Source organism: Erithacus rubecula (genome assembly GCF_903797595.1).
Source record: "Erithacus rubecula genome assembly, chromosome: 3".
Lineage (NCBI taxonomy): Eukaryota > Metazoa > Chordata > Aves > Passeriformes > Muscicapidae > Erithacus > Erithacus rubecula.
In genome coordinates, this window is record NC_136689.1 from 35,791,559 (window position 1) to 35,863,298 (window position 71,740).

Consider the following 71,740-nt stretch of genomic DNA (forward strand, 5'->3'; position numbering starts at 1 on the left):
AAAATCTCATTGAGCAAAAGGAGGGAGACAAGGCTGGGCTGGGCAGGATAGATCTGACTGGGCTGTGAGACAGGGATGAGGGTTAGGGGTAGATTCCCAGAGCTCAGCTGGGGGGTGGATGGTCCCTGTCAGAGCAGCAGCATTCAGCATTAGGCTGCTATTAACTGAGTCAATCTTTAATTTATGGGAGCAAGATAGGCCCCAAAAGCCCTAAATGACCACTAGGTAATAACCAGGAGTCTGGCACACCCTAAACTGTATTTTAATTTCCTCTTTTGTGGCTCAAGAATGCAGCTGCCTCCTTTGCTGGAATAACAGTAACACACACACGCTTGCATTTAAGCCTGTCAGGTGTTCACAGTCAATTCATGCAGGAGCAACAAATGTGAAATGCATGTTTGATTTACTGGCAGCATGGGCTCAGAGCAGGGGCTTGGGGCTATCAGCAGCCTGAATGAGCCCTGAAACTCACATGAGCTTGTCTCACCTAGCTTCTGCCTTCCCTAATTTGATGCAGATGAGTAGCCTTCCTGAAGTCACCTGGCTACTCACCTGAGTTTGTGAGCTGAGCAGGACAGGCAGGATCACCTGCTCCCACCTGTGCTTCCTCAACTCTGGTTTCAGAGTCAGCTTGACTTGTGCAAACACACTGACATGCCCCAAAGGACAGAAACTGAAAAATGTGGTGAGGTTTTTTCAGACAATACTGTGAGTTTGAATATAATTTAATACCTTCATGTTTAATGATGAAAAGCCAGCAAGAGGGGTTACATGGTGCTCAGATTTATGCATGCATTATAATTAGAAAATTAGTATGTACTGTACTTGTTAATTCAGCCAACAGAACTTGGATGTGTGCAACCAACAGTGGCATGTATCCACTTGTATGTCAAAGCATAGGGGATTTGTTTTTTGTCTATCTTTTCTCTCCTTAGTCTTGCTGAAATTTTGAATGTAATATTTTACTTTTCACTACAGCAGTTTAAGATAAAGTAAATCTTTTCCCTTTCTGTTTTTAACAACATATTTTCACAAAGTTGAAATGTAAGCAATCATCAGGCTTAATGTTAAAGAAAAGATAAATACTTTTACCTATTGGCAGTTAGAGTGGTTTCTTTCTAAGCTGCTTCTAGCAGGCAGCAGTTCTGCAAGTGTAGTGAAATTAGTGTTTATAAATGTTACTATAGTAACTGCATCTGTAGCCACAAGCTGGTAGACTTACATTTCTGGTTATCTGGTGAGCATCAAGATATAATGGAAAAGAAAGAGACATGGTATTGTAAGGCAGCCATGCTTTTGAGGATTCAAAATGGAACTGCAGTAAAATTATTTGCTTCCTGACAACTTCCATCTTTGATTTTATTTTAATGGACAGAATAAGTTTTCAGGCTTTTAAGGATCCTAAAGAATAAGGTTGTTCACCTAAACTCTGATCCTGTGAGCATTCACCTGTGCAGCTTCAGACCCAAATGCCCACCGAGTGGCCTCACTGCACATCAGCAGAGTTATTCACCTGTGTGAAAGCAGTAAATATATTTTAAGTATCAAATTGTAACACATTACATGCAAGTGTGCAAACTTAATACTGGTTTAAATATCATTATCTACGTGGCTAAAGGAGAATCTGGTGATTTGGGAGAAAAAAAAGAAAGACAAGGAAAACATACTGGTGGCTGTAAAGGTACATCAACTCCCAGGAAAACTAGGATTCTGTGTTCAGGAGGGGATATTAAGTGGTCCATTGCAGCCAGTGTTGTTCCAGATGTGGTCTTTGCTTGAAACCTTTGCTGCCGAGCAGAAGTCGTGGGAAAGCTGAAAGTGAAACTAAGCAAGAACAGTTTCATTTTCAAGTCCGAAAGCAGAAACCAAACAGGCATAAAGAAAATGCAAGCAAAGAGCTTCCTAGGGGCTGCTAACGCACAGCGGCTATTTGCTATTTTTTAACGTGATTCGGACGCTTACAACAAAAATTGAAAAAAAATAAAAGACGAAGATAATTCTCTCCTAAATTCCAGAGAAACGGGGTTTTTGCATGACGCTAATTTTGAGGTTGCTACCGCCAAGGGCAGCGGCTCCTCCACCTTAACCAGTCCGTCTTAAAGCGCCGGGGATGGCAGCAGCCATCTTACGGGTCGCTGTCACAGCTGCTGGGAAGCCCAGCCAGCCCCGGCCTCCGCGGGGAGCAGCTCTGACCCCCACCAACGCCCTGTCCATTTTAAAACCCCAGCAAAATAAAATTATACATGAGTAAACAGAGAAAAACAACAGATCCCCTCGTTTAAATACATCATTTTATTCCTGTCTGTTTTCCCGTCATTTCATGACTATGCCAGCTCGCCGTATAACACCATGCTTGAAGTATCCCCAGGAGCTGAGAAGGGAAGAAGGACACCGCAGTGTTTTGTCGCCCACCCTTCCCCCCCCCCCCCAGATATTACTTCGCACAAACCTAGAGTTATTTTTGCTTTCTCCATGCAAGGTGCCGAGGCTCCGTGCCTGCAAGAGCTCTCTCTGCGCTGGGACTTCCCTCCAAACTCACGCTGCTACTTTGATAGTTTAGCTTTACACATCAAAGAGCCGTAAATCCCACGCAAACGCCCAGCCTCGCTCCCGACGCTTTAAACCGTGGTGCCGTAGTACGGAATTGCCATTTGTGGTTTCTCACGGCTCAACCACGGTTTTACATACGTGCAACGGGGCAGAACCGCCTCGCTCCCGGTGCACTTGCTGCTGTTCACGGAGCGCGCTCTCTGGGACAGCACCATTTGCTTAATTTAACTTTCGATTACAGGGTAATCCCTTTAAGCCATAAACTGACCTGCTCTCAGCGCTTGTTGCGCAGGACACAACAAAAAACCAAGCCACAGAACCATGACACGAGGAACTGAGCAGAGTTTTTTACTTGGCCGGTATTTTAAACTGACCAATATTTTTACATTCAATTAGAAATCATCCGGGGGAAAAAGACCGAACCCTTCAAACGTGGCCGCAGAGTACACAGTGAGGGAAGGCAATGGTTAAACCAAACAAAGTAGCGGCACACCGAAGGGCCACAGCGGCTGCGACAGCACCGGGGCTCGGCACCGCTGGACACCGCCAGCGCTGCCTCCTCTTTCTAGGGCAACTTTCCGCGCAGGCTCCCGGCGCCCGGGATGGCCGCACAGCGGCTCCGCACGGTGCCGGGGGTGCCGCCCGCCCCGCGCTCCCCCGCTCCCCGCGCAGGGAGGCGGGCGCGCCCTCGCGGTGCGCAGCGGCGGGAGGCGGGCGCCGGCCCCCACCCCCGCCGGCGGGGCAGGAGCCGCCCGCGGAGCGGCGGGTCCCTCCTCCCGCCCCCCCGGGCAGCAGCCGGCGGCGGCGGAGCGGCGAAGGGGAGGGTCTAAGCACGGGCGCACCGCGCCGCGCCGGCTGGCCGGACGGACGGACGGGCGGCTGCCGCCGCGCCGCGGGCATGGCGGAGCCTGGCGGCGGCGGGGCCGGGGCGGCGGGAGGCGGCGGGCCGCAGCAGGGCTCCCCGGCCGCCGCGGGGGTGGCCGCCGGGGGCCCGGTCCGCAGCGCCGCCGAGAGCCCCGGGGGGCCCGGCTCGGCGCGCACCGCGGGCAAGAAGGCGCAGCTGCGCGCCGCGCCGCGGGCCAAGAAGCTGGAGAAGCTGGGTGTCTACTCCGCCTGCAAGGTACCCGGCCGGGCGGCCGCGGCAGCCCCCCCGCCCACGGAGGGTGGGGATTGACGGGAGGGGAGGGAGGAAGGGAGGGAGGCGGTGGGGAAGGGCCGTGCCCTGCCCTGCGGAGCGCGGGGGCGGCCCGGCCCGGCTGCCGCTCGTCGCTGCCCGCGGAAGTGGCGGATACGGCGGTGCCGGTGGATCCCGCTCCCCCCGGAGCTTTCCGGCCGCTGGCAGCACAGATTAAACCCGCTCGCACCGAATACGGGACCGCGCGGGCAGCGCCGCCTCCCTCCCGCCGCCCGGCGCTCCCGTCCCGGCGCCGCCGCTTCCGCCGCTCCGTCAGTCCCTCCGCGGGAGGCGGCGGCGGCCGGGGCGGCTCCCGGTGCCGGCGGTGAGCGCTGGGTGAGCAGCGCTGCCTCAGCGCTCCCCGCGTAAACATCCCGGGCGGGGAGCGCGGCATCGCTCTGCTCCGCCCGGAGGTCGCGGCCCCGGTCCGGGCGGGGGCTGCTCCAGCCCGGCCGTGGTGGCGGCCCCGCAGCGCGGAGCTGTTGACATCTCTGAAGCCGCTGCTCCAACCTGGAGCTGCCACTGTCGCCAGCAGCTCTGGCAGAGGAGCGAAGGGGCGCGGCCTCCCTGCTTGGGAAAGTTATGTCCCCGGTGTGAGCCGGGCCGGTGTCCGGTGTGTGGTGTCCGACGGCAGGGTTCCCTCTCCACCTGTACCCTGCCCCAGCCGGGCTCTCTGCTTTGTGTCTGCCCCGCGCTCGCATTCAGGAGTCCTGCTCCTGCTTTCCCGTCACAAGCACTATTTGTCCACCTGCGATTTTCTTCTTGGTGGGAGAAGCAGGACTCGCCTGTTTATTGTAAAGGGAGGAGCTCGGTCAGAGCTGTCGCTCCCGCCTTCAGAGCTCTGACCGCGGGCATTGTCGCCTGTGCTCAGAGCACGGGCCGCTGGCTGCGCTGCTGCTGTCAGGGCAATTTCTGGATGCACAGCGGGGCTGACGTGTTGGCAGATTGGCAGCGCTGATGTCAGGTCCTCTAGTAATGCTTTCAGCTTTGAGAGTAGCTGTTTGTGGAAAAAAGCGCGTCTTATTTTCTCTGTTCTCCTACTTTCGGCAGATGTTAAGTGAAAGGCCAAGCTAACAAACGAGACGAAGCATCATTGTGTGGCTCTGTAGTCCTGCCTGGCGGTGCGAGATTAACTGTGTGCTGAAGGCATGGCGCAGTGCTGCCATGGCAGGGCAAATTATGGAATGTTTTAGCTGTTTCCACATGTGCAGGCACCTACACTTCGGCTTTGGTGCATGCATGGGACAGTGAGATTACACTGATGCCAGTAAGGTTAAGGAGCAGCTGGTATACTTGAAATTTGTAGCACTGTGGGCAGAGTGATATGGTTTGAAACTTTTCCAGTCGTCTTTGCACCCCCATATTTTAATGTTACCAAGACTTGCTAAATGAAGCTGGTTGTGAAGTGGGTAAATTTTTCATGGACTGTTAGGGAAGTGTGTGTGTGTGTGTTTGAATTGTTCTTTTCTCCCTGGTTGTTTCTTTTTTTTTTTTTTTTTTTTTTTTTTTTTTCCCCTCCAGTTGGTGTTTTGAGGGTGAAAGCCTTCTCCTGTAGCTCTCTGCCCCGTAGAGGTTGCTGTGCTGTAGAGAAGCCTTGTCTCCTCTGAAACCCTTTGCTTTTTTAGGGGCTCACCAGCCTCTCTCTTGCAGGTGCTTTGTGGTGAGGGGGATGAACACCATTTGGGAGGTGAGGAGGGCACGCTGTGGCCCACGGGCAGCTCCTCTCTCCCCCTTGCAGGACTCTGGTGATGGGGTACAGAGCAGGAGCAACTTCTACTGTCAGTGCTCTGCTGGGTGTCCTTGTCTGTGACAGGTCTTGGATGCATGTCCCATTGGTAGTGCAGTGGTGATGGAGCAGGACCCATGGCCAGGGGGGCTGCCTCCTGCTGGGATGCAGGCACAGTTCCAGCACTAAACGCTGTGTTCAGATTAAAATTGCCGTTCGACTTCTCTACAGTAGTTCTGTGCCAGTCAGCTTGCTTTTGGGTCTCATAACAGAAGCAAATAAGCAGACTGGAAACTCCTTGTAAGCTTCTCCTGTGGGATAAGGTGGGAAGGACGGCACAGAGTGGAATAATGTTTTATTTTTCTTCCTGAAACCCTGGCAGGTGCTTCAGAAGGGCACTTCTTGGCTTGTAACATTAGTGGTTTGCTGGAAACTGTAGCCTGGAGAAGCTGGTTTGCCAACTGTAGCAGTTCAGTATGTAACTTTGATCTTTTTCTTACTTTGGTTGCAACTTCTCTTCCATTGGTTTTGAATTTGTGTGTGTGAGTGCAAAAGAGTGAGAGAAGTCAAACACTTGCACCATCTCCGAAGGGGACATCTGTTTTCATTCAAATAGTGACTACAGGTGGATCTTACGTAAATCTACATAGAGCTATACAAGTTGGAGTGCTAAAATATGTAATGGTGTCGTTAACACCAATCACCTCTCCCATGTAAGTTTCATTGCAAAATTCAGCCTGCAGAATTTATTAGGAGCGTAACCTCAGAGATGTTTGGAGTAACAGTCAGGGAGCATCTGTCTGCTGAGGATGAAGGGTCACAGCACAAGGAGGTGGAGAGGTCAGTGACTGCAGAGGGTGAGTCTCACTGGTGACAGCAGCAGTGCTGGGCAGAGGAGAGTAAAAGGCTCTGCTCTGGGGCAGGGTGCTTGGTCCCCAAGAAGGACCTCCTGGTCCTTCTTTACAGCCCATAACCCATTCCTTTTTGTCATGGGAAACATGGACAAAGACTGCTGGTAAATACTTGGTGTGCAGGTATCCTGAGCAGAATGAACCTGAAGTTTAGGGAGCTAAGACTAGACAAATATGGGGTTTGGGTTTTTTCCTGGTAATAGAACTGGACAGGAGAGTTGTAGCTGTTGAGCTGCTCCACTTGACTTGTTCCTCTGTAAGAAAAGCCTGGGTGGAAGGCATAGAACAACAGGCTCTTCTGAGTGAAAAACCTTCTTAAAAGCCCAAGGAGGAGAGTGGCATTCTGAACAAGATGTAGAATAGGAGGTGGTACAGTTTTCATGGCTTTTGGAGGTTCACAGTAGTGCTGTGTGCTGTGAGAGGTTTTGTATTTGGCACTTGCTGTATCTGTGTGTCTATGAATGGCTGCATACATCATTTTGGTTTTGTCCACTGTGAAATTGAGCATTAGGCATGCAAGCTTGCAGCACTTTATATAAAAGCAGCACTATGTAACTTACACACATAAATATATTTAATGAAGATGTAGGAGGAAGTCTCCTCTGCATTTTTTTCCTGTATTGGTTTACAGTACATGGAAATACAACTCTCCAGTCTCACTGGGAGCTTTTTTTTTTTTTTTGTAAATAAGGTGAAATATGTACTATTTTAATACACTAAGTTTTCTGTAAACTTGTTTATTTTTCATTATATATATTACAGTAATGCCTGGGTGTTTACAGATGTAATTAGAACCCAGTAGCCTAAAGCACTTGCACAAAGAATAATACCTTCTTGAAGAAAAGCATTTTGCTTCAGATAAGCAAAGTAGACAGAGTGAGAAAGGTTGTGATGAGATGACTTGGCCAAGGCCCTGCAGCAGGTGAGCAATGGGCAGATGTGGAGGTAGAATCCCAGCCCCAGATTCCAGAGCAGCTGCTGATCCTGACCTCTGGTTTTCCCACACATAAAAAAAAGGAGTTCATAAGGTCAACTTGTACCACCTTTTCCATAATAAAATGTTTTCTTTCCTGATTTTGATAGGGCAGATGAGGCCAATTTGGCTGTGTTACTACTGGGCTCTGTATACTGGGAATACAGTTCCTTGAAGTTCAACTTGAAAGATTGTTTCCTGCAGAAGTGTATAGGAGACAAAGAAGACATCTAAAGCTTTCTTGTCACTTTCATCGTGGTCTGAATCTGTTTTATAATGTCTTACAGGCCCAATTAAAGCATCTTCCTTTAAATAGGAAATCTACCATTAACTTCACAAGGTAGGAACTAGATGCATATTATTAATAAAAACTTTATATGGTAGCTTACTTCTCTTCTGTAAGTGAAACTGGAAAGTACAGGGAATAAAATAATGGAATCAATCAATAAATGAAGAATGTGCCCTTTGAGTTGCCCATTAAACTGTTTATTTTGTATTGTTAAAGATAAAAGGGTCAACTAATTTCCTGATACTTTTAAGTGGCTCATTGAGTAGTGTCCAGCTGTCTGGTTCTTGGGTACTGGACATATGAGTAAGAAAAATACATGATTTAAATTTATCAATGTGTTTATTATCATTTATGTGATGCTCTTTGATAAAGTCATCATTTTGAGCTTGCTGCAGGCAGGAAAAAGCTTATAGAGTATTTTGCACAGCTTTTGTGTTGGGAGGAAGAAGATGTTTTCTAGAGTAATTATACTTGCTGGAAATAGAGATCTGTAATGTTCTGTGTATAATCTATTGATCCTGCTTTGCATCTCAATTACCAAACAGTTTAACCTGTATGATTTTAAGCTGGAAAGAAAAATCCCACACAACAGCTATTTGAAGCTCACATTTAGAACTGTTGGGGTCTTTTATCTTATAATTAAGGTAGCTTGAAGTTTACACATTCTGAGGCTTATTTCACTATCCAAAAGTGGGAGGGATATTTTAGTCCATAGGTTATTGTAACATTATTCATTTGTTCTTATTATATGGACAGCTGAAATTCGCCTAAAAGGGGCCGAGATATGTGCAATGTTATAACTTCTAGGTGCTTTCTTTTTAAATAAAATACTAACAATTTGTGTTAAAATGTGCTGTGTTTTTTCACTTTCCATATTTGACCTATCAGTGTATTCAGGATTCTAAAGGAAACTATAACTTTAGTTTGCCTACACTCCACCAAACATGGAAGGAGTTAAAAAGAAAATTGAAATTGTGTCATGCAGTGCAAAATATACACAATTTCTGCAATGTTTTCTTTTTCCATCTTTTTTTTTTTTTTTTTTTTGCTTGTTTTTGGGGTGGTTTTTTTTTGGTGGGGTTTTTTTTTTTTGTGGGGTTTTTTTTTTTTTTTTTTTTTTGTTTTTTTGTTTTGGTTTTTTTGTTTACGAGGAGCGGGGCAGGAAACAGCATGCAGTTGTTGTGTTTTATTTTATTACACTTATCCAGTTTTATTAAAAACCACCAGTGAAGGTGAGGTGTACATCATCCCTGGCCCTGCAAAAATGACAGTCAATATTTTGCAGGCCTCATTAGGGCAGAAGTCCTCATTGATCTACAGTGGATTTATCAAAGCTCTGCAGATGTCCCAGAAAACAAGGCTTCAAGGACTGGATGTGCTAGTTCAAATACTTTTCCTTCCTTCCCTCTAAACTGTTTTGATCTCAAATTAAATTTTTGTAGAGGTGAAGTCATACTTTATTTTCTAATGAAAAGCAGATGAGTGACATTAAAAAGAAAAAGGAAGAAAGGAAAAAGCTGAGGATAGTCAAAGAAAGGATTGAATGAGCAAAATGCTGTGGAAGATTTAAAACAACTCAGCAACTTAAGCCACTGAGGAATGCACATTGCATATTCACTGCAAAATATTTGCACTGTCAACATGTACAATGAAAGCTAAGTTTTAAAGAGGACCTTTTTAGGTTCTGTTCATTTATGCTGATTCTGGTATTTTATAGAGATTAACAAAAAAACCCAACCCTAGTGGTTGGTTGGTTAAGACCTCTAGAATAATTTGAACATTGCCATTTAACAGCTGTTGCAAAAAGATCTGGCGAGGAAATACCAAAAAAAAGCAGAAAAAAATTTGCCATTGAACATGCTGGTTCTATTCTTCTGTGGGTGGGTTGATATTTATTTTTGTCAGTTTAACTGAGCTGTTATCACGATTCATACATCTGTTTGCATCTTTGCTGTTAATTATGGTGTGACAGTAAAGTTTGCATAGTTACTCACTGTTGATAGTTTTTTTGCTTGATAGTAAACATTGTTTGGTGAGCTTCTGTGACATACTGCTTCCACTCAGAGAAAAAAAAAGAATCTCAAAAACCTTTTGCCTGTTTTTAGAAGGGAGTTCTGGAGATGCTTTTTTATTGTGGTATGGTTTAAGGCAATAAATAATAAGCATGGTATTATGTCAGTAATTTACAGGATTGAACATTTGTCGACAGCTGCATGGGAAGGGTCAAATCTTACTTCCTGAAAATAGTATTCAATCCTTTTCCATTTGACAACTCCTTCACAATGGTCTCTTGCATTTTCTTTGTCAATAATCTCATTTTCAGACTTTTTTTTGTTGATAGTTTCTAATCTTCATATTAAATCAAAAAACTTTTATGGCAACATTGCCTTTCTCACAAAACAAATATGTAGAGTTTATTTGGCATCAGTTTTGCATTGGGAAGCTAATTGAAAATAAGGGGTTTTGTGTCATCTCCCAGATGTCCAGAGTCCATGCACTGGGGTTCACAGGTATCCCTCAATCACTGATCTCTCAAGTCCATTTAGTTTTGAGGACTTGCAGGATGACAAACACAACTGGCTCAATGCCTGTGAAACTGTGAGAGACAGCTTCTGCCATAAAATTACACTGTGCTGCCTTCAATTCCCTGCCAGTCATATCACTCACAGAAAACACGACAGAAAAAGAGCATAAACTTCACCATAAATCTTTTCAGATTGCGTTTTATGAGACTTAGAAAAAAAATCTGTTTGAATCTTCCTCTCATTTCATCCTGAAGCCTCACTGGTTTCACTTTGTAAATGCATGGGTTGGCAGGTGCTCTGCACCCACTTGGTGGTTTTGGAGAGCCAGGAGGTTCAAGCCACAGAGGTTGTCCCTTTCTCAAGGGAAATTTGTGGAAATGGTTTTTGCTGGGCACTTGCAGGTGGATTTCTGAGTCATCCTGGTGCCTACAGAAAAAGCTGCTCCCAGCCCTCGGTGCCTGCCAGACCCAGGGCCAGGAGCCCAGCTGGATAAATGTTTAAGCCTCAGGGATGGTAAAAACATCATGTGGTGCTCAGCAAAATGCAGGCAGCAGTTTTCTTGGTTCTCAGGTTACTGAATATTGAAATGAGTTTAAAAGAACAATTTACCAGCCTTTTACAAAGCTGCCAGTGTTAGGAGCTGTCAAGCTGTGATCCTTTCTGCTTCTCCTGCGTTCTTCTTTCTTAGGTAGGATGGGATTTGGAAACTTAAAAGGCAAATGAAATAGGTTCCAGAAATAGATCACACTAAATGTATGCAGAATCAGTTTTGAAAAATGATACATTAGTGCTGCATATATTACCATCACAATTTTTCCTACTAAGATTGTTTCAGCCATAAATATTATGCAGCAATTGGCATACTTTCCTCACCGAGGTCTCAGCAGTGGAATTTCATGAGTATCTTTTTGCAACCCAGTGCACAGATATCTCTGAAGAGTGGAAAAGCAGACTTTCTTTCCAGTTAGATCTTCAAATAGGAGTACAAGTGATGTTAGAATAACCAAGATATTTTGGCTATGCAGAAGAAAATCCCCTTCTGTAAAGCTGCTCTTTTGGAATCAGTACTTTGAACTTCTGAATGATTTGAGAAACGATTACCAAAGTCACAACCTCTCCCTTCATGCTCTTCCCTTTTAGCTGCATTTTCATGGTGATTGTTTCACACTCAGTGTAAATAAACTTTCTAGGGAGAGCAGCAGGTTGCAGTGGAAGTGTCACTGTCTTTGGCATCTGTTGCTTTAGTGGCCAAGCATTCCTTGCCTTAAACAGCCTTCTCCAATAGTGCATTTATTGCTTGGTTGTTTCAGCATTGGTTAACCCTGCCTGGGTTGTCATGGGCTTGGTTTCAGCTGTGTGATTCCTTGGTGCCAGTGTAGCTGATGAGGCAGAGACAAATGTGCTGCCTGTTAGATAACCTGTTTACATTTAAATAATTAAATATGCCTGGGTGGCAGGGTAAGTGTTGATTTACTAGTAAATATTCAAATAATCTTTTCAGTAGAGTGAGGGCATTCTGTAAAGGAGGTAATTGGGGTTTATTAGGTATTCTGCTTACCGAAGTGAGTTAATCTCTCTGTTTTGGATACTATTCTATTTCTGGGGAAAAAAAAAAAAAAAAAAAAAAAAAAGGGTTCCTGTGTTTCCTGTTGTTGATCAATACCCCTTTGCTTTGCTTTCAGGCCGAGGAGTCGTGTAAATGCAATGGCTGGAAGAACCCGAACCCGCCCCCCACGCCGCCGCGGGCCGAGCTGCAGCAGGCAGCCGTCAGCCTGGCCGAGCCCTGCCGCAGCTGCAGCCACCCCCTGGGTGAGCACCAGGGGCTGCACTGGAATGTGCTTTGGAACATGCTTAGTGGGGAAATAGCCTGAGATTAGGTTTAAAGAAATTCAGCTGAGGTGCTGCTTCTAACTACACCGATATTCAAAGTTGTTAAAATGCAGAAGCGCTGCTAGGCTTCCCGTAGCAATTTTAATACTTAGTGTTATTTAAATATATATTTTTATATATATATATATATATGTGTATGTTTATACATTTACACATATATATAATATATACGTATATACATTTAATACTTAGTGTTGCATATTCCTTAACCTTAAATAGCTTTATCTGCCAGCTGCCTTCGCTACAAGCCGAATGACTCTCTCCTCTAGACTCTATTATGTTTCCTTATATTAGAGCAAAGTATAAAATATCCTTGAACATCCCTAAAGCAGGTATTCCTACCTACAAAAAGAACTGTGCTTTTTTTTGAGTCACAGAAAATAAAACTGGGTTGTACATCTTAGCGTGGTCTAAGTTATTGTGCAGACAGCTTGAATGTCTTGGAAGCAGCTGCTCAAAATCCACTGTTAAATAGTGTTGTGGTTTTTGGTTTTGTTTTTCAGACTTAGAATAAATAACAATTTGTTACCCACATAGCCTGAAAAACAGTGCTGTATCCCTGTTTTATTATTTTAAGAATTTATACTTATCTGGAATAAAATCCAATGGCTGTTTCTGTATATATCAGAATCACAGAATAGTTTGAGTTGTAAGGGACATTTTAAAGATCTAGTCCATCCCCCCTACAGTCAGCAGGGATACTTTCTGTTAGATCAGGTTGCTCTGAGCCCCAACCAACTTGAACTTGAATGTTTCCAGGGGTAGGGCATCCATCACCTCTCTGGGCAACTTGTTCCAGTATTCTGCCAGCCTCAGTGTAAAAAAAAAACTTCTTCTGTTACCTAATCTAAACCAATCTAAATTTGCCACCCCTTGTGCTGCCACTACATATCCTTGAAAAAGACCCCCCTTGGCTTTCTTGTGGGTCACTTTTGGGTCCTGGAAGGCTGCTCCAAGATTTCCCTGGAGCCTTCTCCAGTCTGAGCAACCCCACACTCTCATCCTGACTTCATAGGAGAGGTGCCCCAGCCCTCAGATCACCTTCACTGCCCTCCTCCCCTTGCCCCATCACAGATCCACATCCTTCTTAGCAAATACTGAATAAAAATTCAGCTAAAGTAAAATTCAGAACTAATTGAAAAGAAGCAGTTGCTATTTAATTTCTGTTGCTGCCCAAAACTTAGGACAATGAAATAAAAAAAAGGGAAATTTAAAGCTTTCACAATAGATAATTTATTATTTTACTTTTGAAAGAAAAAAAAGTACTTGGAATGGAATATTTTTTTTCTTTTTTCTTTTTTTTTCATGGGATTTATTTGTATTTCTGCTCTTGTCTTTTTTATGCTCTTATTACATGTAATTTATTTCTAGTCTTTTCAGCGTAATTTTTTCCTGATATTCCAAATCTCTGGGTTTGCTTGCAGGAGAAGATTAACAAAGGCAGAATATCACAGAAAATTCAGTCACTTTAGCCAAGTTAGTCTCAACTTTTCATCATACAGCTTCTCTGTGCTGCTTCTGTTTATGCAATTAGGGTGGCTTGTGTTACCCATCCTTTTCAATCCTGGCCTTTGAAGAAAGAGATTTTTCTTTTTCTTTTTTTGAAGCTTGCAAGATGTGCCTGTCAGCTCTCTGTTCTTCAGCAGAATTTGTGGATGCTTTGTATTTTGTAGAAAAACTCAACTCTTCTAAAATCTGGGCCTGGTTTTGATCTATTAAAAAATATTAAAACATTCTTTAGCTAGAGAACCAGGGAAAACCAGCACTGTAAAATTAGCAAAAGTATTATATGAAGAAACACTATTTTTATTTACTGCTCTTTTTAGAAAAGACTTCTTTTGACTTCAGGTAATGAGGAAGATATTTCATTTTAAATAACTGAAATGAGTTGCTGTGTGCTTCCTCATACTACTGGAAAAATATGTCTTTCAGCTGTGTTTTCCAAGATAATTTTCCTATTCATATCCTCTAAATTAGTGTGCTTCTACTGAATACCTTGAAAACCAGATTTACCACAAGGTGTGTGGGCTTCACATTAGCTGTGTTCCTTTTTATTCTCAGAAAGCCATTGAAGTAGCAATGTAGAAATTCCTGTGCTGGTTAAAGTTGTACCTGATGTAAAATGTTGGAATTTTTTTTTTTTCTTTACTAGAATTTTTTTTTTTTTTCATCCAGAAGTAATCCTACATACTATCTTGCCTGAGATGTCTCTTTTTGGAGGTGTGGTTTGATCCTCAAGCCAGTGCAGCTTTTGGTGCATAAATCTATTTGATTGTGTGTATTATTTTCTTCTTATCTGCAACTTATATTCATCCTTTTGGTGCTCAGCCCCACAGTTTGGTGCAGCGTGGTTGTTTCAATGAATATTTCTGCTATTTGGGTGATATATTTTCTATCACTGTGACTGGATTAGATGCTAGGATAATCCATTGTCCACCAGTCACAATACCAGGTGTTGCATAGTCAGAGACTCTTCTCTTTTCTATTTGATTGTTTCTCCTGTGTTGCAGGGTGCATTTACATTTTTTAATTGGTAAATGTTGTCAGTCTTGAATCACTTTTAGAGCTAGTTAATTAATGTGCTAATACATCATATACACATTCAGTTTTTTTTTTCCCCCATCCCTGTCTTCAGTTCCTGCTTTGCACCTTCACACAGAATATTTGGGTATTCCTTGGTTTTAGTGTTTTGAGGAGGGTGTACCATTTGGGCAGTACATGTGGTTGGGACTTGTAACTCTAGTCAAGAGTGATGCACATTTGATGTCAGTGTACTAAAGCTTTGATTTTTAATAAAGCAATTACTAATGGCCACAGAGTTTGGGAATGGGCTGTGAACATCTGAAGAAAGGTAGTTTGGTGTTAGGTGTGTAAACATTGGTGTCTCTTTGGTAAATACATGCTGGTAATACACTTAACTTTTAGATTCACAGTATGGGTAATAATTCTCTATAAATAGTTTAATAAAATGTTTAAACACCACTAAGCAGTCAAGGTTCAGTATTGTTATGGAAACTGCATAGAAATGACTTCTTATGCTGATGTTTTATTCCTTTGTTGAAGGCAAGGTTTCTTTGGTATGTTATCAGTTTCTAATGCAAAGCTCCTCCAGGAGGATATTTATTACTTGTAAAAGATCAGGACAAACTGCTGGGATTATTAACCCTTCATGCCTGTTTTAAGGACAGCAGTTGAATAATTTTATTCTGCCCAAAATACTGAATATTTATCCTCAAAGGAAGCTCATGATGGCCATATGCCTAAGACACTATATTATACATTTTCATGTAAGTGGAAACAGTTGCTGAAATATTTTTAAAGTTCTGCATTAAAGTGTACTTTTTACTTGAAGTTGAATAAGGGTATTGAATTTAAATGTTTTGGTATTATACTAAACTTCTGAAAACAAACATTCGGCTTTGCTGAATGGCCAATAAATGTGATCGTTTTCAAGTCAGCTGTTATTTTTCCTTACTAACTCCCCAAGTAAAGAGTCAGATTTCTGTTGAAAAAATATGTTGATCTTAAGAAGTAAATATATATAAAATTTATTAAAATATTAAAAGCTAATATGTCCAAATTTAAAAGTATTTTTCTTTGAAAGGATATCTTTTTGTTTTTTAAGAGAAAAGGATAATGCATACCATCAACATTAGCCTGGAGTCATCTAATATCATTGCTTTTTGTAATGCAAATATCTTCTTTCTGGGAGTTGACTTTTTGTTTTACACTGCCTTCCTTCTTCCCGAGGCCAGTTGTTCAAACCAGCTTGAAATGAATGTGCCCCTTTACAGGGAGAAGCCTCAGGCTTTTGGAAATTACAGATGTGGAACTGTATTTACCTTTGGAGATGATAAAAGAGAGTTTGTCACTTGGAAACTGCGGCGTGCGTGAATTTCTGAACAGAAGAGCATGTCTGCAAAATCTCTGTTAATGCAGTGTGCACAAGGCACAGTTTGATCTTGCATGATATGAAAGCAAGGGACTTTGCCAATAATGCCCAGCTTAAAACAAAAAGGCATTTTTCAGAACTAGGGGTTTTTTCACTCTTCATAAAATAAGGTGCTGCTCACATCTGGATTACATAATTTATGGAAATTATGGATTTATTTTCTTAAGTCAGGAAAATGTCTTAAAGACATACCTCTAGGACAAAAATGTGTGTAGCTAGTTATGTAGTGCAACATATTAGTACAAGCAGGTCTTGTGTAGTCTGCTTTAAGTGTTAACAGATGATGTGATTCCAACCAGCTGCCATTCCTCTGCTGTGGAAGTTGGCACCCCTGGTCAACCTTTACAAAGTGCTCTGATGTGACACAGGTTTCAGTTACCTCTGATAAGATGTGTTCTGTTTAGCTAGGTTATTACAGGATCAGTGCCTCTACAGTTAAGGCTTGGTTGGAGATCTCCTGGGCTGTAGTTGTGCTATGGGTTCTCTCAGCAGCCTTTTACAAGTTTGGGTTTTTATTTTGTGTAGCTGCTCATGTTTCTCACCTGGAGAATGTGTCTGAAGAAGAAATGAACAGGCTCCTGGGGATTGTATTGGATGTGGAATATCTGTTCACCTGTGTCCACAAAGAAGAAGATGCAGACACCAAGCAAGTTTATTTCTACCTGTTCAAAGTAAGCTGAACTTGTGGAGAATCTTCTCAGATTTTTCACTTTCTCACACATAAGCCAATTTTATTGCTGTTTGGTGTGGATTGACTTTATCTGCCAAGGCAGCTCTTCCCTAGGATGATGCTCTACTGAGTAACTGAGCTGGACATTCTGATACTTGGAATGTACTGATTCCTATTCCAAAAATCATCCAGGTGATTGAAGAACTGACTCTTGAGTCCCATATATAAACTGCAACCTTCTTCATTGATATGAATGTAACTTAGCTGCCTGCATTTCCTCAGAGGAGCCTCTTGTACACATTTCAGAGAAGATGATTTCACAGTGAAGTTTAGTAATTACAAATTCAGATGATTAAACAAGCAGACATGTAGTCAGGAGAATTCCAGCACTGCTCACAGTGTTTTGTGCTCTTGTGACTTCCATTGACTCTCTGTATGAAAAGATACTAACTTTTAAAAAATTGTGTATTTTTAACAGCTTTTGAGGAAGTGCATTTTACAGATGGGAAAACCTGTAGTAGAAGGATCTTTGGAAAGTCCCCCATTTGAGAAACCTAGCATTGAACAGGTAAAGAGTTAAAATGTGGATTTTGTTGGTGTGTGGTGGGTTTTTTGGTTGTTTATTTATGTGTTTTTAAATTTTATTTTGGTGGGGGTTTGGAGGCTTTGTTTGTTTTGTGGTTTGTTTTTCTCAATGTAAGCACTGGCCTTGAAAACAGGGCATTTTTTTAGGCACATTGCAGATGTTTCTGTGTTCTCTTAGGACAAAATAAGGGGCTATAGGAGATTGCTGTTGGTTCTCCTTTTAGTGTTTGTACAATAGTTACATTATTTGACTTCTCCTCATTTGTCTTATGCTTTAATGAAACTGACTTTTTTGTGAGTTTAGAGAATTAACTTGAAATGCTACTTTAATGTGGGCAGTTCTAATCTTTCTTTGTTTCAAGTGATGAAAAATGCTGTTGAAGTTTTGAAATCCAATATTATAATGACACTTGCCTTCTGTATATCAAGAAAAATGTTACAGTCCAATTCAGTGAGATCATAGCCTTCTCTTTCAAAGGGTACACAAGAAAAAAACAAAGCTGAAACCAGAGAATAATTGAGGTTTTTGTGACTCTCAGTAGATAAAGAACATATGACAAATCCAGTTTTTGGTTTAGCAAGCTGCTAAGAATGCACTTTTGGCAGACAAGTGGGCCCATGAACTCCAGTGAGACTATGCAGAGGCTCACATACCTCACTGAAACAGGAGCTAGATGTTTTCCCATTTGTGGATGAGTGGATGTTTTACTGTTAAACAGGATATTTTAAATGTGGAGACTGTTATGTGTAGTAATCATTTCTTTGCAGCTCTCACGTCTTATCATTTAGGAAGATCAAACCACTTTATTGCTGAATTTCTGAGAAGTCTTCACTTTAAGTTCTCCTTTAGTATAAGCAAAAAATGTGTGTGTAATGCCTGTAGGCTCACAATCCTTAAATTACACTATTAGAAAGGTTTTGTTCAATGAAATTTTTTGTCAAATTTTTCATGATGTTCAAGTTGCTTAAGAAAACAAAGCATGGAGATTAAAGGGTAATTCTTCTTAAAGCATATTTTGAAATAATTTTTTGAACTTTTTTGAAATAAATTATTTTTCTTGCAATTTTTGGCAGCTCAGCCACTCAATCAAACAACATGATTTGCTAAGCTCCAGTATTATAATAGAATTACACAATATATGTGTTGCAGCAATTTTAGTCACCCATTTTAATCATATTCAGTAGATTTTTCTTCAAACTGGACAGTGTCCAAAGTGCAATGAGGAGACATGATTGCGAAGTATTAAGACTTCTTGATGAAATAATGATTTGAAGACATAAACCTAAGTAGAAGTCCATAAACCCTAATCTATTATTGAAAAGTAGCTGGAGAGTTTTGAGGGTGTTAGTTGATTTATGTATAGATGGAACCCTACCAGAACTTTCTTTGTTTGCTGACTTTGAGAAGGAAGGAAAAAAGGAATTTTTTCTTTTTTCCCTTTATATCAGCTGCTGAGAGGAGGTTAAAAATACCTGGATGTCCCTCCTGCTGTCTACACAGGTACCAGCCTGTGGCATCTGCATGGGTAGCTGAACAAGGAGTTCATGGTCTCAGATATTTCTTTTCTTTCCCATGCAATGCAAGTTCATGATAAACAAAAGTGAGGAATGCTTGAGGATGCTTCTGTAAAAATTATGACTAAATTATTAAACAGAATTTTCTTACTTTTCAAGGGTGTGAATAATTTTGTGCAGTACAAATTTAGCCACTTACCCTCGAAGGAAAGGCAGACAATAGTAGAACTGGCTAAAATGTTTCTGAACCGCATTAACTACTGGCACCTGGAGACACCTTCTCAGCGAAGACTGAGGTCACCCAATGATGATATTGCAGGGTACAAAGTGAATTATACCAGGTAATGCTTCCTTACAAATGTACAGGCTTCAGGAGCACACCAGTATCTTTATGCCTTAGATGGACCTTGTGAATTCTTGCAGCTGTGGGTTTGACAGCTAAGGGTTTTAGTGAGACTGTATCAGTTTCACATGCATCTTTGGGTCTTGAGAGATGTGCTTTATCAGCCAAGGATGGAACACTTGTATCTAGCAATGCTTTTGCAAGGTCTGTGTTTGTGAAGTGCTCTTGGTCTTCTTAAGATAAGAGCCTCATGTAAGATCCCTATTTATTATTCAACTTAAAAAAGAAACAGAGAGAAGATAACATTTAACATTGTAAAGCTTCACTGTTTGAAACCAAGTCACAGAGGAGTTGAAAAATAAAATTCATTTTGCAAGTGCTTGAATGCTAAATGAGGAACAGATATTACTGAGTTCCTTAAAACAATAGTTCTTTTTATGACCATTTAATGCGTTGTTAGAATTCAGAGGAATAATTTAGACACTGGAGGATGAAGAGCTAGGATAAAAAGATGTCTCTGTTTATCTTCTTTTTCTCACAAGAGTAATGCAGTGCCTTTTTCATTGGGCACAGTGGGAGCAGTTCAGGGTAATTAACCTCTGTGAGCACAAGGAACACCCCAGACATCTCTGCTGGCTGAGGCTGAGCACCACCTTCTGGCTGCTTTCCTGGTGGCCTTTCCTCTCACACACCTCCTCCCCATGAAGGAGAAGAGCAGCAAGGCTAGTGTGAGTTGAGACTGGCTAGTGACAGAGCAGACTGTGTTGTATGTGACCCAGATGTCCTGTCACCTCAAATAAAAGACACTTCTGTATATTCCATGGTGCTCCTAAGAGTGTGTTTGGTGGTTGTTTGACCTCCATTTGTTTGTGATAATCAGTGTTGGGCAGGGGTAGTAGAAGTCAAATCTTATTAGAAATTGATAGCTAGTTGGTTCTGGTTGGTGGCTTCTTGTTGCTAATTATTTTGTAATTTGTGTTTTCTCAAACTATCCTGCCCACACTCCCTAAGGTCTCCCCCGGACCCAAAGTACTCTTCCCATCAGATCTCACTTGTCATTGTCTGAGGTATTGCTCAGGCTGCTGCTGTGCACCATGGGCACACCTGAATTTTTGAGTCACCAATTTCATTTGAGGACCTGAGGATTTGAATGAAACTGCATCAGAGTTTCACATACATTCTTGTGTTTTGAGAGCTGTGCTTTATCAGCCAAGAACAGGGAGTAGAAGGCTGTGAACAGCTCTATCTCACAACTCTTTTGCAAGTCATGTTTGCAAAGATTAAGGCACAAGAGTTTGGGACAACATTTTGAGACAGGCTGTACCTTGGGTCTGGGTGAGGAAATGTGTGCAGGATCCAGCACAGTATGTTTTGCATCCAATTCCTAATATTTTCTTTTCATTGCTGGAGCTTTCATAATGGTTGTGGTCTGATTCTGCTTAAACTCCAGATACCAAAGAGTGTTCACTTACACACAGATATCAAAATCTTGTTTATGAGATTAACAGATATTGAGATCTCTATAGGCAATGTACTCCAGAGTTATATCTTCAGTACCATAATCTCCTTTCCTAGAAAAGAAACATAACATGCTGTAATTTTCCTTAGTGCAAAGTTTATTACAGATGGAGATACTGGTAATAAAAGAGTTACAAGTCATAATATAATGGGAAAAAGCCAACTGGTGGAAGACCAGGGTGGGAATCCAGTTTGATTGGGATAGAGCTAGTTAAAAATGTCACCCATTTGGCCTCTGTGTGGGGAAAGGCAGTAGTTTAGAAGGTAAAACAGGCTGTACTGAGGGTCTTTGGAGTCAGTGGCAGGAAATGTGTGAGGCTGAATGAATGAGCTATGGTGAGAATCCCTGACATACCCATGAGTTTTTTTTGCAGTCTATTATTGTCTGGAACAAGAGCACTTTGTGTAAACTAGACTGCAAAGAAGAAGAATATATGGAAACTTAAAAGTACTTGGTTGTCATTTCTGTAAAATACTGGGCAATATAAATGCTGCTTAACTCTGTCCAGCCTTGTAGTGGAACTGATTGATATGGTCATAAAGCTCTCAGCTGCATTATAAATGATGTGGGTAGTGGTTTTATTGCACTGAGTCATATGTTAGATGATGATAATTATCTGTCCATTTTCCTCTTTACAGGTGGCTTTGTTATTGCAATGTCCCTCAGTTTTGTGACAGTCTACCTCGGTATGAAACCACCCAGGTTTTTGGTAGGACATTGCTCCGCTCTGTTTTTACTGTGATGAGGCGACAGCTGCTGGAGCAGGCCAGGCAAGAAAAAGACAAACTTCCTCAAGAAAAACGAACACTAATCCTCACCCATTTTCCAAAGTAAGGGGTCACAGTGTGCCTGCATTCAAAGTTAACCAGCAACTTCGTTGTGGGAAGGGAGAAGTTACCTGCAGCTTAAAATAATTTATCTTTTTATTCAGTAGCAACTAGATACTGCAGCTTTATTTGCTGCCATAACTTAGAAGAGTGTATTTCATGTATACAACTGCTTGCTTTGTTTTGTCCTAGGGTTTGCTTTATGAAAATAATTATTCATATTGCTGGGGGATTGTGCTTTTTGCCTTATTAGTAGGTATTCTAGGTCAACTACTTTATTTTTCTGTAGTTCTTGGAAACAATGTAGGTCCAGACCTCCATAAACATCCTTGCATCTGCTTTGGTGATGAAGCATTAAAAAATGGGGGTGTTGTACAGCGTTTATAAGAATTCAGTTTAATTCAACATTGTAATAGTGAACAAAGTAGTCACCCCACCCCTAGAAGAGATGGATTTATTGGAGAGGAATCAGTACAAAACTGCATCATTGAATCCTAAACTCATAAATTTCATACTGAGTATCTTTTCAGTACTGGAATGTTGATGACAATGTCTCACAGTAAAACACCAATAATTACCTATAGGAATATTAAAACATGCTGAACTTTGACAGTCCTTAATTTCAAACATTTTACTGGTGGTAAAGAGGGATAGTGATGCTGGCAGGATCATTCATTGTAATGAATTCCTGTTAAAATAGAGTGTCACTTTCAAAAGACTTGGTGGCACTGATGCTATCTGTGCTGGACCAGAAGATGAATTAGAGCTCAGGGAAATGAGAAACAACATGAACTTTTCTAAGCTGAGTAGAGCCAGGATTTGTTGCTCCTACTATTATTAATAGTTTATTTTACCACTTTGAAAAATGTACACAATCTTTGGGGTAGACTGTTATGGATACAGGAATGTCTGTTCGTGTCTGGGAACAAGATCATGATCTGGCACAGAAACAGATATAAAAAAGGATTTAACACCCCACTGATCCAAGGAGCAGATTTGTGGAGGAAGTAGGTGTGCATATGCCCCTGTTTTCACTGCCTTTTAAAGCCTTATGCAGTAATCTGGAAAGCATTATTATTCCCTGCAATTCCTTTTGATATTCTGCTGGGGAAAAAAAGACAAGTACTGTTTGCAGATGATCTGTGGGAAGTATGAATAACATTTTAAATCTTTCATGAGCTGCACTTATCTGAAGCATTTGTCTTTCCTCTGGCATTGTTCTGTGTCTCAGAGCATGGAGCCTGGCACTGGCACAGGGCTCCCCTCTGCCCTGGGCTCTCCTTTTGGGCAAAGGGAGCACCCAAAGGTTGTGTCTGTGCATACCTAGGAAGTAGTTGCTAATGGAATTGAAGGCAGAGCCTCCGTGCTGCCTGGAAATGGAGCTTTGGCTGAAGCTGAATTTGTCCTCCTGCTCTGTCACAGATACTCAAGTCACTGTTGCAAACTTTCCAGCCATTATCAGCTGTATAGACAGCAGCAAACACTGCATATTGCTTAGGTATGGCTGTTCTATATATACAGTATGAGAGTCTGACTTGATCCTGATAATCCCTGTCCTCTTCAAGGAAGTTTTACTCAACAGTCCTGTTGGTTTCAGCTGAGCAGTTTCTATACATATAGATGAGTCCAGACAGTAGAAATGTGCCATGCCAACTTCTAGCCTGAAACCCCCTTTTGTGCAATGTAGGATAAGCAGCTGTCTTGCTGCTGGGAGGGAATTGGTGTATTAGCCCTAAGAGAGTGAGCATGCTGGAGAATCTGATCTGTGGAATATAATAATGCCAAGAGAGCTTTAAAATCGTGCTGTTTCTGTAACTGTACCAAAGTACTGTTAAAAATACTGTTGTGCAACCACAAGCATGCAATTAAAAGTTACAGTAGGACACTTGAAAGAAGGAAAATATCTTCCTAAGAGCATTGTTAGTAACACTGGGATTTTATCTAAAGCAGAAAGCAAATGCATCTGCAAAATACTGGTTTATCAAAGCAGACATATTTTGCCATCATTGTATAACATAAATCAACTCATAGCTTTCTCATTAGTAGAGTTTTGTTCTGTAAAAGTAGTTTGTAACTGTCTTTTTCTGCACTTGCAAATTATATAACTATTGCTTGTAGTCTGAGGTAGGTTTCATAAGTGAAAGCACTCTACTGAATTGTGATACTTCATGTCTACTCTGGCTTGTAATTTTTGCATGTGTGGGGCTTTTTCAATAGCATTGACCAACAGCATTTTCTTACTGACTCAGTAAATGCTTTTAATTTAATGCTTATTTTGAAGAAGAACCTGTTTGGAATGATCCCATTAGTTGATATTTTGCCTGGTTTTGTGCCTAGGTTTCTGTCTATGCTGGAAGAAGAAGTGTACAGCCAGAATTCTCCCATTTGGGATCAGGATTTCATGGTGTCTAGTTCCCGAACTGGCCAGCTGGGAATCCAGACAGGTAATTTGCATTTAGTGATGGGTAACACAAATGAAAACTGCATGATTTAGAACTAATGTGGGGCTTTTTTAATATATATATAAGAGAGAGAGATGTTAGTCTGTGATCTTATAAAATAATAGTTTCTTTCTCTTAATTGGTGAAACAGCTTCTCCCTTTATTGAGTTTGATTTGTCCAGCCAGTCTTAGAGCACTGTAAATTGGACAGATGAAGCTGAATGATGAGATTTTACTTTTCAATAGAGCCATACAAAAAACCTTTTCATGAAGCTGAGTGCCAGCAGGCTTGGCAGGTATGTGGAGGAAGTTTGTTTTCTTAGCTTTTACTCAGCACTGAGAACTAATAAAGCCTGATGTTTGCAATCCCTGTTACCCAGTCCCTCCTTAGGTAGAATTTAGTTTAGAAAAATACACTGAGATAAAGCTTTAATGCCTCTACCTGTGAATTGGTGGCATTGCTCTGTTGCACAGTGTTCACTGTTAATTTTTGGGTGGTAGGTGTCCATCTTTGTGACAGTCTTTTCATCAGCACCAGAAAGAGTCCATGACCTGATTTTTTGTGGGGTTTTTTTCATGTCATTGCAGTTATCAGTCCACCTCCTGTTGCAAGATCTGTTGCATACAGTGCAAGTCCTTCATCTCTGGAGCAATCCAACAGTGGGAATATGAGTCCAGCTTGTAAAGTTTCTTCTGCCCTTGACCCAAATTTAGGTAATGGAGAAGGATCTTTGCCCTTTGGTTCCTGTTGATATTATCAGTAGTTGCAGTATATGGTAACCTTTGCCTTCACCCTACATTGGCAACCTTGAGGTATTTTTTCTCCACTATGGAAATGTTTAACAGAAATGGCAACTGTATTTGCAAGAAAACCAATTGGTTTGGTTAAATTAAATTAAAATGGGGAAAGGTCTGCTGCTGTCAGAGGTTTTTGGAAAATACTTTTCTTGGAGTGCATATATTATAAGCCATGATGAGAAGTTTCATTTAAGTAATGGCAGAGTAGAAAGGGCCATCACAATCAGGTTTTTTAATCTTTCAAGGTACTGAAAATGCATTTGAGCATTAAAGAAAAACACAGACATAACAACTAGCTTAAATTTAAAACCTGAATGGGGTTAGGTAAAAAAACAAAAACAACAAGCCAAAACCTTGTAAGAAAAAAAGTTAGTGGATGCATAAATTCTCCTAATAAATCCTTTTTCAAATACCTCAGGATTAATGAGCCTGTCAAGAGAGGTTGCTAGGTCAGAGGGATGATCCCAAGCTTATGTAAAGTGAGTCCTCAAGGAAAGAGAAAGACCAAAACCAAAGCGAATTTTTAGCCTCAGTGTTCATTACAGGAAACTTATGGTGGCTCCTAAACTGCAGTTTTCCTTAAGGTCATTTCTCAGCTTGTCCCTCAGAAGTGAGAATGAGTAGTATGATGAGTGGGATAATCCTGAGCTAGCAGCTGGATCTCTGTTACTGTACCTCTGCTAGTCCTTGGTGGACTGTTCATCTATTAATTTAACTAGTTTTTTTGGCTATATAAAACATGTGGCTATGTAAGTTAATAATTGATTTGGTATATTTTGATTTGGAAATTTTATATGGATTTTCAGATATGTATGACACATCAGACTGTATGTGCTGCTTGGTTTACAGAAGAGGTGAAAGAAATATATGATGGATACTTAGTTCCAGTGAATCCTAAAAGTGGGATTTCATGCCATCCAGAAATAGGCACTGCAATTTGTGCTTTGAGCACTGACCTTCCAAGACAGCTGCACAGAGGTTCCATGCAGAGGATTTTGAAGCACAAAGAAAAAGCAAATAGCTTAACTGTGAATTCACAAAGGTGTAGTGGAAGAAGAGGTAGATTTTTCCTGCTTTGTGCTAATACCCCAGTGCAAAATTAAAATTGAGAAGTGATAAATATTTTTCAGATTTCATTTATTTATCTTTGTCTATGGGGATTAAAACAACAACAACAACAACAAAAAAACCAACAAATCAAAAAACCCAAACTTAAACTTGTCATATAAACTACAGGATATGACAGAAGTGCTAGACTTCAAAGTGCTAGTCTGTGACAGTTTGGTTGTTTCTAATTTGTCTGAGTTTTGTTTTATAGGGGAAAAGAGAAAAAATAATGAACCCTATTCTGTGGAGGATTCTAAAAGACCAAGGGTTGTAGGAGATATCCCTATTGAGTTAATCAACGAAGTAATGTCAACAATTACAGATCCTGCAGCAATGCTTGGGCCAGAGGTGAGATATAGGCATGGTGTTGCAAATGGTCTGTTTGTGAATGGTCTGTTTTTAGTAAATGTTCCACAAGGATAGAATGTGATAAGCTAAAAGTCCTGTCAAGAAAAATAGACTTTGAAAGAGTATGATTAGGTGAACAAAAAATACTGGTGAAATACATCATTAACATGAAGAATAGTTCTGCATATTTTTTTTTCATGTGTTGTGTACAGTTAGCAAAGAGATTTGTAAACTATTGATAGTAAAAATGTAGATCTCAGGTTATCATGAAAGGTGCTTTTGTTGCAGAACTGTTCCAGAATAGGCTTTTTTTATTGCTAATCATAGATATAGCTCATAAGATGAGGTTAAATAGGGTTCAAGAATTGCATCAGAATGAAAGATTAAAATTTAAAAGCTCTCTCTAGTGCAGAAATGGATCTAAACTGTTATTTGCTTCCCCAGTTGCTCTTTTTTTTATCTGAAAGAGAAAAACAAACAGAATTGCAGAATTGTGCCGTGTACAGAATTGCACTTTTTTTCCCCTTGGCTAGGTTTTCCTCCTTCTGTTCTCTCTGCCAGGCTATGTTTTGCCAGCAGCTCATTTGCCAAGATTTAGCTAGAAGCTGCTGAAGATTTGGAACCACCTACATTTCTTATTCAAACTATGCACTGTGACTGATGGCTCTGCATATTACAAATGCTGTGCCAGCCTGGCTGTTGGGGCTGGCAGTGACTAGAAACCCAGCAGCCAAACTTTGCTCAAAAAAATAAACAGTATGTGCACACAGAGATGTTTTGGCATTGTAAAATGATCTTGAAAAAAATTAGTTAAATAAATTTTCTGTATTAATTTAATCTGCATTTAGATATATAGATGCAGATATATTAACAGCAAATTCTGTTGGAATTAAAATATTAACTCTTACAGTAGTGGCAGAGATAGTGGAAAACACTAATAAAGTGAAAAAAATATGACTTTTCCTGCACTACCATTAAAATGAATGATTTGCAGTATGTGTAGGCGAGTCCACAAGTCATGCCCAAGCTGGCTAAGACTAAAGAAAATATGAAGACTTAGTGGCATAGGCTTCATCTGGATGAGTGCTATGCTTCAAGAGGTTTTGGAACTTTTTGAGTCATAACCATTGTTGTTATTATCTAATCTGTATCAATATAAACTCAGGCCTTGGTACACTGTAGTGTAGGCTTACATCTGGCTCATTTGATGGTGTCCCTTCTGCAAAGGTACATTACAAAGGCAGTCATTGACAGTTCTGCTGGAAAAAGAGAGTGGGTTTTATTTGTTTGTTCATTAAGGCTGTTCTGTCAGGGGATGTGAAATCCCAAAACTCTGATTCTGTTCCTCTTTTGTGTGTTGCAGACCAACTTCCTGTCGGCACACTCAGCCCGGGACGAGGCAGCCAGGCTGGAGGAGCGCAGGGGGGTGATTGAATTCCATGTGGTCGGCAACTCCCTGAACCAGAAGCCCAACAAGAAGATCATGATGTGGCTGGTTGGTCTGCAGAATGTGTTCTCCCATCAGCTGCCTCGAATGCCCAAGGAATACATCACCCGCCTGGTCTTTGATCCGTGGGTATCCCGCAGAGGGGGCTGTGTGAGGCAGGGGGACTCTGTGCTCTTGGCAGCAGAGGTGGCTGGAGAGCAGCTCTGCCTGTGCTGCACTTTGGCCATCTTTTCAAGCCCTCACAGCTCCTGATCAGTCTGTACCCAAATGCCATTTTGGTGGCTGTATTAATAACAAGTGTCTTCTTGTTGTGGGGCTGTGGTGGGCTGACATGGGCTGGATGCCAGATTCCCAACAAACCTGCTCTATTGCTCCCCTCCTCAGCTGGACAGGGGAGAGGAAGTACAAAGCTCTTGGATAGAAGGAGAGGGAGTGATCAGTCACTGGTAACTATTACAAGTGAAATAGACTCAACTTGGGGAAATAATTTTTTTACAAATCAGATCAGAGTAGAATAATGAGAAAATAAAAACTGTATCTTAAAATATCTTTCCCACATTTCTCCCTTCTTCCTAAGCTTAGCTTCATTCATGATCCTCTCCTCTCCTCTCCTCTCCTCTCCTCCTCTCCTCTCCTCTCCTCTCCTCTCCTCTCCTCTCTCTCCTCTCCTCTCCTCTCCTCTCCTCTCCTCTCCTCTCCTCTCCTCTCCTCTCCTCTCCTCTCCTCTCCTCCTCTCCTCTCCTCTCCTCTCCTCTCCTCTCCTCTCCTCTCCTCTCCTCTCCTCTCCTCTCCTCTCCTCTCCTCTCCTCTCCTCTCCTCTCCTCTCCTCTCCTCTCCTCTCCTCTCCTCTCCTCTCCTCTCCTCTCCTCTCCTCTCCTCTCCTCTCCTCTCCTCTCCTCTCCTCTCCTCTCCTCTCCTCTCCTCTCCCTCCTCCTCTCCTCTCCTCGTCTCCTCTCCTCTCCTCTCCTCTCCTCTCCTCTTCCTCTCCTCTCCTCTCCTCTCCTCCTCTCCTCTCCCTCCTCCTCTCCTCTCCTCCTCCTCTCCTCCCTCTCCTCTCCTCTCTCTCCCTATCCTCTCTCTCCTCTCCTCTCCTCTCCTCCCTCTCCTCTCCTCTCCTCTCCCTCTCCTCTCCTCTCCTCCTCTCCCTCTCCTCTCTCTCCTCCTCCTTCCTCTCCTCTCCTCTCCTCTCCTCTCCTCTCCTCTCCTCTCCTCTCCTCTCCTCTCCTCTCCTCTCCTCTCCTCTCCTCTCCTCTCCTCTCCTCTCCTCGGAAATTATGACTTAGACAGCATGGTGAGCTGACCACAAAACCATTTCCCATTCCCCTGCACTGCTTGGGAGAGGAGGGAGAGAATCAGGAAGGATTCTGTATAATTTTTATGTTTTATATGATATTGTGTATTGAATAATCTAAAGAAAGGTGCACTGTTTTCACATCTTGAGGACTATACTAAAATTCCCTATCCTTGACATAAGAGTTGAAATTGGACCTTGTTATATCTTTCCTGGCAGTCACTATTAGTGCAACAGAAATAGATATTTATTCTGGTCTTGATTCCCAGAGGAGTGGGTGATTAGAAATGAGAAATATCCTCTCTTACTTCATCAGCAGCATTTTTAACTATGGAGAGTGCATGCAAGGAAACAGGAATCCCTTAGAAAGGACTTGCTCTCCTGTAACTCCATTAATTTCTAATTTACTCAGGATGAAATCATCTTGAGAACTGTGCAATGGGGTATCTATCAGCAATAGATTAAATGAAAGCAATACAACTTTTATTTATTGGGTATCTCAGAGTACTTGGCAAGGCCAGGAGCTTGCTTTACAATGATGAGCTTTATGGTATATTGAGAGCATGATATTAAAGTAACAACTCTTCTGTAGATACAAGTGGCTAACTTAGGAGGCACATACAATTGCATTATCATTGTGGAAAGAAGCTATTCAGGTTTCTGAAAAAAGGAAGGTTAATGGCACTTTATGTACTATGTAAATGAATTAAAGCAATTGTTATTTTTGTCTGCTCAGGAAACATAAAACCCTTGCATTGATAAAAGATGGTCGTGTTATCGGTGGTATCTGCTTCCGGATGTTCCCCTCCCAAGGATTTACAGAGATTGTTTTCTGTGCTGTGACTTCCAATGAGCAAGTCAAGGTAAAAAAGAATTCAATATTGCAAGTGTTTATTAAATGGATTTGAGTCCCATTCACCTTCTGCATGTGCTTCTAATATTTGTAGTCATGTTGAATATACTGCTGTGTTGAGAGACAGAAACAGATTTTGAAATATATAGTGATTCTGAATATAATACACAAAACCCAAACTAAAATGTGAAGATTTAGAATCATCATCATAATAGTAGGATTACCTGCAATTAAATAAAATTTTGTTTTCAACAGAGCAATAGTGGGCAGTAATCTGCCATTCTTGGCCTTTTCATACCTCTGTCCCCAGTAGTTGTGTCTCTGGGTAGTGTAACATCTCATGGTTGACTGAAATATGTATTGCTTGTGTGGGGTAGTAATTTGTGTTCAATCACTTTGTGACATTATGTGACTTAAATCTAAAGGAGATATAGTAAAAAATTAGTATAGTTTTACATCTCAAAATAAGCACAGGGTCTATTCTGTAGACTCTTTTTTGAGTTAATGAAATGCCAGAACATTTTCTCAGAATTTTGAGAATTAGCATCTGAGTTTAAAGAGTACAGAGCACTATGGATACATGAGATTCCTCCAGCTTTTCCAGCTACTACAGACAGATCTAACTCTGACCATTTGGTTCAGTGTTTTGCCTTTAGATGGTGCTGTAGCTTCATGATTTTCAGTTCAAGCAGCAAGAGCTGAGATGTGGGTTAATTCAGAGTGAATAGTAGTTAACATGCAAAAATTGTGCACCCTGGTGCAGAAGAGTAACACAGTGGGATTGAAAGTCTGTAACAACTGTTAATATTTGGGTTATATTTTATTTTATTCAACTCTGGTGTTAGAGAGGAGCATTTCCCTATATTAAGCAGTGATCTCTCACCATTCAGTGTTTTAGAAAATGCAAACCCTAACAGAATATGTTAAGTTGTGCTTAACTGCACTACACAGATGAGGGTGCCAAAGATGTGTTATAATTTTTTAGGAATAATCTTTCAAAATAATACAGCAGATAATTCTGGCCCATCAGACTGACCCCAGGGTTACATTACACACTATTTATTGTTTTATTCTCTTGGTGCTTTGCTGTATCACTTGAGTGTTTCTGAAAATTTGTCTTCCCACCTTTCTCTCTGAGTAAGCTGACCCTGTCAACAGATAACTGAGGGAAAAAATTCACACATGGGTGACCTCTCTAGCCTTAGGAAAACAAAATTCTTACTATAATTCAGTTCGAGTAAAAAATATAAGATTTGTTTTCCCATAGAAATTGAATTGTTTTTTAGGTAGTTTGGTCCCCTGTTACAAAGTAATTTTAAGTTTCATTGTATGTGGCTTAGTTTCTTATTTGTCAAATGCCATATTTTGAACTGTTAAATTGCAAATTAAATCAGAAGTTTGTATTTTCTAATTTATTTTTTCTGGATTTTTCACACAAGTAAAAATTCTCCCAGTTTACAAGAACAGAGTACTCAAAAGGAACCCATGTATATTTCTCTAAATGTCCTGTTAGTCTGCATGATGAGAAAATTGGAACATGTGCAGAAACAAAACATTATTATGGGCTTTCCTATCTACTTTACATTTCTTCATATCACAGCAGAAGGGGATGAGTATGACTTGCATGGCAATGTGAATAAATACAACCTTTTGTTCATTTTGGGGCTAAATTTAAATGGAGATTATGCCTGTGTGCAGTCAGAAGGCATAGCTATTTGATTGTTGTCTCAATAATTTTCTGCTCCTTACTATGGTAATTTTTCACTGTTCCTTTCTATGCTTTATGCTAAGTTTAGATAATAAATCCTTTGAGGCAGAGACTGTTTTGCTACAGGTGCACAGAACACTGGAATAATTTCAGTATTGTTACTCCTTTGTAGTTCTAAAGTGATATGTTATTGGTGAAGTATGGGATTTTAATGGTTGCTATCTAATTCAAAAGAGGAGCAAAACAAAAAACAAACAAACAAACAAAAAAAAAATGCACCTTGAATTACAACTTCCATGCTGGGTCACAAAGATGCCCCTACAAGGCTCAGAAGAATTTTCTCTTGAGTGTGCAACACCAAGGTAATTAAGAGAAAATCTTTAAAACAGGATCTAGAGGGAAGGCTGCATTTTGAAAAACAGTGTGTAATAACCCTGTGTCCACAGGTGTGCAGGTCCAATATGTGCAGTCCCCAAAATGCTTTGTCATGGCTTTTTCCTCACATGTTTCCCACAGGGTTATGGGACTCACCTGATGAACCATCTGAAGGAGTACCACATCAAACACAACATTCTCAACTTCCTCACATATGCTGATGAATATGCTATTGGCTACTTCAAAAAACAAGTGAGTTTAATGCAAGAAATTACTTACTGCAAAAAGTTTTATATCTAGCAGTGATGAACTAAATAACTAGGCATGACAAAGTAATTGGAAAAAATGCATAGTGCAATATTATGTGTATATTTTTTATCTATAAAATGTGCTCTGTGTTCATCTTGTGTAATGTTTTTGGCTTCTAATATATTTTACTTTGATAGAATCATCTGAATACAAGTATATGGTATAGTCTATAATTTGTCTAGTCTAAAAACTAGTAAAATGTCAGTTTCTTCACTGACTCTATAAGAAATATAGAGAAGGACTAGGAATACTTGTGACAGAGCAAACCTTACCTGACCTGCACTTACAGCTCCTCCTGATTTGACACATGAGGTTCAAATTCAGGAAAGATGGCAATGTCTGTTCTGTCAAATAGATTTGATAAACAAGTGTCAAGTATCTGGTCAGCAAAATGGAATCAGATTTTTCTCAGAGGTGTACAGCATTAGGCAGTGAAGATGAGTTGGATAGTGGGAAATTGCCACTAGGTAGAATGAATTTTTTTTTTCTTTCCTTTCTTGCCCTAAGGGTGGTGAAATACTGAACAATATTGCCTAGGGAGGTGGTGGAATCTGTCCTTTTATAGTCTTCAAGACTGGTCATGGCCTTGATCAGCCAGATATGATCAGCTGAGATGGGGCTAGATGACCTGAGGATGACTTCTTCATATTCCTTCCTACCTGTTCTCTATAAAACTGGTACAATTTACTCTTCACACATTCAAAATGAATACAGTCTCCCCTATTGCCCCTCTTAGCAATTACCTGTTCTTTTTTCAAGTACCTCCCATGAGAAGGTTTATCAACACTTAACCATGGTCTGTAACTCACTGTTGTATTTTTTGTATTTTAGCTTTATGATGAATTTGGTTCTAAACCCTTATTCATTCCAGTTAAAAGAAATGTAAAAGGAAAATGGCATCATGACATGATAAGATTTTTTTTTTCTTTGTCAGGGTTTCTCCAAAGACATTAAAGTACCAAGAGCAAAATATGTTGGCTACATCAAGGATTACGAGGGTGCCACATTAATGGGATGTGAATTAAACCCAAGGATCCCCTACACGGAATTTTCTGTCATCATCAAAAAGCAAAAAGAGGTGAAGGTTGAAATGAAATGTTTAATGTTACCCTCTATTCAGATGTTTAGAAACAGTTCAGTGAGTGCCAGGTTAGCTCTCTTCTTTGCTTTAGTGCTTAAATTTGAGTGCATACTTTTATTAGTTGGAATAATCCCTTCATTCAAGTCCCAGTGCAAAGAGTTTGTAGTTGAAGCATCAAATTCTAACTCACTCACTTAACAAGAACAAGGCTGTTAAAGTACTGGTATTTTGAGGAGTAATTCACAGATCAATTTTGTGGTAGTTAATGAAGTAAAATCTTCTGATATTGACCTTTTTTTTTCTTTTTTAATGCCTTTGTCAGTTCCTTCCCTCTCATATCAGTAGTGTTCATTAGAGTGACATTTAAATGGAATCTTCGTATTGCATGGCCTGTTTTACTTGAAAAAAGAGGATTCTTTTTTTCAGCCATTTAAAAAATTTATAAATTAAGGGTAGACTGTCTTAATTTCCAGCCTGACCCTCTTTGGATTTTATGTGGGATGTTTTTTATTTAGTTCTTAGTAATATTCTACATAATAAGGCAGTTTATTAGCAAAGTAATTACTATATTTTCACTTGTGTTTAAATATTATTCCTTGACTTTTAAAGAAATACAAATTATAATTTGTTCTTTCAAGATTGTTCAAATCTGACCTTTTATTTTGTTAAAAAAGCTGCTTTATGGAACAATAAGTTTTCTTCCCATAGAATGATTTGGCCTGTGCTTGGAGAAGGAAAGACACTATCTGATGATTTTCATTTAATTTACAAAATTTTTTAACTTATTGGGAAAGTTTTCATATGTCCATACAACAGAGACCATAAGTTTTTCCCCTTTTATTTCTGCTTGGCTGCATTACTCTTTAGATTCCAGGCTACTGCTGGACATGCCAGCTGCCCTTTGAGGTGGGATGTTGTCAGTGTGGAGAGTGAATGTGTCTCTTGTAGCCTGTTATATCTCAGGCATGCCTAATGGCAGTAGTACAGTTCTGGGCCCAAACCATCAACATAACATTAAAATAAACTTGTTAGTTTTCAAAATTTTTGCCTCTGGGATTGCTTTATTAGCTGTCTTCACTCTCTTATTTTTTGGAATGTCCACATCATTCTGAAGAACGTGGAGACACCTCCCTTATAGATAAAGTGCCTTGGTTCTCCATGTCTCATGTCTAAAATTATTAGGAAGAAAGCTGCTGTTGTGCACTGATCTGTGCTGTTGATCTCTGAGAATAATTACATACAGATTTGTAACTGCATCTTAGGATTGCTTGTATAACACTAAAAACACTTATTAGGCCTTTTATTCTCCCTGTTTCAAGTCTGCACTCTCAGTCTGCAGCTTCATGAAGAGTGTTTGCTTGTCTGTGCATATCAAAGGCAGTGAAAATGCTACCTGGACATAAAAAGAATTTTGAATGTTGACAGTTTGTATTATGCACTGATTTTCTTGAATTCTGGTACTGGCCAGTGCTAGACATCAGGCTTTTCAGGATGTGTCCTTTTAGAAGTGAAATTTTTCATGGGATCTAACCTTTTATTTAAAGAGCTGGAGTATATGCCTATGGCTGCTAAGACCATCTCACCTGACACTGTATCAGTAGCTTGTTTACAGTAATTCTAAAAACTATGACAAGTCCCTCTGTGCAAAGCTTTGTGGCCTCCTGACTTGTGAGTAATCACTGGTACTGATTGAACAACTTGCTTTAATCAGGAAGAGCCACTAGTTCCTAAATTATAAGAAGAGCTTAAGTTGGATTTAATAATCAGTTTCAAATTATTTTTGTGTTATGTGTGAGGGAGTGAAGGTTGTTAAGAATAAGTCCATTTTTATTATTTCCAAAGAACATATTCTATCAAACTGGTGGCCTGCATGGCTGTGCATTTGTTTACTCCAAGTTATGAAGTTTTGAAAGTCACATATCCAAGACATATCCATCACAAAGCTTAGATAAGTATCTAACTGGGAATTGAGAGCACCAAAGAAAATTGCTTAGAATTTGAGGTAGTAAAATTACAAAGTAAAATAGAGTGTACCCAGGAGTGGAAAAAGCCTTTCCCTAGCATTTGCAAAGAGAGTAGAATTTTGGTTCTGAAGAGTGGCATCGTTCTGACATGGTCCAGAGAAAATCTTTCATGTGTATCTTTGATTGATACATAAGCAATTGCTACAGATAGATGTATGGAGACTTTGATTGTGATTGGGAATATGAATATATATGTACATCAAAATACATACATTCAGTCTGTGCCTTGAAGTTTTTGACCAGCTGTGCTAAGCATTTCAGAAGTTCCAGCTGTTAAAACTTTATAGCCAGTTCTTAAGCCTTCTTCCAGAAAATTTCCTTCTCTGCATCTGCTCCTGTCTTCCCAAGAGCTATGCAGCTTGTGATTGATAGAGCAAGAAATGACTCCTTTTTTCCTAGATTTGTGCCAAAATAACTGAGAGATTTAGTAGCTTCATTTCCAGAATCAGTGTCTGGTCAGGTAACTCAGCCCCATTACCAGTCTTGGAAAAGGACTGCAGGGCTGGGAAGTGAGAGTGTTTCTGTTCATCACAGTTTTGCATTAATCTTCTGGGTTACTTTAGACCAAATAAATTATCTTTTGTTATCTCTGCTGCTTTATTACAGATCATTAAAAAGCTCATAGAAAGGAAGCAAGCTCAAATACGGAAAGTTTATCCTGGCCTTTCCTGCTTCAAGGATGGAGTACGGCAGATTCCCATAGAAAGCATTCCTGGAATTAGTATGTATCAGTCTCTTTTAATGTAGAACAGAAGCAGAATAGCCCAAGAGAGGTCCAAGACTAGAAATACTAATGTAGTCACATAGTTCTTTTTGATTAGAATGTAATTGTTTTGGTCTGCTGATTTGATTTCTGTGAAGATTGTTGTGCTTCCATAACAACTGCTATCTTTTGAGATTTCCCCGAGGCATCCCAGGCTGATCCTCTTTTATGTACGTGTGTATAATTTTACTTATATGTGATCTCTCTTTGATTTGTATCACAGTGTAGGTGACAGTTTCCCTCTGGCACCATTTTAATGCACTGCACTCCTGAACAACAGTGATTTCTTGCTAGGCATGAACTTACAGGACTAGACAGAATTTTAAAAAAATAAGTATCATATTTTGGAGGATGTTTTTTGTCTATGCTTTTCTGCAATTTATTCTTTGTCCCTGGAGAATCAGATTAAATAACTTTGTCATGATTATTCTTTATAGGGATGGGTTGCAGTAAAATATGTATTGAATTATTGAAAAGAAATGTGTTTCATATAGAAATATTTTAGAATCTTTTCAGCAGTCTGGAGGAAGAGGCATGTAGAAATTGAATGGAGCTGTGGACTAGATGGTTATGTCATTTATCAGGAGTAGCTTTTATTAAAACAAACCCATTTCACTGCATTGGTGCTGAAATGGCTTTTCTTCTTTGAGTTGCAATAACTCAGTTAATGTTTTGACCTACTGTAGTTCCCATATAATATCTCATGTTATTGGTGTACAGGAGAGACTGGCTGGAAACCAAGTGGAAAAGAAAGAGGGTAAGTGCTACACAAAGTAAAATGTTGTCACAGTTGGGATATTCCCTTGAGAGAAGTCTTTAAATAGTGTCACTTGATATTTCCTTCCATCCACTGGAAATCAAATAATCTGCAAGAGATGAGTTCTTAAGTGACTTTTTGGTGGCATTTATTTATTTATTTATTTTTATTGTGGGCAAGTGGGATTTGGGTACTGGGGTTCTTTTTTGACGATTTTTGTTTGGGTTTGTTTGCTTGTTTTAAATTTTGTTACTTCCATAAAATGCTTGAAACTTTGGAGTTGGTTTTAGGTAAGATGCAAATTGTAGGAACGAAGATAAGGGACTTAAACTAATCATTTTGTATTAATATTTTCCTTCAAGTAAGGAGGCCAAGGATCCAGATCAACTTTACAGCACATTAAAAACCATCCTGCAGCAAGTGAAGGTGAGTGCTAGTTCTAGTTTAACTTCTGTAAAGATTTTTAAATTATTTCCAATATCTAGTTTCCATATTAGATACCTTACTTTTTTCTTTACCAAAGAGCCATCAAAGCGCTTGGCCCTTCATGGAACCCGTGAAGAGAACAGAAGCTCCTGGATATTATGAAGTTATAAGGTTTCCCATGGGTAATGCCATTAACATTTTTTAAGTAGAGTTTAAAAATCATTATAGCTGCAGACATAGCAGATAAATTTTAATCTGATTGTTTTATGGTAAAAGATATATGTTACTTGCAGCTGAATACCTTGCAGCTCTGAGATGTCAAGAGTGTGATGTTGTCACTTGAAATTGATGAGTGCTCTCTGACCTTTGTGAAATGTGTGTGGTGTACGATTCTGAGATCTTAGTGTGCCTTAGAGAGCCCTAACAAGCTCTTAAATGGTGCAGTCAGCTAGAAGCTTTCAGAACTGAGCTGGTGTGGGTGAGTTGTAGGGATATGTTCTTGTGTGTGGTAACTGGTCATTGCAGATCCTAAAAACCTGAAGGTGAACTTTCAGGAATACCTGAGCATTTGAGTTGCTTTAAAATAGAGATTTGAGATTTTTAAATAACATTGAGTAAATACTTTCAAAGGTCACTGGGTTTTCTTACTAAGTCTTAACACTTTGCTTCAATTTAAGTTTAGGAAAGTGCTTCATGCAAATGATTGTGAGCTAACTTTTATCTTTGTCCTTTAGAACTGTCACAATTGTCTGAGGTGTTACATTTATTTATTTATTTTTATAAATAACACAGCTATTGTTTATGTAGGATTCCTTGCAAAAGGAAGTACACAACTGCTAATAATGTTTTTCTTTTTACTGCTTCTCTTATGACCCAGCTTTTGACTTCTGGGACATATAATTTCAATGCTAATTCAGTGATACTCTAAATGGATACTTGATTTGTACTGCACCAGATTTAAAACTGAATTCTGGCACTGCTTCCTCATTTGTGCAATACTCACCTTTGTCATTTTGATTACAGTTCTGAACCCTTTAATATTGCTAGAGAATGAAATACAGGTTCATGGCAGGCTACTAGCCATCAGTTTCTCAGAGAATGAAAGTATTTGTTCGTGTTGCTTTGCATAGGCTCCAAGCCCACGTATATCAATTTAGTTTAATTATTTTTATTCAATTTCTCATTCCCAAATAGCAGGTGTACATATATTTTATAAACCAATCACTGGCTACCTGTATCCTCAACACAAACTTATTTTCTACCAATGAAGAAAAAGAATGTGAATCCCCTTACGCGGCAGAGTTTTCTCTGTCTGCTTTTCTGGGCAGATCTAGCTCAAAAATCTGTTTAATCTGCAGTGGTTACAAGTAACTTACCTGAGCTGGCTGACTCAAAGTAGGAATGTTCTCTGTCCTTTCCTTGTTCATATGCATTACACTAGAGGTAGGGACAGCAGTTTACTTTGAGGATTAAGCTGAGGTCTTTGGTTTAGTTTTGCTTTGTTTATTTCAGCTAAGGAGCCCAGCATGTGCCTTGATTTGTGATTAACTTCAGATTTCTTTCTGCTCTCCCTGCCAGCATGCTGATACTGTAAAAAGTTGCTCAGACAAGATATAACATTTGACTTTATGTTTGTGTACAGACTAAATTGTACAGTTTTTGAGAGGTATGGCTGTACATTTTTTTTTTTTTTACTATCTCCTAAGGTCAGTTCTCACATATAAATGCTTTTTTACCCATTTCAAGTGCTCTTCAGGTGCTCTGTCAAACAATATTCTTTCGTGGTTTTTTTTCCCTTTTCAAAAACTGTATGGCTGTGACCAAACTTTCACTGTGCTTAGAGGAGAACAGCTTAACTCTCTAGCCAGGCAACATTTGCTTTAGGGTGAGCTGGGTGCTATAAAGTAATCTATGGATATCTAGTTCAGGTATAGGCACCTGAATTTCAGACTTAATGGGAGCTGAATGAGCCTTTACTTTTGCAAAATAGTGTGCAAAACTAGGGAGTAGCAAGTTCTGTACCATTGAAAAAAGTATTTTGAGAGCATCCATCAAACTTTCCTTAAATAGTTCCTTCTTGTCAAACAAAGGGTTTCCTTTGTTTTAATAAATTCAAATCTCCCTTATAAAATCCAAACCCACACTCCAAAGCCCCCCAAACAAAACAAAACAAAAAAATACAAACAAAACAAAAATACAATCTTATTTTTAAATCTGAAGTTGAAAAGCTTAATTCCTTTGCATTGGAGGTCTTTGGTCTCCAAAAGCAAAGGTTGTCCTTGCAATACTCACTGACATTAATTTAGTCATCTTAATTTCAGTTCTGTTTCAGTTTCACAAAGGTGCTGCTGATGCCTGGCTCAAGCTTTGCTAAAAAAAAAAGTTGCTAGAGCATCTGAGGTGAGAAAAGCCAAGGCATCCAGCATACCTCCCACTACTTCTATTCCTATACTCACTCCTAGAACACTTGTAATGTAGACAGAATTTTTAAATGCCTGATGAGTATTACAGGGAAAACAACTATGTGGAAAACACTGAGATGATTTACATATTTTATGGATGACTTATGATTTCAGTATAAAGAACACTTCCTAAGGTTCTGTAAGTAAATGTTTTGCATGATGCTCTGAAAGCAGGGAAGATCAGTTCTCACATGATTCTTAAAAAGGATATACAACTATAAACTGTGAAGAGGCAATAAAAATATATGTAGAGTATAGGACAAATTTAATCTTACTTTTCAAAGCTGCAAATGTAGTGTAGACCAACGTATCTTCTCTGCTGTGTTTGCACAGACTAAGGATTTTAGGTTAACGTACATGTTTTATGATGTTTGAATTCTTTGCCCATATACCCCTAAGGCCTCTTCCACCACAGCTGCGAACAGATTGTCTCAGAACACTCAGAAGAGTGTTAGATATCTACTCTACGACCTACAGAAAACTCAGAACTCTAAGCATGAGAACAGAAAAAAAAGATCTTTCATGTTTTAAAGAATTAAAAATAAATACAACATAAATTCATCCTTACAGTGAAATATTGCTTAGTTCCAGCAGCTCAGTTGCTTTTGAAGCTAAAATACAGACCATGCCTTAGATGAAGGAAATTTCCATTCCAAATCCTAGCTTTGCCAGTACATGTTAAATGGCAAATCAGTCTGAGGGGATATTGCACACAAAACACATTTGAATCCAACGCTGTTAATCTATTTTTCTTCTGTGCAGATCTCAAAACAATGAGTGAGCGACTCAAGAACAGGTACTACGTGTCTAAGAAATTATTCATGGCAGACTTGCAGCGAGTCTTTACAAACTGCAGAGAGTACAACCCCCCTGAGAGTGAATACTACAAATGTGCCAATATACTGGAGAAATTCTTCTACACAAAAATTAAAGAAGCTGGATTAATTGACAAGTGACACTGTTTTTTTTTACAACCAAATAGTGTGCCTATGTTATGGACAGGTAAAACCGTTCTATATCTGAGTTGTGGGACTTTCAAGAAACTTCTGTTTAATACCTAGCACTTTTAAAAACCCTTTTAGTTTTGCAAACATGTATTATACTGAAGTTACAAAAAATTATTTTATTAAAATGCTTTATAGTGTATTTAATTACAGAATATTTCTTTTGTGTGCCGATTACCTTATGTTCCTAATAAGTTTATCAGCTACAGCCTCAGAAACCCCACAAACATGGGGGAAGTTGCACATGTTTGGGAAAGTGAAGAAAATTCCCAGACAACAAATGTTATAGCTTACCTAATGTTATAGCTTACCTAATGCAGTACCTATTTGATAAAGTTTTATTATTTTTTCCAGTAAAAAAGAAAATTGTAAGGGAAAACAACAGGTGTGGGGGGGTTCTGAAACACTTGTTTCTTTGTAGAATCTTTTTATAAGATATTATTTTTTAAAAGAAACACTCAGCTGGTTGAGAAGCTGTGAGAGAAGAGCAGTCAGTTCTGAGAAAGGACTGCCTGTGATCTTTGATAGATGCAAGTTTTTCTATTAGTTTTCAGTTTTGATAAATATTTTACCTGCAAATTGTAATCTCATAACCACTGTTAAAAAAAAAAAAAAACTAAAAAAAAAAAGAGAAAAAAAAATCTGGCTAGATTCGTAATGTCATAGTGACTTGGCTTATGCAGGACATAAGTGCCCAAAATAACTTTAGAGACTACTTCACATCTACTAGATAATTTTAATTGGCTTAGTAGAGTTAAGGTTTTATGCACTTCATGATCTACCCCACTTACTACTCCTCACTGCTAAATTCTTTAGATTGTTCAGCAGAAATAAGACTATTGTACACAAAGGAAGACAACATAGGACAGCTTTGAACTTAGATACCTGGCTCTGTGGTAAACTGGATTTTCTACCAAGCTTTATTGTAAATGCATATTAACTGTGATTATTTAGACCCAGGAACATATTAACATTTTACAGCTCTTACTATATCTTCAAAAAGAACATACACTCATATATACATATAATATATATACATTTTGCTGCTTACACTACATTTAAGAGGTACACCTAAATCCTTAAGGGAGATCAGTACAGGCCAAAAAGCTGTCTCTTGACATTTTCTAATTAGTTTGTAAATTATAACTGCTTTTGTGAAAAACAGATTAATCTTTCATTCTTGGTGTTTTATATTTACAGACTTATTTACACTGGTAAAATACAAGTTATGAGACTGAGAAAACCAATCCTGTGCTGTGTCAAAGAATCTATTCCTGCAAAATGCCTGTGTAATGTTAGATCACAGATAAATTCAGCAAGGAGCTGTCAGGAACTATCTAGAAGTAGTAAATGTGGTACCCAAAGTATTCAAAATGTTAATGCTGGACTTGCCATCGTGTTTTGTATGAATTTAGTCTGATCTACATTGGGATCTATAACAAAGGTACAGTGAGTACTTTTTCTTTAATAGCCAGAACAGGATGTTATAAACCTGTTTTGTAGATTGGGACTACAGATGCACCTGTTAAGCTTGGTAACCTGTGAATTTTTGTTATTTTCAGAGTAGATTTTCTTATTGTCTTTCAATCAGATTGTCTCTTCTATATTGAAACGTGTTTTCTAATTTAAGAATTAATATTTTCATAGATACTGTGCAATAAAGTTATGGTAGGATATGTGGTTTTGCAAATGCTTTAACAGCTGATGAACTTTACATTTGTCAAATTAATATATTGTACTGGTACAGAATAGTTTTAAATTATATATGTACAAAACCCTACTTATTTTGGTCTCTTTTTTTTCATTACTTGGTACCTGTGATACAAACATACATACTGAAGCAATTTCACAACCAAGCACAGGAGTGCTGTCATTGCCTCTTCCAGGTAGGACAGAAAATACATGAAATAGCCTCTGAGTTCACCAAGAGCACCATGGGCTGAGTTGAGCTGAGGTCAATCCAAGTAGATTTCCCAGACTTATGGTAACTGAGATACTGCTGACTTAGTTGTTCCAAACTTTTGATTTTTTTGCTTCAAAGCATGTTTATCCTATTTGCTGGAATTTGCCTTCAAAAGTCCTTTTGCTCATAATAGATATGTAGCAGCAAAGTCCAGGTTGAGTTTGTACCATCACCTGTCCAATATGTGACAGATAATTAGAGTAGCAGGAGATTTTTTTGCCCCCATCCACTCAAGTTTGGGCCTGTGAAAGTGTAGCCAAGACTGTTTTACTAAACACTTCCTGATCTCAGCTGCTTTTGTTAGAAGGACTGATTTCTTCCTTACACATTTCCATCACTTCGGTTTTTCAAGTTTGCTCAATCCAGTAAGAAACAACCAGACCCACCACACCTGCCTTGGGCTGCTCTGCAAGCACTCTGCTCTTTGTCTGTTCCTGATAAAACAGCTGTTGCAGATTTGTTTCATGAAAGAGCACCTGAGGTTCACAGAATACCCTCGAGGATCATTAAGTGCATCTCTTACACGAATGGCTGATGCAGGGATTGGACCCACAACCTGGCACTATTAGCACCAGGCTCTAACCACTATAGTTCAACAACCCTGCTTAAGTGCCTCTAGTACTAGAATAGTACTAGAATTCAAAGCCTGCAGTGGTGGGGCCTTGTGGCTAGAATTTTAGGATACAAAGGTGAAGCTAAGCTTCTGTTCAAACATCCAAAGGCTGTGTTGCAAACACCTATTTTCAAACACTCATGAGCTGCAGCTAGTACTATTGAGAACCATGGAAGAAGTTACAAGCAAAATTGTTTAATTTAGTGTAATAATTTAATTAACAGTTTTATTAAGGAAAGGGAGATCTTGCACCTAGTAAAGTGGGACAGGCAGTCTTACCAAACAAAGGAAGAGCTTCAAGTTTTTGTGTTTTCCCCATATGGTGTTTGGAATGTAGCTTTCATTTCACACTAATCCTTAAGTGTGTCTCAAGCAAAGTAAAAGTAGTTTGAGTGGTGGACAGTTGATAACAGTATTGTTCTCATATGCAGCCTACTGTGGCACCAAATAGCACAAGCTCAGATATGGCACCTCTGGGAAAGGCACTGGGCAAAGCAGGGACAAAATTATAAAACTATTATGAATATACTGCAACAGTTGGGACTCAAATGGAGCCTTCTTTACCAACCTTCATAAGAAATTTGCTTTGTTCCTGTCTGGTTGAGTCTAACTTGCACTCAATGGAGGACCAACTAAGCCTAAATTGTTGCTTTTGAGAGCTGCAGCTACAGAATCAAACTGCAGCTGCTAAACTGCTTCTAAACAGTGCTTATGCCACCACATAAGATGGGGACACAGGCCTGTAATGCCCACTGCTGACATTAGTGCCCTCAGAGCAACTATGGAAGCTGCCAAAAGAACATCAACACATTCAGAGCTGTTTCCAAACACTAAGATGTTTATTGTAAGATTCGATATGAAACTACAACCATCACATAAACAAGATCTGTACAAACACTGTTACTAAAAACACTTCCTGCCCAAAACATTTCAAGTGCCTAAAGTTCTCCCATGAGGACATTTGTCATCTTATCCATCAGATTTCTCATATACTCCCAGATCCACTAAAAAGGGGCTTGAATCACTTTAGTTATAAAAGTAATCAATATGTATCATTAAAAATAAGTCACTAGAATAAATCCAGGCCCCCTTAATCTGGTATCCTTAATCGTAGACAAAATATTTACATATTTATATAATATACTGTGCAACAAAATATTTCATCCAGGAAATTATTTTCTTCATGGCAGAAGCATGTCTCAAAGACAACTAACAAATTTCTCATTGTATTTTTTCATAGAATCTTTCTTATGAGAAAGTTGTTTAATGTCTTTTTTCATCTTGAAAATTGGAGAACACAGGAATTGTGTATCTGTAAATGGATCTCCTCTCCTGAGTTTCCTGTTTGAAAAAAAAAAAAAAAAAAAAGGCAAAACTGAGTTCTGCTCCCTTTATCATTTTAGTATCTTTTAGCCAGTAAGTTCCATTTCCCACAAACTAGGCTGCATTACTGAGTCTAGACTTCTTTGAATGAGCTTTATTGGTAAGGTCTTGTTTTCAAGATCTAAATAAGCCTTTCAAATCCTCTATTGGATGGAATATCATAAACTTTCTATCAAACTGGAAAATAAAGACACCTACCCTGTAATACTCGGTTCTTTGTAATTCACAGTAACAGTACAGCTTCGTCGCATGCGTTTTGGAGACTGATGTCCTTCACCTTCAGGGACAATTTCTACATCCCCAGTGCTGGGCAGCACTGCAGCTGTATTGGTAACATCACAGAGATGCCCACGAGATGGCTCAGAAGGCTGCCCTGTGAAGAAATTGGGCATACTTCAATTCATTCAGGTAAGCAAGCTTAAAAGGAAATCTTAACCATTCTTAAAACATTACTCTTTTAGTTGCTATTAAAAAAAAACCCCTAAAATTAAAAAGACTAAACCTCCTATAAAATGTTATCTTTCAAGCAAACAACACCAATTACAGAACACTTACTGATAGATTTATCACTTGATTTGTTGTTTTTAGTCTCTTCATGACAGAGCTTCTGCTCACGCTGTGCCAAATGTCTTTTAGACCTTGGTCTTGGGTGGATTGGTGATGTAGGGTTCTCAACCACTGAACTTCGCATTTTCTTTGATTTGCTCTTGTAAGGCTCATAGAGGCTGTCATCTGAGTCACCTGCAGTACTGCTTGACTCAATGGTGTTGGTTTCAGCTGACTCTTCTTCGTCCTCCGCTTCAGTATTGCTGTCGTTCACCTTGTTTTGTCGAAACGGTGTAAGATGGACACTCTCTTCCAAATGAAAGTCATAAGCATCACTGATGCCACCCAAGAAATTCAGCTTTTCTTTAGAAGCCTCTTTACATAGTTTTCCTGGTCTTTGTTGGGAAGTAAGTGGCCATTTCAGTTTTCCTTTCTGGCGCTTTGCTTTTTTTCGTTGAGGGTTTTCTCTGCTTTTACACTCTGGTTGTTTAAGATCAGAATTACATTTTAATTTGAACTGTGTAGTTTCAGAATTTTTCTGCCTCAACATCAGCTCTGAATCAACCTTGCTTTCATTCAAATGAGGAATAGCTTCATTTATATTTTCTGTAGCACAGTTCTCTAGACTTTCCTCAAGCCTACTTTCATTCTGTTCAGGAAGTTCTTTTACTGAATCAGGTACATCTAAATGGTCCAACACAACAGTACACATTGCATCAAGGTTCCTCATTTTCGAAGAGTGACGTCTGGTGGATACACTTTTTGGTAACATGCTACCAAATCCCAACTTTACACCTGAAGAAACATTTTGCAGCTCTGGTTCTTTGTTGTTCAGATGAAAGTCAGATGCCTGTCCTTGTAATTGAAGGAAAAATGTCATATTAAAGCCAAACAAAAAAACCAAGTTAAGATTTTGTGCAAAAATTCTGAACCTATAAAAAATTTAGTCTATTTGCTTTTTCTCAACAGATTTTTTATAAACTAGGATTTAGCAATTGAGACAAGCTCTGTTTAATATAGCTTGCATGCAGAAAGCAGTTAGGTAATAAAACACTAGTTTTATTAATAAAACATTTTTATTAATAAAACATTTTCCTCTGAACTATTCCTTTTGGAAAGGTTATTTACAGGCAATTTATTTTCCTGAATATTTTGCTTTGTTAACAAGTTTTTATTGATTTCATAAATGCTAATAAACTGTTCTAAAGGTAACTTTATTTTGTTGAATGGTTTGGTATATAGTGAAACTGGATTGCAGGTATAGAGAAGATAAACCAGTTTCAAATTCCTCCCCATTTTCCTGGGCATCTTCATTCAAACCTTTAACCAGTGGACAGCATTAGTAATTCCCCTTTATGACAATAAGCAGAAAATTACTTGTCAGTTCCTTCAAAACCAGCAATTTCTTAAACTTGTACTCACACACTGTTTTCTTAATTCAAAATAGGGCAATGTCTAATGCTCTTAGTTACCTTTACTTGGAATTATTTTGGTAAAGGAAATATTACAGTCAGATTCCACACAGATCTTTGACAAACAATTTCTGTCACCACCAGCTTCCATCCCACTTGGACGTATAGGACCATCTTCAGGAACACACTTTAGAGGTACTCTAGAGAAAATACCAAAAGTAGTATTTACTGAACAGCAATGAATTTATTACAAGGAACAGTTTCATTATATTTGGTTTCTTCCCTTTTTCAGGTCAGAAAATTAAACTTCCTGTAACAGTTTGCAAACATAAACAGGCATTAAGCAATAGTACTTACATTGACTGTGTTGGCCCTGTGACACTGCAACTGTTTCCAGGACCTGAAGAAAGCACTCTTTGATTCTGCCAACAAAATAAATCTTGCTGTGATTAAATGGCTGAAACAATCTTGGACTATCTACTAATTTCAGACAACAGCTAAATTACTCAAGGAAGGACCAAAGAGGCCCTTGACTCTTTCTCTCTGTCTGGCTAACACCAAGTGCTGTGGGTGTTAGCCAGCCACCTTCTCAGCCTCTGCACATCAGCACATTCATCAGCATCCCAATCCTACAGCAAGCAGACAGGGGAAGGAACTGTGCACAAAACCCCAGAGAATCAGGATGCCCCAACCACCACCTAGCAAAGCCTCAGTCCCACTTATAACCTACTGACACTCCCCCACAGTGTGCACCCCTGGGAAACTGAGAGCTGTGGGACCAGCTCTTCCTCTGAACTAGGGCTCAGGTCTAAAAATCTATGTTGCATCTCTGGTGGAATGAGTAAAGGCAACCAGCAACAGAAGTCCTGCTCCTCAAGAGGAAAAGGCACTTACCAAGTCTATGGAACACAAATTCTTTGCTGGGCCAAGGAGAGTGACTGAGTCCAGTAAATTCTGAGAGACTTTGGAAATTATCTCGTTCAAGGCTGACAGTCGATCCTAATGGACAAAATAAGGAAAGTTACACTGTTACTATCACACTCTAGTATCAACTAAAAACTTACCAGCATAATGAGATAACTAAAATCTGAAGACACCACTGTCAGGTGCCTTCACATGTGATAAACCCCCTATAAAATTCACAGAAGATAGATTGTAGGTTTTTTTAATAAATTAAGACTTTTAAGATTTTGTTTACTCTTTCTTATTTTAAGTAAATGAGGAAGAGTAGTTAGAAAAAAATTAGTTCATTCAGGTGTCAAGATATCTAAACCAGCATACCAAGTTAGGTGAAAAAAAACCTGCTCAACATACTGAGTTAATGTTTTATGAAACATTTAAGATCATAAATATATCTAACAATGGATTAGTACAGATTCTCATGTTGTTTCACAGCTCATATAGTTATTAAAAATACCTCCACAAGTCCTTGTTCTTGCTGGAACCTATGATTTCTTTGCAAGTCAAACATCTGAATCTTCAGTATGTGATACTCTTTCCTTAGCTGAAGGATGGTAGTTTCAGCTTCCCTCAGTTTGAGCTTTTGTTCTTGTAAAGACAGAGCCAAATCTCGGTTGTTTGCTAGAATGATCTTCATTTTGTTGGAGTTTTTGGCTGCAACACAACAGTGAGTGTTTCAAATGGGATTGAAAAGAAAACAAATACATTATAAATTCTAAGATATTTAAGCATCTTACTCGCTCTTTTGGCCTTTACGGTGGAGAACTGGGTACTTTTACCCAGCCTTGACCATTTCTGAGTTCTTTTCTCTCTCATACGTTGTTTTATATCACTCAGACTGTCTTTGAACGACTTCCTCGAGGATTCTGCCATCTTCTACCTTTAAAAGTAGAAAGAAGAACCCATGAAACTTGGGTTACAGCACTCTCCCCAGCGCCAAAAGCAAAGGCACAGACGAGCAAAGCTCGGGGCAGTTTTCAGCGGAGGAGCACACACAGCAGGAAAGGACAGGCAGCTGTGGCCATTCTCACCCAGCCTGGCCGCTGTCCCGACTGCTGCAAAATGCTCGGTGCCCACGGCAGGCCCGGGGAGAGCTTTAAACAGCGGGACGGGAGCCGAGAGCTCGGCTGGGCTCTCCCGAGGCTCCGGCAGCCGGCGCCTGCTCCTCTAACAGGCGCAGCGCCCCACACCCCGCACCGGCCCGCCGTACCTCCTCGGAAAGGCGAGCGCGGAGCCGGAAACCTCCCCCGGAACGGCTGCGGCTGCTGAGCCCCCGGCGGAGGCGGGAGGGCCCGGATTTCCCCTGGGCTCGGCGCTCCCGTGTCCGCCCGCCCGGCTCCTGGTCTCCCCGCGGCCCGGCTGTGCCGGCTGTGCCCGGCAAGCGCAGCAGCGGCCGCTCGGCCCCGCGGGGCGACCCCACCCGCGCGCGCCGCCGCCGCCGCCACGCGCCGTTCAAACGCCGGCGCCGGCGCCTCCCATTGGTGCGCCCCGTGCTGACGTCACGCCGCGCGCGCCGCGCGCACCCGTGCGTGGCCCCGCCCACCGCCGGCACCGCCTCAGCAGCCGCGGGGCAGCGGGTCAGAGGGCGGCGCCGGGAGGAGGAAGTCCTCCCTCCGCCGTGCTTCATTCCCCGTGCCCGCTTCTTGTGGCAGTAGCAGGATGGAGTTGCGCTGTGAGAGCTACTCACAGCCAGGCCGTGAAGTGTAGGACAAGCGTGAGAGGAAAGCTTGTGTCTTTACAAACGATTTGTGGGGTCACGGTGTGGGTGTTAGTGTCCCTGAAATGGGTCTTGATGTCTACTAACTTTGAGCAGCAGGTTTATTGCAGAGCCCAGACAGCTTGGGTCTGTCAGACAAGGCTCTGCACAAACCTGAGTTTCCGAACCTTTGGGTAAAGTGGTAGGTTTTAGGGGGGAATAGGCGATAAGAGATTTGGGAAGGCTGTACCTTCTCTGTACCTCAGGATAAAAGGAGGCCGCACCCTCCGGAACCCCAAGGGAGAAAACCCAGCAGGCATGTTTGCCCCAGTGGACTCTCCCTTTATTCCAATAAAGTTGCAGGACTCCTCTGTCTCCTTTTTGGACATAAGCCTCTCTGGCGGTTGTGGATTTTCCTGACAAGCCTGAGGGAATTTACATCTTCTATGTGCATGCATGCGTCTTGACCACAGTGTGCTTAACTTTGATTAACCACTGACAAATGTGAGGAAAAAAAATCAGCTAAAGGATATCTCATTAACATAATAAATGGTATTCTCGACTCTGTTAAATCAGCATTTCATAGCTCCTATACTTTTTTTCCTTACAGCTATTCTCGATTTCCTGGTTTTATTCATTACACCTTGTGCTGTTGCAATCTGATTTCAAACTTGAAAAATTCTTGTGGATCATGACAGAAACCATGATGTGAGTGCTTTTGTCCTTTCCTGCTCCTTGCAAGGTCATGTAATTTTTGTTTTTCCAGCTCAGCCTTGAAAGCCTCATCTATGTAGTTTTTACAGTAGAAAAAATGAATTTGTAACTTACTCTCCTAGTCCATCAATACATACTGTTAAAGTTGGTGTTGCATTCCTGTTTACCAGAGAAGCTGTCCTGCAAACTCAGCCTTTGATACAGTGTGACAATCCCCTTTGGAGACATGAGATCATGAAAAAACCCACGTATTTTCTTTAGGATTCAGCATGCAAAATTAAATTGCATGAGCAATTTATGCACATAAGACCCACTTACTTACTAGTAACACACAAAATCACAATCTTAGTTTCTCATTTCATGTTTTCTGCTTTTTTCTTGTCTGCTTGATGAGCTTAAATGACATCTGCCAACCCATCCTTCCAGCCCCAGACAACTATCCTAAAACAAAATCTCACAGGCCTGGGGGAAAAGAAAATAAAGATTTTTAAAAGCCCAACCAAGCAACCAAAAAAACCCCAAACTCACCCCAATTTCTCTTCCTCCTTCCCAAATCAGAAGAGTGATAGAGGTATAGTGGCCATTAAAAATGACAGTCTGTAGAAATGCTGTTTTTCTGGTATGATTAATTTTGCGTCCCCTTCTCTCAGGCCACTCACTGTTTTAAAGACAATAATTGAGCACACTGCTCCACTCAACTGCAGCAAACAGTGTCACCTGAAGCCTTGCAAATCTCTCTGTCTCTAGATATAGATGAAACTATCTTCTTGAACTCAGCTTCTGGGGGCTTGGAGGGTTGTTTTTCAGCTTTTTTGTTTTGTTTTGTTTTTTTTTCCCCAGATAAGCACAGCTATTCTAACTCAAAGCGATACATTCCCCTACAGACTTTGTCTTGCTTAAAGGCAGCAGGTGTTTTGCATTTGGCCTAGTAGCAATTGATAGTTCCAGAAATGTTGGTAAGGTCTTTTATTCATTAGTCATTTATTAGCTTGACACAAATACACCAATTGTGATAAAATGTGCCCTGTTTTGATTAAAAAAAAATGCTTTCCTCATTACTAATACTACTCTTAATTAATTTTTTTTTGTCCTGAGTATACTTATATGAAGATTAAAAATACTTTCTTCACCTTTTTTCATTCTATTGTTTCCATCAATTTTGTTACAGCTCTTTCAGAAACACTTTAGAATCTTTCTGCAGATTATCTTTGATTTCCTGTATTTGAATTTCTATGTCCTGATAATCACATTTTCACTGTTACTGAGGTGTGCTCATTTTTGCATTAGGCTCATCTCTAGACAGCTGTGTTTCTATTAAATTATTTGCAGGTTACACCCTCTGTATCATTTTATTTGTAGCAGAGGATTCCAAGTAGTGAATTTTTCTAGCTCAAGTGAATCTTTGCTGTAAGCAATTTCACGTTTTCCTCTATAAAGATTGATGCTGTCATTGGTGCCAGAGTTGCTGTGGATTATTAGTTTATTTCTAGCGGGTGTGCTCATGTGGCAAAACAGCTGCTGCTGCGACTGGAATTGCAGTATGAAAAGATTTGCTCTCATCTTAGATTTATTGTCTTGCATTTACAAGGCAGGAGTTGCTTCATGTAATGATAGCAGATTACAGAAATTGGAGCAGTGGTTCTGGATACTTTTTATCAGAGTTGCCTGAGTGTGATGTTATATGGCGATGTCCAGTATATTCTGTTAGGGCTCAAAGTTAGAAAGTTGTTTTTCCCAACTAAGCAAGCAATCAGATATTAAATATCCTATGAAATTTTAATTAGTTACTTCTGTTACTACCAACACCAATGTCTTCAGATGGAATTCAAATGGAATTTTAACTTTTTGAGTGAATGCTTCTGAGAGGCATTGATAATCCAGTACTTGATGAAAAATATTTTTATAACTTCTGCTGGTTTCAATAATAGGATGAAGTGTATGGCTCTATAAGAACAGACGTTTAGACTTGCTGTATCTCCTTTTTCACTCATTTTTGGTGTTCACCAGTAGAGCACAGAAGAGGAGCCATGATGTGGTGACTGATGGCAAGCTTTTTTTGATGCAGGCAGATGGATAACCTCCAGATATCCAACTTAAATACCCCACCCATCTTTTCAGCTGCTCCATGTCCAACCCTACATACAACAACCTCAGTGGTGGTGTTTGTACTGACTGGTGTTAATCATCTGTCATGGGTTGCAATGCAGGATGTATTCTGTCAGGTCCCTTGAAACCAGGTGGGACAGTGATCTTTATCTTTTTAATAACCTGTCCTCCCTCCAGGGAGATATCTTCTGTTAATTGGCCATTGAGTCCCACTGCACAACTGATAAAATTACATCATCCCATTGTGAGATGCTCCAGCCAGGGGGAGGAGCCAAGCATTCCTACCTAAATAGTATCTAAGATTTGGAACAGCACAGTCAGCCACTTTTCCACTGGATTCCCAGAGGAAGACCAGGCCCATCTTCATCACCACTGGACTTTCAGAGAAAAACTACACCCTTCTCCAGGATCATTGCTTCAACAGAACCACATCTGCTGCTCCAGGAGGACTGCAGCCACCATTTAATAGGACTGCTACCAACACCCTGACTGATAGGGTGTCAGGTTGTATTCTGACTGTCAGTGTTTTGGTTTTTTATGACTGCATTTTTATTTTAATTTTCCTAGTAAATAACTGTTATTCCTATTGCCATATCTTTGCCTGAGAGCTCTGTAATTTCAAAATTATAATAATTTGGAGGGAGGAGGTTTACGTTTTCCACTTCAATAGAGGCTCCTGCCTTCCTTAGCAGACACCTGTCTTTCAAACCAGGACACTATCAGAGTAGCTCAGTTGAGGTGGTAGATATGACTCATATTTTACTGCCTTTACCTCAAAGAAGTACAAAGCTGGAAATCACAATGTGTTAAATGCAGTGCATGCTGTGAGGATGAAAGCAAAAGAGTATACAATATACTGTTACGTGTAGTACCAAATTAATTAATACTGCAAAGTGTTCTCTGTTAGAGGACATCCTTAGAAGTGGCTCATACACACCAGCAGTATTTCCTTCCTTTATCAGAGGTTGAGAGAGTGATTAGTGGTGCACAGAACTGTCTTGCTTTCCATTACCTTTGTAGTTTGGAAGGATCATTTATGTCTGGCTGAGTCATCTCTGTTCTCATTTGCTGTGACATGCACACTGATGCTGACTTCCAGTGTTCTTCTGCTTGGCCATTGGATGGCTCATTTGTGAGCTGCCTTCAAACTGTTCAGCTCTGATCTGCTTGGAGTAGGATGTTTGTAGCTATCACCATCTTGGAAGTATCATGACAGGAGTCTAAGAATACTTGATGTGTGAGAACTGTGGGGACTGCAGGATACCAATGCACCCTCTTCTCCCCTGAAAACAGAAAAGCAGCAAACGTTTTTTGAGAAAGCTGGCACAGACATATTTGAGCAAAAAAGATGTACTAGCTTGAGCAAGTTTGGCTGAAAATCCTGTAGAAATAATGACCCGAAAAGATTTTGACAACCAGATAATTGATATTTTTCTTTCAGCAAGGTTAAAAAGAAATGTGAGCGTTTTTGGGGTGTCATTATTTTTATGTATGTCCCTATGTTCTATTTCAGAAAGAATTGTCAAATTAGAGCCATAAATTATTACAGTTCAGACTATTTATATTTTGGAATATGTTATTAGTATTACATTCTCTAATCTAAGTTATCAATAACCACTTTCTAATTACAATGGTAATATTTTTCTTTCTCAGAAATAACTTTGTTCTACTTACAAGCAAAACTACAAATGTAAGAGGAAAAGAAGCCAGAGTTAATTGAAGCATGAGGCAACAGGGGTTTCATTAAGCTAAATCAACATCCCTACATTAGTTGTATCAGTGCTTTTTTAATATAAATATGTATTCTAAATTGTTCTAAATGCATATATATACAAAAATCTTTATGTTTTAATTAATTCTAAAATGTTTTCAATTATTTATCAGTTTAATGTAAGTAAGGATGTGAAAGATTAATAAGATTATCTTGATCTTTTCATGAGCGATATCCTACAGACAAAAATATATGCAGTGATTATTATATGGGCCAGATGCAGCTGTGACTTCCACTTAAACACTCTAAATTATACATGTCTGAGTTGCCACCAAATCTTTCAGGGAAAATCCAGAATCCCAAAAGAGTGTCTTAATCCATAGTAGTATGCACCAGTATAAGTGCCAGTCTGAAATCTTGAAACTACATGGTCTAATGATCAAAGAGGAATAATGTGTCAAAAGTGTATATTAAATGTTTAACATTTTCTCAGTATTTCTGTTGAGTATCTTAATTTATCATTGTACCACCTGTCAGTAGACCAGAACCTGACTTTCTCCAGTACACAGCAGTTCCACAGCATGCAGTCAGAAGCAACCTCCTCCCTCTCAAATTTTCTACCCCCAAGTCTCCTCCTAACCTCTGTCTCACATTATTGAAGTGAAGCTTAGCACTGGTTCCTGGTTACCAGGCAGTAAACTTTTTTATTTTCAAGCTTTGAGGGCTTTTTGTTTGTTTTTCTGGGGTTTTTTTTTGTGTTTTGTTTTTTTGGGGGGTTTTTTGTGTTTTGTTTTTTGTGTTTTTTTTGTTTTGTTTGTTTGTTTGTTTTTGGTTTGTTTTTTTTTTTTTTTTTTTTTGGAGTCGGGGGGTTGTGGATTTTGTTATTGTGGTTTTGGTTTTGAGGGGTTTTTTGGTTTGTTTTTTTGTTTTTTTTTTTTAGTAGCCATTGAATGGAACATTTACTGACAAAGCTATTTATTTTCTTTCTACTGTTTGTACAAATATCTGGCTTTCCACCAGTTATTACCCAGTTTTTCCTGATCAAGAAATACTCACTAGTAGAATATGCCTCTGGAAGAATTGTAACATAAAGAGACAAATGCAAAAATTATCTGCATAGCGGATCTTGATAATGATGATGATGATGATGATGATGATACTATCAAGCATAATGGAATTAAACTCATTAATGGGTACAATAATATATTTTAGTGTAGCTTTTCTTAATGCAAGTACACCTGCCATAATGTGAGAGGTGAATATTAATCATATGATAAGTGCTGAAATCCTGGATCCTGATGGAATGGAGTGTCATCAGCTTTCCACTCTTGCAGACTTTCTCTCTCTAGGTGCTGTGGTGTCAGTGGAGAGGGTCTTGGTTTATATGGGTAAACCTGGGGTTAAAGGTGACCTTTTTCCTTAAACACAACTGCTCTTATATGAACACATTACATACAAGTATTTATTTGAAGCCTTGTGTGTGTGCTATCCTTTACTGGTTCCTAAAGCCACTGGTAAAACATGATGAAAGACAGAGGACTGAAGAAATTAACAGCAGCATTTGGCATGCATATTGGCTGGGGCACACTGGTACTGGCTACAGAAAAAAATATCTTGACAGCACTTCCTCTAGATCAGAATATTCCTTTAAGGTGCATTTTTATGAACTGTGGAAAAGCAATTTTCGTTCCTGCTGGGGTTGTACTGCTGCAGTCAGCTTTCAGAGGTTTGGGTCATGGGTGAATGACTTTCAAAGGGCTAATCATTGTTCATATGTAGGAGACAGAGATATAGATCAACACTTCGTTCTCTCACAGGAGGTCCTGCACAAACACTTTTTACTGACTTTAGTCCACCACAGAGAACAAGACAGGGTAGACAGAGGAAGATAGGTTGTAATACATTATGTAACCATTGTAGCCAAAGATAGACAAAGAAGCAAACACCACTATCCCATAGTACTCCATTTGATTCTGCTCTAGGTATGTTACTCATATTAAAATAAGCAGGACTGTTTTATTATTTAAACACTTTGTGGGAAATGCTGTGGGTAATAGCAGACAGAAAACAAAGGCAAAAAGAAGAGTGGTCAGTTCCAGAATGAAGCAATACCCTACAACTGTCATTTGGTGCTTCTGTTGATAACAGATTTACTCACACTGAGGCTGCAGTTTCTTTGGAAGAAATGAGGGATTTAAATGACAAATGACATGAGGATCAACTGAAATCATAACTGTGTTGCCAAAATGGCATTATAACTTTTGACAATAAAATGGCTTCTAAGGTTTGAGGATGTTTTGTTTCTGTAGTTTAGCTTGCCTGCCACTAACATCCTGATGTCTCCTTGAACAGTTGAAACAGATCTGTCACCAGCAAAAGCTGTAATGTCATGGCAGTGGTAAAGAGATACGGAAAGACAGCTGAACTGCTGCAGATGTGAGCACAAACATGACAAGACTTTTGACTGACAGAAAGTGGAACAGAGGCAGAATTCTCCAAGGTCTGTTATCTGCACTTCTCTCTTCTTGTGTTCCTCTGTATCTTGGTACCTTTTATCATTTTATTACTCTGCTTTGCAGCTGTAGTGTCCAGTGTCACAGATTTTCATTCCCATAATTTCATCTGGTTTTCTGTCCTTTCAGAATATTTTCTCACAGTGTTATTGGAGAAATCAGAATAAAAATATACAATATTGTTGTTTTATATTTCTTGGGATACAATAGGTATGATAAGAACTAGAGACTGTACTAAGAAAAAGGAAGCAAAAAACCAGTATGTTGAAAAAAACCTATGTTTTAATGGATGTTCCATGGTTCTTTTAGTTTATTTTGTGTAATTCAAATATTTAAACATTTAAGAACATTTGAAAAATTAGGTACTGTGACCAAATTTCCTTAAATCTGAACTATTTAAATCAATAGAAATAGAGCACAGCATTTGGCATGATAAAATAATTGTAAAATGCTGGAATATTGCTGAAACAAAGTAATTAAACTATTATGCCACAAATTTTAATGTAATCTGTATGTTCCCAGAAAGTTTTTCACTGTAGTTAAGCCAACAATTTCTAAAATAAAAGGTTAGGAGGAGACCTAATAGAAAACTTTCAAAATGCTTTAGTTTTTTAGTTTTCAAAAGGAAGTTTTATAGAAAGTTCATGAGATAAATTAGATTGAAGTAATTGTTTTCTGAGAAATAAGCACCAATCTGAACAGAAGTTCTCAAATTGCCATTTTCTGTGCAGATGATGTAGAGAAAATGAAATTGCAGACATAGAGCCCACACAACATACACTCACCTTTCTACCATTTCCACCACATCTACCATTTTTTGTTGGAAAGTAGATAGAGACTGTTGCAGAAGAGTCTCTGGGTTGCTGTTATATACATTTAGATAAAGCTGCTTATTTCTGGCTTTCCTAGTTTAATTCCTGCAGGTACTATTGCACTTTCATCAGATACCCTGGCTGCTGCTCCAGTCAGCAAAGGAAATACACAAATACATACAGATAACTCCTGTTCAGCTTAGGCCAGCTAAGAAATGATAGCTAACCCTAGGCCTCTCTTTTCTCTCCTTTAAAAATAGGTCTAAAACCACAGAAGTTCTAGAAATAGGAGATACTGGTATGCATAAAATAGGAGCTCAATGCTCACCTTATTTTATCTGATTGCATGTAGGCTGAACAACCACATATTACCCAGCTGCAAACCCATTTTAATTCTGTTACTTTTATGTGATTTGTCAGACTATGCATTATTTTATAGTAAAGAGGCTTTAGTGCCTCTTTAGGTCTTAGTGCATGGTCTTCTGTAGTCAATTGGAGTACTTACTAGTGAGCAAGGAATGAGGGAGTCTGCAGTTGCTATAATCATAATTCTTTTATTAAAAATAATGTTTTAATGTGTCTGCCTTAGTACTGGCTTATTGTAGCTTATCTGTTGCTTCATAAAAACTCACTTGGGCTTTTTTTTAATCCTGAAATCTTACACCAAAGTACAATTTAAATACAGAATTACCAGATATTTCAACCAAGTATTTCTTTTCTTCAGTTCAGCCTTCAGCTCAGATTTTACCAAGATCTACATTTTCTTTATTTAATTTGAATTGTATTCTACCAGCTTATTGCTCTGCTTCCTGATTAAGCTGCTGTTTGCTGGACAGTCAGTTTAGAGTTTGGGATAACTGATTTTTGACCCTGGAGTGGGTGTGTTCTTCTGGGGCAATGGAATCTGGTGTTGCTAGCTTTTGTTAGAGACAATAACACTTAATTGTTCAATATTCCAAGGATTGTATTTCTCACTAATTGATACTGAAGTCCATAAGTCATAAAAAGTCTGCAAGGAATAAAAAAAGTCTGCAAAAGGAATAAAGTCCTAGAATGCTAAGGACAGAATCTTGGAGAAAATCTAGGACAAAACCCCAAGTTTTTTATTTGCCCCTGGTCTTAAGCATGGAAAATACAAAAAATGATATTCTCTCCACCCCCTTAGGTGCAGTGTCAGAATAACAAGGAATCTAAGCAAAAATCTGGCTTTTAGAAACATCTCAATGTGTTCTTCAAAAGAAGTCAGTTCAGATCCAGACTGATTTTCTTTACTAATTTATTCACACTCCCCCTGCCCTTTCTCAGAATAATGCCAGGATCTAGGACACTAGAAGCTTCTATTGGTCTGCAAGGTTGTCTGTTCCCTCCTGTGACAAGATGCAGAGTGGAATACAGCTTTGATGTGAAATGGCTCAGGCTTTCATCTTATAATGAGCTCCCCCAGAAGATCCAAAAAATTCTAGGCTTAAAAAGTGCTGAACTTTATTTAAATAAAGAGTTGCATTTCTACTTTTTTATATAAAGAAAACTTAAGGCAACTTGAGGTGATGCTGCAGAAAAAAATTTGTGTATTGTTCTCTTCTTGTCCACTATCACTGCAAACAGACTCTAGGTTTGAGCTGCTGGGTGCCCACAATTTCTGTGTAATATTGTTTGCAAGCTCTTTCCAGTCTTTCTAGAGTCAGGCTGTTCTTTCTTATGAATGTCCTGTCTATTCCTTCTTGTGGTCCCCTCTGGCTTTCTCTCCCTTGGGCGTGCTGAGTTATCTACTGTTATATGGAGCAGGCTTCCTCTTCAACCAGTCTTTTCACAGGAGCAGAACACATAACTGAGAACACACAAATTAAACAAACACTGCCTTATTGTTAAGCTAGGGACAATTGCAGAGAATATGATAATTAAAAGATATTAATATATTAAATTAATTTCTAGTAGTTTGTATACCCCATATATGAATACATATGTGCATGTCCATGGGCATTGGTTTATGATTCTTTCCAATAGCTGCTGACCTCTTGTATTGGTTCTTCTCTTAAGAATTAATCAAAGTAAAACTCTGAGGTAACAAAAAACAGTTTGCTCAGCCTTTCCATAGTCTTCCTCACCAAAAATAACAACTGCAAATAATAATGATGATAAAGAAAATTCTAGTGTTTATGATAAAATTTATAATTGATTAACAGTGATATTTAAAATCTATCAACTGCTACATGGTAGTTTCAAATTTCATCAGAGCTACTTTTTCTTGTCCCTGTGAGCTTGCAAAATCCAAACCCAGGATCTTTGCATGGGTTCACAAAGTCAATGCAGACAGCATCCAAAGCATTTCCAGTTTCTCTGTCAGGCTTTTCATAGTATCTCTCTGGCCACCTAAAGTGCTTTATAAATTTCCCTTTCAGAATGTGCAGTTGTTCAGAAATAGTTTTGCAGAATACATTTTATAATAATCTTCTTTACACCTGTGGTTTACATCCACTTTGTTTTTAGCTGTCCAGAGCATGTTCTCGTAGACCTGGCATTAAGGATTGGGTAGCAAGTTCTTAATATTACAGCAGGCTTTCTCTCATTATATATCTGTACATGGAAGATGTAGAGTAAATTTCAGGAAGATAATTTATTCTCCTGCCTCCCTCCAACCCTCCTACAGTTATTCTCACAAGTGTTATTGATGGAGTTACTAATAGTAATTCAGTGGGTACTTTTGTAAGACAAAATTTCATCATCATGCAGTGGGACAAATAAGTTCCTTTCATTGCTTCAGTATTTTCACTTACCATCTACATTGCAAGATAATCTATTTGAGTGTCTGATATAGTGAAGTTCAAAGCTATCCAGAAAAATCCCATGTTACAAAATAAGGTTAATATTTGTGTATTTTCTTATGTCCAAATGTAGACTAGCAATCACAGCAATTGTCACTTGGTGGAGCCAGATTACTCTGCAAGTGAATGTGCTTTACAAATAGTTTGCAGAAAAGCTATCAAAGATAGGATTTATAAATAGTACTTTGGAGGAAGATAATAAAAAATTGTGGGATTTTATTACATCCTTTTAGGAATTAGAAACTTTACAGCTTTGCTTTTAATTAGTGTAGCACAGAAGTATCAGACTTGCTGGCCAAAGCAAAGGCTATCTCCTTTTGCTGGAATAAAATAGGAATACAACGTTGGTATATTTGATAATGTACATGCCAACCTGCAAGGATGAAGCCATAGCTGTCAATCTTGGTAGAATTTTAAAAAATTCAGCGTGTTAATATTTATATATGTTTTTACATTATTTTCCCATGGATATTTTAAATTTATGCCATACTTGTATCTCTCTTCTAAATGTTCTTCATAAATCTGGAAAGACACCTGATTTATTTATTCTGTAGAGAGTAGATTATACCTGGAGGAAAAAAGGAGGGGATACCACACTGAGAGCACCTCATCTATACTCTGCTAAGTATGAAAAACTCTCAGTAACTTTTCCTCACAATTTATTTCTCTTCTATCCATATGAATGGGACACTATTTAAAAAAGTGTCAACAGTAAAAGCACCTACTCATTCTTATTCTGCACTGTATGTACTGTGCACACTGTAACAAAGAACTTGGGGAATTTATGTCTCTCTCTGCCATTGTGATACTCAGCGATCAGAGGTTACTACTGGGAGTGTGTGTATTTTCTTGTGGTTTTGTGGTTTAGGGTTTTTTTTTTGTCTATTATTCTCATTTTTTAGTGTTTGTGTCTGTTGAATTCCTCTGAGATGGATAAAGATAGGTATTTTTGAGGAGTGTTCTGACTACCATGTGAATAAAATCTTATACTTTTAATATATTCTTTAGACTTGTCAGATCTCATTTACTGGGAATAGACTCTGTCATTTGAGCTCAAGCTTTATATTTTATTGCATAACACATTGAACACATGGCTCTTTCCTGGTTGGTGACCCCTGTGCCAAAAAGAGCCAGTTCTTCCAATCAGCCATCTGTTGACAGATGTCTGGCAACCAGGGTTACAGAACAGGAGAGAAGCCACAAGGCTGGGGAGAGAAGCTTAAGATTGGCCAGCTAGAGGGGTTTATGCTCTGAAATCCAAGTTAAAAGTCAAAATTCTCAGTGACATCATGGCATCACAGTCCCACACACTGTATGTCTTCTCTCCCAGCTCCTGTGTGTGTTTTTAGAAGTACATCTGCTTCTGTGACCTGTTGAGTCAGATGACAGTTGAGATTTTCAAGCCTTCGAGATATTGGCAAACCTAGCACAGAGTGTTCTTATAACTTCTCCTATCCTAGTATAAAAAATGGAAAAACTGATTGAAAATCTGATGTTACATCTTCCTAGACTGTACATACAAAATCATACTAGGGACATTATTCAGAACCACTAAGATTTTCTAAATAATTAGATTTCCTCAATTATTTTTGCATAGAACACATTTATTCTCAGTGAATAAAAATATTCATTATGAAAACAAACCATATTTCTAGAACATCTTAATTTATAACTGTGGGCAGCAACAAGATATATGTTAAGGAGAATTAAAAATTACTGTATTTCTCCCCTGCAAGGGAGGAGAAAAAAAAGGGTATATTAAACCTTCATGTAAAGAACAGATCACATTTTATGGAAAGACAGCAATGACATTACTTGTGGAAAAGAGTAAATCAAACAGAAGAAAAACTTGAAATACAGAAGTGCCTTTCCCACCTACGGAAGGGCAGGATATTCTCTAGTAATGTTGCAAGATGGAACAGGGGCAGGATGATGTGGAGTGTTGGTTTTTCACATCCAGGATAGATGGAAAGAACCCTTGTGGATCTTTGTGAATCATTGTCCAGAACTTCTATTCAGGCAAAATGATGACAAATGTTAAATTTTACAGTGCTTTTCCAGATGATTAAGTCCTTGGAGGTTTGGGGTATTGTATTTGTTTTTGGTTTTTTTTCTAAATGGATAGTTCTATTTCTCTTTTATACTTTTGGTTACACCCTGACAATTTGCATTTGGTTTCACTGCCTTTTCTTAGGATAAGCAGTACTTATTACAAGTCACACAGGATCTTTGACATCCTTGAGCAAGGAAGAAAATTTTTGAAATTTCTTTCTTTTTCTGATTTTCTGCTTTCCTTCTGTGATACCATTTGAACAGCTGTATCTAGTTCTGCCAACAAGGGAGAGAGGTTCTCAGCTGAAGGATTTTAAAAGTTAATTAATTTAATTTATTCTGCCTCTCCAAAGGAGATTTGCATTGTCATTGGAGTAGCAGCTCTTATCTGTTTTTTCCCCTCTTCCTTCCTCCTCAGTTGAATTAGAGATTTGCAAGCAAAATCCCTGATTTCATGCATTTTCTAACTGGTATGTCTAGTTTCGTTCCTTTTATATAAACTACTTGATTTTATATGCTTTTATTTTCATTCAGTTTATTGCTCTTTTCATTTTTTTCTATCCTCCCTGTGGTTTTGTATCATCAGGAAATCTCACTTCTTCCTGAACGCATCTTCATCCAGGTTAAAAAGGAGAGACAGTCAATCAGTCAGTAAATCCCTACTCTCTGAAAACACAGTCAGCACCAGCTGTAGCTCAATTAAACTCAACACTTGAATAGTTCACAAGAGAACCCACACTTGTATACACACATTAATCAAATAAATCCATTTTAACCTGTAGTCATATTCCAAACTTTCAGTTAATAGCTTGGACAGTAAAGTGTGGGCAGGTGATATGTGATGCAAGTAGCAGATAATTAAACCTTCTCAGCATAATGTTTAAGCTTATGATGTCCTGATATACACACTAAACAAGGTGTGCTAAAGGAACCTAAAATATATGGAGTTTACAGGTTGATGAACACTTCTCCTGAGTAATACAAGCAACTCAGATGTTCTTGATATCTTTCTAGTTTGAAAATAGAGAAAAATATTTTAGTTTTTACTTTTTTTTTCTAGGATTGTGTATGCAACAGTTTGTAGAAAGAAGACTATTTCCATACATGTTCTTAAGCCAACTTAAAAAACATTGTAAATAAAGTTATGTTTATGTTATTGAGACAGAATGTCTGCCTGCATTTCTTAATTCTGCAAATATTAAGAATAATTCTCAAGAATCAATGATTTCATAATCCGTATTTAGAATAACTTGTATGTAACAATATGTGCTTAAATCCTCCTGACTCTGCATTAATGACCCATACTGCCTTGGCCATGGGACTGTACTTTATAGCAAGCAGACCCTACTAAAGGGCACTCCAGCTGAAAAGCACCCCAGTCTGTGGAGATACAGGCCACGTCAGACTCTATTCTAGTTTTCTAGTCTCATTAATGAAATGTTTTCTGAACAGATTTTAGTCAAGGTCAGGCTGCCCATGCTGATTGCTATTTAGAATGTGTTCCAAAAGGACCATTACTGCCACTGGTTGGGAATATTTTACTGAAATTACTTTTGTCATTAAGTGACTGGTTGTCAAGCTGAAGTATATTTAGCTTAGTTTGGGACAGCTATCTTGACCCTCTGCTGGAGAGAGATAAAGATGGACAAGCAGTTGTCCCAAACCACAACTATCAAGTTCACAAATTCTACTGAGATCAAGTCCTGGCTGCAGTAAAATGTTTGAGTGTTTATAGATAACATATATATGCAACTGTTCCACCCCAAGACAACCTGGTGCTCATGCTATGTTAGAAAAAAGCTTAAACTTACACCCTTTGTTTAGACCAGGTTGTGCAATATGTTGAGCCTGATCTGGAAGTGTCAGGGAAAACATGCTTTCTCTTGGTGAAAACCTTCAAGAAGCTTTAGTTTTTTACTCATATGGAGTGAAAAATGTTTGAAATGTGGAATTACACAAGAAAAATACTTATTTTCCACAGCTGCAGTTAAAATCCCTTTTTCTCTGAAGTGATGGGGAACATTTTTTGGTGTAGACTAGTAGGCACAGCTGTGAAAAAGTTTTGTTTGTCACAGGCCATCAGAGTGATCCTCCCTTGGGCTGACAGCAGTGATACAGACTGATCACTTCCCACACCCTCTGCAGTAATTGAGTTGGATTGCTTCAAATGAAATCATGAACTCTTTGGCTGGCTGTTTCACCTTGCACCCAAACATTCCCAGTTCCAAGCAGAAAAAGCCCTAACCTGAAAACCTGGGAAGTTAGTACAGACACTCTGTGAAAATGATACCACCATTTATTCTTTTGCCTCGTGGCCTCTGTACTGACACTGAAAGATGCTGAAGTTAGCTTCAGAGTTTGCTTAAATCAGTAGGATCCTTTGGATTGGCTTTAGTGTCAAGTCCCACCAGAACTCTGAAAATAAAACTCTAGCACTTTACAAAATTTTATTAATTTAATGGTGAAAAGATTTGCTATATAATTGATAAATAGGAAATTTTTCAACCCTGTCTTAAAATCTTTACCTCACTGACACTTCCTGGCTCCAAAACAGGTTTTATAGAGGATTATAGTAGTGCTCTAGGTTCTGAAATCACTGGTGTATTCTTTCAGACACTCCTAGGTATCTGCTTGCATTTGAAAGGCACAGACACTTCTGAATTCTGATTAAGGCATGATTTATAGTATGAAAAACTTGAACATCTTTTGGTAAGAGGAAAAAAATACCCTGGCTTCAAAAGCTGCTCCAGTTCTGAAACTTTGATAGATATAAAACCCATTTTTATTTAGTATAATTTTAAATAGAAGCACTGAAAACAGTGCCATAGGCTACAGGGTGGCACAGCTTTAAGGTGGCAAGTGAAGTAACTTGTGGATATTTAGAAGTGCTCAACAAAGCATAAATTACAACAAGGATCGGAAGACAGGAAAAACTCACATGCCTACAAATAACTGAATGTTTCCCTAGGGCATAAACATTAATGACTTTAATTAGATTATAATTGCTCATGGAAGCATAGTCTTGCACAAGATAAAAATACCTGACATTGCATTTGCAACTAGGCAACTGCATGAGAAGTACAAAGAGGTTTAATGTTAAACAGAAGTTATTTACTAAATATAAGGTGGTGTGCAGTATGTGCTCTATTCTCAGGATATACTCATATGTTTTTCAGATGGCAGCACTGCTTCATATATTTGACACTGCATTGTAGTTGTTGGAGTTAGAGATTGTATTAACTGAAAGGATAATTGATGGCAACAGTGTTTGTTTAACTGAGGGTCTTTATGGCCCTATGAATTTTATTTTCATTGATACACTTGCAAAAGATGCCTCTATGGCAATGCTTGGAATACCCTGTCCTTGTCTTGAGTGAAGGTCTAGATATTCATCCAATATTTATAGTTCCACAAATTAAAATCCTGATTTAGATCCATGAGCTGTATTTCTGCTAAAATGGTCCTGTTATATTCCAGGAGGTTTGATAAACCAGGTTATCTGGCATGTGTGCAAATGGGCACATGACAACTAGGTCCTTTTGCCTATTCTGGAAGTCTGCTGGCTGCCAGCCTTTAAAAGTCACAATAGGGAAGTACAGTTGATTAAAAAAAGTGACTTTCTTCTCAGTATGAGAACTGAGAAGCTTTAACCCTCAGCTACAGTCTTGCTGGAACATTGCCTCTCATGGAATCTTTATTCTCTTGGCTGTGCAGTGCCATAACCACACCAAGAAGAGTGCAGAGCATCTCCTGCCCCCTTAACTTATAGCCAAGTGATTAAGTTTCCTGTCAAAATAAGTTTAAACTCTCGAGGTGAAAGAAAAATTAGTTCTACTCTGTTCCACACAGTTTAAATATACTAGCCACTAAGCAATTACTGATAGAAGAAAAGAGCAATAACAAAATACACTTACACTGAAAAGATGCAGCTGCTGCATATTGGTTCAGAATCCTGTGCAAATCAGAGAATCCCTGCTGTCTTAGCATGGGGCAGATACATATCAGGTGTCCTACTCCTAGTTTCTCATACGGATGGATCATCTGTCCAGTAATGTCTCCTCTGTTAGAGGCAGAAGGATCCACTGTTACTGGCATCTGTTCACACTATTAACAAAATGAAAGGGGTTTTTTGTTGTTATTGGTTTTCACAGGAAATGGTTACACGAGGACTTCATAATGAAATATTATCAGAGAATCAAAATGGTTAAAATATATTAATCTCACAATTATGTGTTTATATTAGTGTTAAAAACTTTCAAGAAAAGTTTAAGATTGCAATAAAAATATATAATATATAACAAACCCAACGCTGGATCTGACTTTAATCTGAAACATAGCCTGAGGCAGCAGGCATTTTCTCACTGAGAGTATTTGATCATTGACTAGCATCAAGGTATTAGCTCTGCAGCACACAGACTCAATTCAGACAGATCAACTATTACATGGACTGTTGCAAAAGCATTTGAACACTGTCTGGGGAGAGAGCCTGTGCTCTGATCAGATCCAGCAGACCTGTGAACAAACCTGTAGACACTGCCTGCAATATAAACAGTGTACACTCATTAATTTGGGGCAGTTGAACACATGCAACTCCACTAAAATGAAATATAAAGGCATAAATGTAGATGAAAAGGCACCATGGAAGGTATTGATCCCATGATGTTGATTTTACAGCTTAATATTTTTTTAAAATTTATTAGTTATGCTAAAATATTCTTGTAGGGTGGGGGTGGGATTTTTTTTTTTTTTAAGTCCTCATCTTTAAAGACAACAAGATTATTTACCTGACAAGGTCATTACTTCCATATCATTGCTTCCCAGTTTGGGTTAGTGACATTGACCATTGGGTCTCAGGAATAGCTGCAGGTGTTCTCAACTTGCACAAACACCGCTACAATTAATTTACTGCTGCAAGACTGTGACCTTGCGCCTATAGCAAATAAAGTGTTTCAAACAATTGTAAGAACATCAGTTACTCCTAATGAGAACACTATTGACTGTGATTATACAGATGCTTTACCTTTCTAACATAAAGCTGTAGCTTGTTAGTGATGATGTGAAAAATAGGTCAGGTGAAAATACTAGAGGCCAGATTCTGAGATCCTTATTTCATTTTCATGCACTCTTTTCTCCTTTTAATTCTAGATGGACCAAACTTTTGACAGAGAGATCAGTTAGGAAATTGGGAGAGAAAAATAGTCTTTAGCTCAATACTCTTCACTGATTTACATTTTAGGTAGTGGTATTTCCTTAAAGGATTGTAGGTCGTTTAATCTTCTCGTATGCACTGCTCTATAGCTCTTTTCATTTGATTCATCTCAATATTCTTACCCTACTTTCTTATTTTATACTTCTCTGACTGTTTTAACCCTATATCTGCCATAATATAGACTTTACCTCCATGGCCATCAAATAAAATAAATCCAAGTTGACAGTTACTGTCATACCTGTAATGATCCACTGGCATAATATCTCGCTTTTCCTTGCCCTCAATTATCTTCAAAGCTGAAAGCTCTTAAAGTGGGATTTATCTCCCTCCATTTGCTCTATGGAGTCCCAAGGAAATTTTGGCTTCTGCATTGAATGACATACTGCCAATTTAGTGGGGTGGGGTCCAAAAGATCGAAGTTTCTTCCCCTTTTCTCTAAAAGTGATTACTCACAAGCTGGGAGTACCCAGCCCCTGATACATGACCACTAGCCTAATTTTGTTGTTTTAGTCACTGTATTCTTTCTGTACATTGTGTGCAAGATCAACAGTTTAAATAACAGAAAAAACAGGTCATCAAGATTTATGCAGTGCAGAACAGCTGCTGTAAGTATTGAGTGTTTTGAATATGATAGAGTTGATACTGGAGGAATCACACATTTCTGGGAATATCTTAGAATCCTAGATCTTATTCATGAATATCATGTCAGTGTTATTTACTGTATTTTTTTTTTTTTAAAGAATACTTAAAAATGAGATGCAGTTACACTTATTGTATACTGAAACAGACTTAAAGCAAGGGACATTATTGTTAACTGATTAGCTTTAAAGGTAAGCAGCATTAACAAATCCCTTATTTCAGGGAAAATTTAAACAAATGTGTGACTTTAAATGCTCATAAGTTTACAATTACTGAGCCATTTTTCATTAGCCATGAATAATTTTTCCTTCCTCTGTGAGGATTTATAAAACAACCTGGAATGACGTGTGGAGAATTAGCCATTTTTAAGATTTCCATGCTTGAAAATTTCAATCAGCACATATGGCGAAAGCGCAGCTTATTTTTCATGCTGGCTTAACTCAAGTGACTGAATTGATTTTACTCATGCTATCCAAAATAATTCGTCACTGGACTGAGAACAGGCACAGACATTTTTGGCTTGATAGAATTTGCATGAGAAAGTTAGGAGCCACTGATGCAGGGGAGGGCTGAGCAGTGGATGGAATTCCTCTTTAATGACAGGGGTCACTACCAGATGGATCCTGAAGAAGCTTGATCTGCACACTCAAGTGAGCAATGATGGAGGATTCCAGCAGAAAATTAATAGACTGACAAATGCTTCTTGTGCTTGATGAACTGTAATTGCATAGGAAGGCCAAATGCTAATGGTAAAACATAGCCTAACAAAAAAAGATTTATGCCATGGATATGGGGATCGTTATTTGACTGTCTTCTCAAAGCAGCAGTTATAATCATGAGAAAAAAAAGACTCTGTCAATCCCTTAAAAAATAACAATTATGAAAAATGTACCACTACTCATGTTCTCTTTTGCCTTGTGCCCCAGCATCTAGTAAATTACAAACAGAAAATTACAAGTGGTAATACTAAAGCAAGTTAAACCTTGGGGATTTAATTTCTGGACAGAACTCAGTGGTGCAAGTCTACTTTGTGCAATTTAATCATCAGTACATCAAGTGGTAAAAAGGTGTCTTGGCTTATCTGTGCTTAATATCTACTCCTGTTCTGTCCTTTATACAGTTTCACAAAGATGTGTTGCTTTTCCTGATGGATTGGTTAGCCAAATGAGACTTTTGGCAAGCTATTTGGAAATGACATCATACAAAAGAAAAGTAGGGACTTGATGGCAGATCCCAGAAACATCCAGGACAAAACGGTCTGTCGCCAAGACTGGCCCTGACCCCAAAAGCAGTGCCCAATTTTATTATCCTGTCTGGGCCAGCATGAGTGTGTTAACTGAATTCCTGGGCTAAGAGGTGTTGTTTTTCAACAGGGCTAGTTGCTTCAGCTGTGAAACCACCTTGATGCACTTAGGTTGTTTGTGGAAAACTCTTGCCAAGGTAATGACTTTGGAGAACCTGGTGTTCTCATTTAGTAAAAACAAATGAGGTGGAGACAAAGCTTCTGAGTCCAGATACACTACAGAGGGTTGGGGAAAATAAACCCAAAAAAGAATGGTAAGTACTGGCCTTGGTATAAAGGGAAATAAATAAAATCTGATCATAAGGAAAAATAGTCTTAGACTTTACAAAAGCTTTTAGCTATTGTTACAAGCAGGTTTTAGAACAGAGTTCTTATAGTAGGGCAAAAAACCTACAGATGGTGCCTTGAAGTGGGTGTCCTTAGATCTAAAAAAAAAAGTTTATGATGTTGTTTGTGAGTTTACGCATCTAAACTTTAAGGAAAACCTCCCTAATTTTTTGTAATATTTCTCTAGGAGTAGGTAAGGCAACCAATTGTAATTCAGACAACTTTCTTGCTTGCTATTCCTTACAGCTTTTCCCTAGCTGATAACTATTCAGAGCCTTGCTTAGTTCTTCCCTTTTTTCCTGAAGAGCAGTTAATTCAGTTTCATACCTTCTGCTTGTTTGTACAGGAAATAAAGCAAAACTCCTGCTGGTTTGCACTGCAAAAACATCTCCTTGAATTTCAATTAATGAACAGGTTCATTGAAAACTCTTCACTACCTAGTGAAACATAATTATGCCTGGAATAGTTAGGGCCAGTTCACCTTGCCCCTGAAAAGAGTAATGTGTTTCCCTTCTGAAGCCTTCTGAATTCAGCCCTTAGCTATATCATTGTTACAGGATAGATAAATTAGAGGAGAAATGAGCAATATAGGTGAAGTTAATTGTCATTTTGGGCTTATGGATTCTTCTGTTTCCTGCCTTTTTCTTTTCTAATCCACCATAACTGTGCCAAAGTATATGAAACGGTGGTTTTTTCTTTGTCTGAGAAAAAACCTGCTGGAATTAATAAGTGAATCAGGGGTAAATGAACTCTGAAAGCGAATAATGAGAAAAATCTCTGGATAACAAACCTTTTTATATGCTCATCAAGAAGACCTGCAACTTTTAAATGAGTTGCCTTTAAATGCATACAATGTATCAAAGAAATTTTAATACCTACTTTATGCCTTAAAACATTTTAGTGCCTCATTAATACACTTGATCAGCCAGGTTATTAAGTGTCCATCACCAAATAGTGATAGAGTGCAAGAAATTGCCTTCTGTACCAATAAAGTGTCCCCTGAATCCAGTTTGGAACTGGTGTTTTAAGGTTAGCAAGATAGAAATTTGCAAAGAAATTGTGTTTTTATTAAATGCTGTTAATTTTTATTCTTTCTGAGCCCTCAAAGTTCTTCAAGCATTTAATATGATGGAGATTAGACGTCTAAAATAGAGCTTAAAAATTTCTTTCTGTCTCCTGAAAGAAAACCTGGCATTTTTTAAGAGCATTCTTAAAACTTTAATTGGTTCGTATTTTCCCCTACAGATATAAAACATGCAAGTTGTAGTGGGCTTCCAAGTACTGTGACCAGTGTTTTGATCTTGTCTGTGCAAAACAAGTTATACTGCCACATGGACAGCCATGTCAACAAGAGTTTCTGAGCTGATGAAAAAACCTTTTTGGTTAGGCTTTCCAACTTTGTCTGAACTGCCCAATGAGTGGTTTGTGCCAACTCAAAGCAAGAGTGCAATTGAATCAGTGCAAAGGCATGTTTTAGTCCCAGGACTGCTGACCAAGAGTGTTTTGGCATCATGTTAGTAACTGGACCTTAAATATAGGCTGACCTTAGTGTTGGTAGAATTCACCACCTCACAGAAAGAATGTGTTTTATGATGACTTGTAACTTGAAATAATTTCTGTTCTATGTAAATTGTGTTCTAATTGTTGTGAAACAAGATATTTCAGTATTAGAATTGAATGCTGGCAATTTCTCTGTGCTTGAAAGGTCACCCTGGTGATTGTCATTCTGTTCTGACTGATCTCTCCTTTGCTAAGTTTACTTTGTATTTATTGAATATGATATTCATGGTATAAGGGCACTTCAGTCAAGGAATGGTTGTTTCAGTTCCACTGCCAACAGATTGACAAGTCAAAATTTGTATGTAATTTCATTCTGAGATTTGTTAATTATTTTTTACTTCTGTATGCCTCTACTTATATACAACTACTTGAATAGCCGTTTGATTTCAAGCATCTTGCATTTACCACCATTAAAAGAATGTATGTTTTAGATGCTTGATTGACAGCTGGGTAGTTGACTTTTTAATGTGATCTTTTTTTGATAAGTTTTTACTCATATTAGTAGTCCATTGCTCTGCAAAGTGATTCTAGGATCACTGTCCTCTCTGCTGTTAAGAAACAGAGCATAAATTAGAGGCATTGGGACGATGTACATGAGGGACTGTGGGCAGAGCCTAGTCCAAGATTGTTGCAGATGGTTATATCATATTCATATAGGTGGGTGCTACCTGTCTTGCTGTAAAGGTGAATATGAGTTGGAACATGTGTAAGGAGACCAGGAAAGGGGAAAGGCTCTAATATGTAGTCTCTGTTTGG

At 39.0% G+C, this 71,740-nt stretch overlaps 2 protein-coding genes across 3 annotated transcripts; one reads left to right on the forward strand and one right to left on the reverse strand.

The window, feature by feature from the left end:
• Positions 1-3,219: 3,219 nt before the first annotated feature.
• Positions 3,220-42,423, forward strand: KAT2B (lysine acetyltransferase 2B). 2 transcript variants are annotated; one of them, XM_079302417.1, is made up of 18 exons: positions 3,275-3,670; positions 11,831-11,957; positions 16,516-16,661; positions 17,139-17,228; positions 18,920-19,101; positions 21,261-21,452; positions 23,787-23,893; positions 24,479-24,604; positions 26,007-26,143; positions 27,507-27,715; positions 29,618-29,744; positions 31,959-32,069; positions 33,061-33,204; positions 35,838-35,952; positions 36,715-36,751; positions 37,114-37,177; positions 37,275-37,359; positions 40,402-42,423. In XM_079302417.1, the coding sequence occupies exons 1-18, from the start codon at positions 3,449-3,451 to the stop codon at positions 40,593-40,595; spliced, it is 2,415 nt and encodes an 804-aa protein (XP_079158543.1). In that variant the 5' UTR covers positions 3,275-3,448; the 3' UTR covers positions 40,596-42,423. The 2 variants fall into 2 exon arrangements, with proteins under 2 accessions (XP_079158544.1, XP_079158543.1); XM_079302418.1 differs by lacking the exon at positions 37,275-37,359 and having other exon boundaries at positions 3,220-3,670; positions 40,402-40,608.
• Positions 42,424-44,035: 1,612 nt separating this feature from the next.
• Positions 44,036-48,942, reverse strand: SGO1 (shugoshin 1). The gene is made up of 9 exons (XM_079302856.1): positions 48,731-48,942; positions 48,258-48,400; positions 47,978-48,174; positions 47,455-47,559; positions 46,918-46,982; positions 46,621-46,760; positions 45,158-46,003; positions 44,801-44,975; positions 44,036-44,560 (listed from the first exon to the last, which is right to left on the reverse strand). The coding sequence occupies exons 2-9, from the start codon at positions 48,391-48,393 to the stop codon at positions 44,419-44,421; spliced, it is 1,806 nt and encodes a 601-aa protein (XP_079158982.1). The 5' UTR covers positions 48,394-48,400; positions 48,731-48,942; the 3' UTR covers positions 44,036-44,418.
• Between the last annotated feature and the right edge of the window lie 22,798 nt (positions 48,943-71,740).

Bases quoted from the DNA above. Each gene is read 5' to 3' on its own strand.
- KAT2B (XM_079302417.1), top strand. From the start codon at position 3,449: ATGGCGGAGCCTGGCGGCGGCGGGGCCGGGGCGGCGGGAGGCGGCGGG. The intron at 24,605-26,006 runs GTAATGGAGAAG...TTTGTTTTATAG, and splicing joins TGCCCTTGACCCAAATTTAG to GGGAAAAGAGAAAAAATAAT. The intron at 37,178-37,274 runs GTGAGTGCTAGT...TCTTTACCAAAG, and splicing joins CCATCCTGCAGCAAGTGAAG to AGCCATCAAAGCGCTTGGCC.
- SGO1 (XM_079302856.1), bottom strand. From the start codon at position 48,393: ATGGCAGAATCCTCGAGGAAGTCGTTCAAAGACAGTCTGAGTGATATA. The intron at 46,761-46,917 runs GTAAGTACTATT...TATTTTCTCTAG, and splicing joins ACAGGGCCAACACAGTCAAT to AGTACCTCTAAAGTGTGTTC. The intron at 44,561-44,800 runs GTAGGTGTCTTT...TTTTTCAAACAG, and splicing joins AAAGAACCGAGTATTACAGG to GAAACTCAGGAGAGGAGATC.